Raw genomic sequence first — 72,089 nt, 5'->3', positions numbered from 1 at the left:
TTGCATTGTGGTCTGAGAAGGTTTCACTTATTATTTCTGCCCTTTTGTACTTGTTTGCAATGTTTTTGTGCCCTAATGCATGGTCGACATTTGTGAATGTACCATGTGCTGCTGAAAAGAAGGTGTATTCCTTTTTGTCCCTATTTATTTTTCTCCACATGTCTACTAACTAATTATTCTAAGATTTCATTTGCTTCTCTCACCTCTTTCTTATTTATTTTTTGGTTTGATTTATCTATTTCGGATAGAGGAAGGTTCAGATATCCCACTAGTATAGTTTTTCTGTCTATTTCATCCTTGAGCTCCTCTAATTTCTCCTTTAGAAATCTGGATGCTCTGCCATTTGATGCATACATATTGAGTATAGATATTTCCTCATTGTCTATATTGCCTTTAATCAGGATGTAGTTACCTTCCCTATCTCTTTTAACTAGATTTATTTTTACTTTGGCTTTGTCAGATACCATGATTGTGACTCCTACCTTCTTTTTATCAGTTGATGCCCAATAGATTTGGCTCCATCCTCTTACTTTCACCTATGCGTATCTACTTTCCGCATGTGTGTTTCCTGCAGACAGCATATGGTAGAGTTTTGGATTTTAATCCACTCTGCTATTCGCTTGCATTTTATGGGTGAGTTCATTCCTTTCACATTCAGAGTTATGATTATCAGCTGTGTATTTCCTAGCATTTTGATTTCTACTCCTGGTCCTGCCTTTTCTTCTTTCACTATTTCCTTCTATACCAGTGTTTGTTTATAATCAGTCATCCTAGTTCCCACCCTTATTTTACTTCCCTTTCCACCCCCTCCTTTCTTATTCCCACCCCCTTATTTTCCCCTGTAGTCTTTTTAACCCCCCCTCCCTTGTACTGTTTCCCTCCCCACCAGTCCATTTTTTACCCTTCTACTCCTCTATAGGGCACAAATCTATTCTCTGCCCCAATGGATTGGGTTGTTCTTCCCTCTTTGGGTCAGTTTTAAAGCACTTAAGAGTTGAATATTTCCTATCTCCAACCTCTTTACCCTTCCAGTGTATCGATGTTTTCTCCCCTCCTGCCATGAGCTACTTTGTGACATATCAATTTAGCCCCATTTGTTTCTTTTCCCATTTCTTTTAGTATTAGCCTCCTTTTTTTAGCTCTGGTTGTATATATATGTAAACATATATACATATATACACACATGTATATGTATTTATGCATGCATATATCTATATACCTATTTATGTCTTGTCCTTTCATCCTATACAGTTTGTCCCTGTTCCCTCTAAGTGTAATTCTTCTAGCTGCCCAGGTGATAGCAACAGTTTTTAAGCATTACCAATGACTTATTTTCTTATAGGGATACATATTTTAACTTCTTGAGTCTCTTAAAAAAATCTTTTTTTTAAAAACCATAACAATGTTCATTTGGAAGAACAAAGAATCAAGGATATCCAGTGAAATAAAGAAAAAATACAAAGGAAGGGGGCCTTGTAGTCCCAGATCTCAAACTATGTTACAAAGCAGCAGTCATCAAAACAATTTAAGAAACAGAAAAGAGGATCAGTGGAATAGACTTGGGGCAAGTGACTTCAGCAAGACAGCATATGATAAACCCAAAGATCCCAGCTTTTGGGATAAAAATCCACTATTCAATAAAAACTGCTGGGAAAATTGGAAGACAGTGTGGGAGAGATTAGGTTTGGATCAACACCTCACACCCTACACCAAGATAAATTCAAAATGGATGAATGACTTGAACATAAAGAAGGAAACTATAAGTAAATTAGGTGAACACAGAATAGTATACATGTCAGACCTTTGGGAAGGGAAAGACTTTAAAACTAAGCAAGACTTAGAAAGAGCCACAAAATGTAAAATAAATAATTTTGACTACATCAAATTAAAAAGCTTTTGTACAAACAAAACCAATGTAACTAAAATCAGAAGGGAAGCAACAAATTGGGAAACAATCTTCATAAAACCTCTGACAAAGGTTTAATTACTCAAATTTACAAAGAGTTAAATCAATTGTACAAAAAATCAAGCCATTCTCCAATTGATAAATGGGCAAGGGACAGGAATAGGCAGTTTTCAGATAAAGAAATCAAAACAACTCTGAGGTATCACCTCACATCTAGCAAATTGGCTAACATGACAGCAGAGGAAAATAATGAATGCTGGAGGGGATGTGGCAAAGTAGGGACATTAATTCATTGTTGGTGGGGTTGTGAGTTGATCCAACCATTCTAGAGGGCAATTTGGAACTATGCCCAAAGGGCGATAAAAGACTGTCTGCCCTTAGATCCAGCCATAGCACTGCTGGGTTTGTACCCCAAAGAGATAATAAGGAAAAAAAAGACTTGTACAAGAATATTCATAGCTGCACTCTTTGTGGTGGCCAAAAATTGGAAAATGAGGGGATGCCCTTCAATTGGAGAATGGCTGAACAAATTGTGGTATGTGTTGGTGATGGAATACTATTGTGCTAAAAGGAATAATAAAGTGGAGGAATTCCATGGAGACTGGAACAACCTCCAGGAAGTGATGCAGAGTGAGAGGAACTGAAGCAGGAAAACACAGAGACCAATACACTGTGGTACAATCGAATGTAATGGACTTCTCCATTAGAGGCAATGCAATGTCCCTGAACAATCTGAACAATCTGCAGGGATCTAGGAGAAAAACACTATCCACAAGCAGAGGACAAACTGTGGGAGTAAAAACACTGAGGTGAAGCAAGTGCTTGACTATAGGGGTTGAGGGGACATGTCTGAGGAGAGACTCTAAATGAGCACTCTAATGCAAATACCAACAACATGGAAATGGGTTCGAATCAAGAACACATGTGATACCCAGTGGAATAGCGCGTCAGCTACGGTAGAGGTGGGGGGGGAGGAAAAGAAAATGATCTTTGTCTCTAATGAATAATGTTTGGAAATGTCAAATAAAATATTTTTTATAAAAATATTTTTGTTGTTTTTGTTTTGCTTTTCTTTTTAATTACCTTTTTATGATTCTCTTGATTTCTGTGCTTGGAAATCAAATTTTCTCTTCAGGTCTGGTCTTTTCTTTACGAATGCTTGGAATTCTTCTATTGTGTTGAATGTCCATACTTTCCCCTGTAAGAATATAGTCAGTTTTGATGGGTATTTTATTCTTGGTTGTAGACCTAGTTGCCTTGCTTTTCAGAATATCATATTCCATGCCTTTCGGTCCTTCAGTGTGGATGCAGCCAGATCCTGAGTTATCCTCACTGTGTTTCCATGGTATCTGAATGGTTTCTTCTTGGAAGCTTGTAATATCTTTTCTTTGGTCTGATACTTTTTGAGTTTGTCTATAACATTCCTGGGTGTTGTCAGTTGGGGATTAAATACAGGAGGTGATCTGTGGATTCTTTCAATCTCCACTTTCCCCTCTTGTTCTAGGATATCGGGGCAGTTTTCCTGAATAATTTCCTGTAGTATTATGTCCAGGATTTTTCTTTTGTCATGGTCTTCTGGTAGACCTATGATTCTTAAATTGTCTCTTCTCTAATGATTTTCTAAATCATCTGTTTTGTGAATGAGATGCTTCATATTTTCCTCAATTTTTTCATTCTTTTCATTTTGTTTTATAGTGTCCTGCTGCCTTGTGAGGTCACTTAATTCCAGTTGTTATATTCTGGTTCTTAAAGACTGGATTTCATCCCTGGCTTTTTGGTCATCCCTCTCCTTCTGTCTTGATTTTCTTTGGAGGCCATCTTTCATCCTCTTTACCTTGTCTTTCATCTCCTTTTTCTCATCTTTCATCTTCTTCACCTCATCTTTCATCTACTTTGCCTCATTTTCCAGCTGGCTGATTTTGGCTTTCAAGACACTATTTTCTCGTTTTAGTTCAAGTGCCTCTGTTTCCAGATGACTTATCTTAATTTTTAAGTTCTTTTCCCAATTGTCTTCAGCCTCTCTTAATTGTGTTTTGAGTTCTTCCACAGCCTATATCCAATTCACTGGGATTTCTGATTTATCATTTGCTGATCTCTCCTCCTCTGTTCCATTTGCTGAGTAGAAGCTATCTATTGTAGTTTCTTTCTTCTTTTCCTGTTGTTTGTTCAAATTCACCCCTTCTTTACTCCCCGTATTTGTCTGTGCTCTTGCTCCTCTCATTATTTTTTATTTGCGGGCTTCTGTCAGTCTCCCCTCCTGGAGCTTTAACAGGAGATCTCTTGGTGTAGTTTCTGGTGGAGGTTTGTTGGGTTTTGAGCTGCCCTGTCCTCTAGAGGCTTTTTATTGGATTAAAGCCCACAGTCAGTGAGGATGGGTGTGAAGCCTGGGCTTCACTGAGTTCTGGAGACTTTTGATGGGATTAAGTTCAGATTAGTTGGGCTGGGTGTGCTCTGAGTCCAAAACTTCGGGAAGGCTGGAGAAAATATGGAGGATCTCCACAGCTCTGGCCAGGCTGCGAGGTCTACGTTCCCTTTCTAGTTCCTTCCCCGCCGTCTGCATTGGACGCTCTGAACTTAGCACAGCCCTGCTTGCAATGTATGCCCTCCAGACCAGCACCTTTGCCCACCCAGAAGTTCCAGCTGATGCTGGAGTCTCAGCTCTTTGGGTGGGAGGGGGGATGGGTCCTGGGACCTTCCTTCTGTCTTCCCCTTAAACCCAAGTGTTCTTGGATTCTGGCTTTTTGGGGGGCTTACCTTTTGAATTAAGTCCAGCAGGAGGGTTCCTTGGCTCTGTCTTGTTGTTAAGTTTGTTTTTCAGTCCTCTGGGAGCATTCAGTTTATGAACAGTTAGGAAGGGTATTCAGAGGTCTGAACTTCTTCTCCTTCTAGGCTGCCATCTTGACTCCACCTAGCTAATAATGAGCTTTAACATTTATAAATCACTTTTTCTCTTAGCAACTTTTTGAAATAAGTAATATGGGTATGACTGTCTCTTTTTTATAGATTAGAGAGCTGAGACTCAAAAGAAGTGAAATAAATTGCTCTAGATCACATAATTAGCAAGAGTAGGATATGAATTCAAACTTAGGGTTAATATTCTTCCTATGTTGCCTCTAGCAGCCTCTGCTTGAAGACATCTAGAGATGGGAAACTGATAATAGCTTTATTTAGCCCATTCTGATGTTGGATAGCTCTAGAAAGTTAAAGAGTTTTTCCTAATATCAAGTTGAAATATGTACTTTTGCCACTTTTATAGTCAATTGAGCTATTCTGTTAAAAATTTATTAAGCACTTTCTAAGTTTAAAATACTGTTCTTAGCCTTGGGGATACAAAGACAAAATACTGGACTATCCTTGCCTGCTTGTGTTTGCTATCTACAGGGCCAGCTGGTCAAATATCCCAGAAGTCTTGTCTAGACTTGCTTATGACTATGTTTTTTTCAGCAGAAAAAAATTCTACTTGTTTTGTCTGCATACCCAGGCCCTGAGACCCTTGGGGGTGTTTGTCTTTAATATTTATTTGATTAAAGCTTTGTTCACATGTTTGGCATGTATTTCCTTCCTTCCTTCCTTCCTTCCTTCCTTCCTTCCTTCCTTCCTTCCTTCCTTCCTTCCTTCCTTCCTTCCTTCCTTCCTTCCTTCCTTCCTTCCTTCCTTCCTTCCTTCCTTCCTTCCTTCCCTCTGAATGGTAAGAGGGAGTATTCAATTCTTGAAGAGAAGAGACACATGCTGGGCCTCGTGTGAATCTGGAGAGAAGTCTGAATTTCAGTGTGGCCCCTATAGGAAATCATATGCATTGAGAAGTCAGTGCCATATGGAGGAACTGAAACTGACACTTTTAATTGGGAGGAGCAAATCCATGGGCCTTACCCATGTCAGAAGTAGAGAACGTAAGGGCCAGAATATAAAGGATTAATATAAAAGGTTGGACTAGATTATTTAAGAATAGGGTTGCCAAGAATTTAATCAATTCCAAGTGATTTTTTAGCAATTTAGTCATAAAATGGAGGGAAAATGTGAAAATAGAGAAATGGGAAAGGGGGCAGAGTAAGAAATCTAGTTTAAGGAGCTAGACTATTGCTCAAGGCCTGGCTTTAGTCTGGCAGGGCTCCAGAAGCCCCAGCCAGAGGGCCTAAGGGTCAGTTGACAAAGGTTTTAGCCAAGAGGCCTCCTCCCAGACCAGGGGCCCCTCCAGAGTCTAGTACCTCCAGGAAAACTAGGGAAGGGAGGCAGCCTTTTTCACTTATCCACAAGGTAGTTCTAAGGGAAAATAGAAGCAGTCCAAAGTCCTCAGCCAGAGTTCCTCCAAGGTCAAGTTGTTGGTGAAAGACCTCTTCACAAGAAGTTCTTGGCATTTTTAAAGACCATCCATTTTTGTCACTTCCTGTGACTTCCTTCCATTTTACATGTTCCAATTACAGCTAAAGCTTTGCTTAGGACTGCCCAGGGGCAGTCAGTTGATTCTGATTCTTCACCCACTATTGCACATGTGGGTCACAGACCTCCCCCACTCAAGTGTAAGTAGGGTGTATATGCTTCTGGTGGGCAGGGGAGAGCTAATCCCATCTTCACAATCCCCTATGTGATCATTTGAAAGACTAGCCTCCCCAATTGATCATTTGACACAATCATTTTGTACCCCTAAACATTTCTAACTACAGATGTATACAATATTGCACCTTCTAAGAGAAAGCTACAATAGTTAGAGATAAGAAGGAAATAGAAGAGAGAGGAAGCAAAACCAATGTTTGCTATGGGCATTGGCCAAAAGCCAATTGGGGGCAGTCCCCTTTGGTATAAGAGTTCACATTCAAAATAAATGTTCAACCCCCTTTCGTTCAATCAATTGTGTCCCAAAATTCATTCTGGGAAGAGTGTAGGTTTATGCAGGTATCTTTCTTGAAACAGTTCATTCTTTGGATTCAAGGAGTTAGCAAGTTTCTTTCCCTGAAATTTTTCTTTTTTTTTAAACTTTATTTTAAAAATTTAATTAATTTAGTCAATTTAGAACTTTATTCCTTGGTTACAAGAATCATATTATTTCCCTCCCTCTCCTCCCCTCACCCTTCCGTAGCTGAATCACAATTTCACTGGGTATTACATGTGTCCTTGGTCAAAACCTATTTCCATGTTGTTGATGTTAGACTCTACATCCTCAGCCCATATTCCCTCGACCCATGTAATCAAGCAGTTGTTTTTCTTCTGTGTTTCTACTCCCACAGTTTTTCCTCTGAATGTGGATAGTGTTTTTTCTCATAGATCCCTCCAAGTTGTTCAGTATCACCGCATTGCCACTAATGGAGAAGTCCATTACATTCCATTGTACCACAGTGTATCAGTCTCTGTGTACAATGTTCTCCTGTTTCTGCTCCTTTCACTTTGCATCACTCCAATCGAAGGGCATCCCCTCATTTTCTAATTTTTTTTTTTGCCACCACAAAGAGCTCAGCTATGAATATTCTTGTACGAGTCTTTTTCCTTATTATCTCTTTGGGGTACAGACCCAGCAGTGCTATGGCTGGATCAAAGGGCAGACAGTCTTTTATTGCCCTTTGGGCATAGTTCCAAATTGCCCTCCAGAATGGTTAGATCAATTCACAACTCCACCAGCAATGAATTAATGTCCCTACTTTGCCACATCTCCTCCAGCATTCATTACTTTCCTCTGTTGTCATGTTAGCCAATCTGCTAGGTGTGAGGTGATACCTCAGAGTTGTTTTGATTTGCATCTCTCTGATTATAAGAGATTTAGAACACTTTTTCGTGTGCTTATTAATAGTTTTTATTTCTTTAACTGAAAATTGCCTAATCATGTCCCTTGCCCATTTATCAATTAGAGAATGTCTTGATTTTTTTGTACAATTGATTTAACTCTTTATAAATCTGAGTAATTAAACCTTTGTCAGAAGTTTTTGTTATGAAGATTGTTTCCCAATTGGTTGCTTCCCTTCTAATTTTGGTTACATTGGTTTTGTTTGTACAAAACCTTTTTAATTTGATGTAATCAAAATTATTTATTTTACATTTTGTGATTTTTTTCTAGCTCTTACTTGGTTTTAAAGTCTTTCCTTTCCCAAAAATCTGACATGTATACTATTCTGTGTTCACCTAATTTGCTTATAATTTCCTTCTTTATGTTCAAGTCGTTCATCCATTTTGAATTTATCTTGATGTAGGGTGTGAGATGTTGATCCAGACCTAATCTCTTACATACTTACTGTCTTCCAATTTTCCCAGCAGTTTTTATTAAATAGTGGATTTTGGTAAAAAAAAGCTGGAATCTTTGGGGTTCTCATAGACTGTCTTGCTGAGATCATTTACCCCAAGTCTATTCCACTGATCCTCCTTTCTGTCTCTTAGCCAGTACCAAATTGTTTTGATGACCACTGATTTATAGTATAGTTTGAGATCTGAGACTGTAAGGTCTCCTTCCTTCACATTTTTTTTTGTCATGATTTCCCTGGATATTCTTGATCTTTTGTTCTTCCAAATGAATTTTATTGTGTTTTTTTCTAATCCCTGAAATTTTTCTTGAACAAAATTTTAAATCTTGGATTTTTATGAAAATACAATACAAGACCAAAGTAACAATACTGAGAGATCAGTCAAGGGAACCATGCTTACCAAGGAGCAATATGACAGGAAAAGGAAAACCTACAGATCTTGTCCTTCCTCATACTAGAGAGATCAGAATAACATGTACATGCAGGATTAACATAGACCTATCCTTTTACTACTCTTCTTAGTCATAGAAACTGAGTCATACAAGTGCCAAGGAAAAATGAGAACTACATGAGAGGAAGATTGCTTGACATTCTTCTAAAATTCAAAAAGAATTCTTTTTCTGACAACTGGGGGTGCTCAAATATAAACCTATGCTATTTTTTCTTTGATGTTGCTTAATTAAAACCTGTTCTAAAATTAATGTATTATTAGGTTGAGTGCTTTGAGGAGAACAAAATGAGCTAGATACTAACATTCTCAGGATTTTTTAGAAAAGGGGCATGAGCCCCAAAATTTTTTGTGGGAAATTGAAGTAAGATAAGCATTTTATTTCTACTTAATTTGACATTAGACTCTCTGAAGTGGCTATCCTGAACTTTCTCAATTTTTTGCAAGCCTCCCTTGGTGCTTTAGCCTACTCATGGTCATTCATCTGAGGACCCCCCTCTCAAGCTTTAATGTAAAAATTTGAGACCATTTTCTGTGAATTCCCCACCCCCCCCATCTTATTTCATTCAGATATCTCCTTTCACTCCATTCTCAGATGAAGAGGTAGCCTTTCTTTTTGCCAAGGCCACTCTTTCTACTCATGCCCATGATTCTGCCCCGCAATTCTCCATCAAATTACCCCTATAATAGTAGTAGTAGTAGTAGTAGTAGTAGTAGTAGTAGTAGTAGTAGTAGTAGTAGTAGTAGTAGTAGTCTCTCGGTAACCGAGGATGACTATTGTCTTTGTGTGTTTTTGTGCACAAAGACACTTGTGCATGAAGATTTAAGTGGAAAAGTCAATGCACAGAGACAGTCCCACTCTCTCGGCGTTGGAAGCCTGGGTCCAGTGGCATGAAAAGTCATTACATCTGGAGACTTCCTCAGCTGCATTGGATGGCCATGTTGTCTTTTGTGCTCCAACACACCCTAAGCACTCCACAGTGCCTTGCTGCATCGCCCTCTCAGCCATTGAACCTTTTTATTGGTTTCTTCCATCTGTTCCGCCAAAGTAGTCTTCACATGCTGGGTGAGCAAAGCCCTAGTTCACGGGTCCACGACAACCTGATGGCTACCCTCACAAGGTTTAGCCAGCCTGTTGAAGCCGTTGCCCGGGGTGTGGCCGCTGCCGCATGCTAGCAGCTACTAGGAGCCACAAGTGAGAGCTGGGTGTCAGTTGAGGGTCAGAGGCTGGAGAGCTGCCCTAGGAGGGCACGACAAGCCCTCCATACCAAAGATATTACTCCTCCCTGAGCACCCCATACACCCCTATAATACTCTATTATTTTTAATCTCTTCTCCTCATATACTATTTTACTTGATGTTCCAACAGCTCTCATGGGTTCAATTATCATATCTTTGTAGATGATTCCCAGATCAGTCAATCTATCTATCTATCTATCTATCTATCTATCTATTTATCTATCTATCTATCTATCTATTTCTAGTTTCTGACCTGAGCTACAGGTGCACATCTTTAATCACTTTTGGACATCTCAAACTGTATATTCTGTTGGTATCGCAAACTCAAACTCTTTAAAATATAATCCATTCTCTTTCTCCCTAAACTCTTCCCTCTTTAGAACTTCTTCATTACTTTTGAGGGCTCATATCTTCTGAGTCATACATGGTAACAGTTCCATTCTGCTGATTTTTTATGTCCATGATGTAAGCTAGGGATTCAGCAAGTCTTCAGATAAATGTGATTCCTTGCAGTTCAACTTAAAGAGAAATAGTAAAAGAAATCGCAGCCTCAAAGGGTTTCTGCCAACAAGATGTTTCTACTGTGTTAAGAATATCTAAGAATCCTTGATATACATACAGAGATAAAGTACAATGATCAATATTAGATGAGACATGAAACAGGAATAGATCTATTCACAAAGGTGTCCAGCATTTTATCAGAGGAGTTTCTATTTAGAGTCTAGAGGGAGGAGAAATTCTCTGCTGATGGTAAGACCTTACAAAGGACACTTGCCTGAAGATAACATTGTGTTGATTGCCCCAAGCTATAGAATACTACAAGGTTTCCTTGCTGAGACAAATGACCACAACAATACATGCTAGAAGCTTAAAAAAAGATGAATTTTTCCTAGGTTATGATAATTGTGATGTACAGGCCATTCATTGTTCATCAATATGTACAGGATGTCCCCAAAGTCTTAGCTCTGTTTTAAGCTTTCAATTCTACTAAGGCTTTTGGAACATCCTATGCATGGCTTAGATAGGCAGGGCAGATGGATAATGAGCTGGTTTCAGAACTGAATAAGAAGAGAATGAATTGCATTCAGGGAACTCTTCAGATCTCAAGCTGCTCTCTGTCACAAAACTCTATTTTTTAAACATCAGTATTCTTCCAATAATAGCATCTAACTGTGAATCATGTAGCACAATGGTCTCTGAAGAAACAAAACTGGGTGACCCAGAGGGTAGGAAAGAGATGTATGGTAGGTGTAAGTAGGATGCAACACATTACCAATGATAACTTGCATGTGAAAAATGGAGTAAAAGACATCATTGAAGAAATATGTGCTTGGAAGAGGTTGTGGGTTAGTCTTATAGCAAGACTGAGCTATAATCCAAATGTAGTGATATGCACAAATACTAAGAAACAGAGGAATACCTATAGTACATTGGATGCTACATAAATCTTCTATGGATGATTTATGGAAATACATGGACAAGAATTACATAGAAGGCATGGTTAAGTGAATTGGTGAAGGGAATACCCATGCTGATGAAACCATATCCATGATAAAGTTGGTGATTTATAATTTATGCTTTTACATACTTCTTTGGCAGACCAATAGCTATGGTTTTAAAGAGATCTAAAAAGGAATTTTAATCTGGAACAACATTATTTCAAGTCACTTCTCTTGGTTGTTTACATGGAATCTAAAAGAATGATATTGAAAAGACTCAAAGGAGATTCATCATTAATATGGATTCAATTGACATACCCTCCCAGAGCAATCTTGGCCCTCCAAAAGTTCACTAATTAGGAAGCAAATTTAATAACTTCCCCATGATTGTCTATTTTTCTAGTAGTGGAGAAACTGGATTCTTAGCTTTCACTCAGCAGGAATCTCCTCATTTACATGCATCAGAAACAATTTCTGTGAATTTAATTAATTACAGTTTACATGTTAATAACCCTTGAAATATTTTTTATGGGTAAATAATGGATATTCCCTGCTGTGGGGGGAATCCTTTGGTTTCAACATTCAATTATTTTATAATTTATTTTCCGTCTAATGATCAAGAAGTGAAATCTACAGATGTGAATGGGAGAAGAAAGGAAATAGCAACCACTCTTTGAATATACCAGAAGGGAAGTGGGTTTATTCAGTAACTGCTGGACCTAATGACTGAACTGTCTAATTTATGTGGGCCACTCACTGAGACTGAACCACGGAACTGGGATGCTTCTGGGACTATGCTTTTTGATTTGGGCATTTACTCAGGGTGTCTGGTATCTGGGATCTAATAGAAAAAAGGAATGAACCAAAACCCTTGTTCCAGTCTGGAATAATTCCTCTTATCATAAGATCTAGAGCTAAGAGAGAGTACAGGATACTAGAGTTCAGAGGGGTCTGGGGAAACTGAGACACAGAGATCAGATAGTTTGCTTGATGACACAAATAGTAAGTCATACAAGTTGTAAGGTGTCAAATTGGAATTAGAACTTGGATCCCTTAATTCTTAAACTCCCTATTGATTTTTTGTGATCAAGTGCCCCTCTATCCAAGGGCAGGACCTCTAAAGGGATTCACCATTCAGGTGAGTTAGGGAGTACATTAGGATGCTGGCTCATGTATCTTGTGATTCCATACCATGGGATAGGTCAGAGGAGAAGTGGGGGCTGACTTCTATAATAATAGCTAACATTTCTGTACTCTCCTAAGAACTTTCCATTCCTTATGCCATTTGATCCTCACCACAACACTTCGAACTAAGTATAATCACCTCCAATTTACAGATAAAGAAACCGAGGCTCAGGGAGGCAAAGAAACTTACAGCTAACAAGAAGTAGGATTCCTCAATTTCAAGATCATTCACTTTCTGAAACCTTAGAGGGGACAGAAATGGGTCCACAAGAACAGAAGCACAGGAGCTTTCACTGCCCATTGAACAGTGACATGAGTCAGAAAGCGAAGCAAGCACTGGTTCTAGAATGGAGGTAAAAACTAGAATGATGTGCCAAAGTAATAAAGCAGTAAGAGAGGAAATAAAGCAGTTCAAGGAAAGGGGTCCCAAGCAGTTTCAAAGAGCTTTATAGAAATTCCCTGTTTTCAGAGAGTTGGGCGTATCTGTGGACTTTTAAGGCAGGTTAGTACAGTTATTTAGCTCAGTCTGATCTCTCTGGTAGGAGTATTTCTTCCTCTCCTCTTAATTCGCATGAATTTATGGTAGTTGCAATAAAGATGACATTGACTGAACAGTAACTTGGATCATCCCCCCATGTAACATATTTGAGCTGCATTCTCTTTTCTGTACTATCAGCCTACATATCCTTCTCTCTTCAGACTCAAACCAGAAATAGGAGCTGTCTATGGTTCTGATCATCAGAAAGAGGTGCCATTAAAGGAAAGTAGTTTTAAAAAACCCAGCCCAAATAGAAAAAAATATTATAACATAGTGGATTATATAAGCTATTTTGTTACAGAGTCTCAAGGTCATAGTGACATGAAAGCAGTGGAGTGTAGAGGGGGGCACAGCTAACATGCCAATGCAAATAGAAGAAGAGTCTCTGAGAGAGACAGATTTTTACCTCCTTGTTGCCTACTGCTTCCCTTTGCAGAATGTTCTCCCTAACTCTGTTGATTCCCTAGCAAAACATCCTCAGTTCTCTAAATCCCTCTTCAAATGAATAGTTACATTAGTATAGCTCCAACTATGTTTTTAGAGTGACTGGGAAATCATCATGCCCTTTTCCCATGCCAGGGAAACATTTATTTGCTTGCTATTCACTGTAACATATAGCATTATCACATATAGTTTCCACTGCCTATCAAAAGAAAAGAGGCATTTTCCCACAGGTTTCCAAGAGAAAATAGTTCCAGCAAACCTTGACACTGAATTGCTAACCCTTTTAAAAATCTGAATTAATTTTTTTGTAATCCTGAACTTGACAAACAAGCACTAGCATTTCCACATACACAGAAGATCAGAAAAAATAGAATTGTTCACAAAACAAAAAATCTATTGCAGATAGCTTAATTTTAAAAACTATGTTAAATTTAACACATTAGTTTGAAAACGATTCTGTTTCTCTGTTCTTCTTCTGAATCTCCTTTTGCTCCCCTCTGTTCATTTAAAATTATTGTTTTATACTACTGTGCAATAAGGAATGATAAACTGCTTGATTTCCATATAAGCTGGAAAGATCTCTAGGAACTGAAGCAGAGTGAAATGAGCAAAACCAGGAGAACACTGGACACAGAGATTGAAACATTGTGGGACAATCATATGTAATCAACTTTGCAACTGATAGCAATGCAATCCACAACAATCCATCCTGATGGACTTTTGAGAAAGAATTCTATCCACATTGAGAGAAAGAACTGTGGGAGTAGAAATGCAGAAGGAAAACGTTAGATTTTTTACTTGTTTATAAGGGTATTGGATGTGGGGTTTTGGTGTTTAAAAAATTATTGTAAAAATGAATAATAAGGAAATAGGTATTGAATGATAATACATATAAAACCCAATGGAATTGCTTGTCAGCTCTGGAAGGGGGAGGGAAAGAACATGTATCATGTAACCATGGAAAATATTTAAATAAAATTACTTTAAAAATGAGTTTTTTGTTTTTATTTCACCTGCACTTTCAATTGTATCCTTTCCTACCTTTTCTCAGAGAACCAAGGGTTATGAAAAAGAATTTTAAAAAGAAGAAAGGGAAAATATACCATAGTGAGCATTTAAAAAAGTTTGATATTATATTTAATAGCCTATGCCCATGATCCCTCCACCTTTAGAAAGAAATGGGGAAAGGCCAAGACTGAATTTCAATTGATTCTCAGGTCAGTAATCTTACCTAGACCTGTGTCATATGTTATCATAGGAAACCTTCCTTTTAACTAGAGGTGAACACGTGTGGAAATCATAGGGAATGTCTGTGATGGGGACAAAGAAGAAAAAATGATAGGAAAAGGAAGGAGTGAGGCTGGAGGTCACTATTGTATGTCTTGTGTGTTCATGGGAAACTTCCTCTGGAAGTGAAAGAATGTCTGGTTTTGCTTTGATAATGATAATACTACTAAGAATGATAACTCATCCTTGGGTTTGGAATGTCCAGTAATAACTCTGTTTTCCACCTGTGTAAGGCTGGAGATTTTGGGTGATAAGAAGAAAGAAATGGGATTCTTCTTTTCAGTTATGTTGTTCAGAGATTGAAGAGGAATAGGAACTGTTATTCTAGGTGATAACCATGTTGTCTATTCTTTTTACTTGCATTTTCAGAGGATCAAACTTGTCCGACAAAAGTGATTGGTCTGAGCTATCAGCAGTTTGGCAGACCTATGAGAGAGATTAGCTAAGGCTAATCTAAACCTGTTATGTTTGTCACTTCTTCACTACTTTTCCTCCTTTAATTTCTCTTCTTCTATCTTCCATCCTGCTTTTCGACCTCCTTATGGTCTACATTCACCCTCTCTACTTCTTCAATAGCAATTCATTCCTCAAATCCTTCTAATCTTACTTTCCTCCCTACTACTCTACTGGCATTGACTTCCACAAGGACCAATGACCTCCTAATTCCAATGGCATTTTATTAGTCATCCTCCTTGACCTTTCTGTTCTATTTAACAGTATTGCTCATTCCTTACTTGGTATTTGTGCCTCTTGCAGACTCTATGAAACTGTTCTTTATTAGTTCTCTTGTCTGTTTGAACCTCTCCTGACCCACCCCTCCCCCAAGACTGGGCATCATCCCCAAGACTGTTCTAGGACCTGTTCTCTTGCTATATTCCCCTTTAATTAGTGAGGTGGCGCAATAGGTAGAATGTTGGACTTGGAGTTAGAAAGACCTAAGTTCAAATTTTGCCTTAGATTCTTGTTAACTGCCAGAACTTGGCAAAGACATTTAACTTCTCTATGCTGCAGATTCCTCTTCTGTAAACTGGGGATAGTAGTAGAACCTACTTCACAGGCTTGTTTAGATAATAAAATGGGATAATGTGTGTAAGGATGAGTTAGGGTTAGGGTTATAAATTAGCAGCTTTAATATCTTTTTAGAGCTCCAGTTGTGCTTTTTAAATTACCTGATTAGAGTCTTCACATTATGTTCCCCAGGTACCTCCTATACCTGTACCTAATCAATCTGTTAAAAATTAAGCTCACTATATTCTTCCCAGCCTAAATATACTCCTTCTGTAAAGTTAGTTATTTCTACTTATGGCAACACTCTAATGTTGCAGTCATTCAGGTTAGATATCTGAGAGTAATTTGTAACTATTTCCCATTTTTTATATCCTTCATGTCATTCAATTACCAAGTTCTCCCTTGCATTTACAATGTTTTTTAGTATCTGCCCTCTCCTATCCACTCAAAATGCCACCACTCTGGGCCATGCTCTCATTCCTTCTCTAATGGACTATTCTAAAAGCCTCTTAAGTGGTCTTCCTGCTTTCATCCACTCCTTTCTCCAGCTCATTCTTCATGTGCTTTCAAAATAATCTTCTTAATGCACGGGTCTTGACTATATCTTTCCCAAGTTTAAAAACTTTTATTGGTACCCTATTGATTAAAGGAGAAAAAACAAACTCCTTAGCTTGACATTTAAGGACCCCTTCAATACTGGGAAAAATAGGAAAAAGGATGATGATAATTTTCATAAAATTTTGCTATGATCTTCCTTCCTTCCTTCCTTCCTTCCTTCCTTCCTTCCTTCCTTCCTTCCTTCCTTCCTTCCTTCCTTCCTTCCTTCCTTCCTTCCTTCCTTCCTTCCTTCCTTCCTTCCTTCCTTCCTTCCTTCCTTCCTTCCTTCCTTCCTTCCTTCCTTCCTTCCTTCCTTCCTTCCTTCCTTCCTTCCTTCCCTAGCATCACACAACTAGGAAGTATCTAAGGGCAGATTTGAACCTAGGCACCTTCCATATCTTGGTTTGGCTCTCAATTCACTGAGCCACATAGCTGCACTGCACCTCTTCCCACCTTTTGTCATTATTTCATGTTGCTTCCCTGTAGCCTACTGTATATTCCAGAATGACTAACTGTATTTCCCAGTTCCTGTTCTTTTCCACCTCCAGTCATTTGTACAGATGATTCTTTCATGCCTGGAACACCTTCCCTGATAATTGTTGCTTGTTAAAATCTTTCAAGGTACAGTTTAACTGTCACTTTCTCCACTCAGCTTTCCTAATTAACCTCACCTAAAAGTGTTTCTCTTTCATTTTTTTCTTAGACTTTTTGCTTGGAACTATCCTTTGCTCCAAATAACATTCTTCTGTCTATAAGTGAATATCTATTGCATATATCTACTCCAATACATTATAAACTCTTTCATATTTGTATTCCTTGTGCCTAGGATATAACTTTGTAAATGTTCATTGAATTAAATTCTATGCCTTCTATTCTGATTCTCCTTTTTCTCTAGTCTTTCCCTTTCCTTCCATTTTTCTATCTCTTCCTCTTTTCCATCCTCTTCATCCCTTCTGCTTGCCTTTTATTTTGTTTTTCTCCTTCCCCATTTCTGACCAAAAAGTTTTGTTAATTGCCCATATATGGATCTAAGAGGTTTGCTTAAAGTCAATTCTGGAGCCATATTTTCTTTGGAGAAGCTTCCCATTTGGAAACCATAGTTGCCCTCGCTAGGAATTCTGAGGAAGAGTATAGGATCACCTTTTTATTAATTTCCATGGCACTTGAAACCAAGGTAAATAGCTAATGCAGGGATTGATTTTCCCTATGAACAACTGGAGGTTGTGGAGGTTATACTCAATGAATAAATGATTACCTAAAAGAGACTTTATCAGTGCCTTCTTTAAGTAGTTAGATCTCTCTGCTCCTGGGTATCTTTGATGACTCTGCTTGTTCTAATGCTAGTCAGAAGTCTCTTGTCAAACATTCTTGGGACTGGATTAATAAGTTATGATTTGGGTTCAAGTGGATTGGCACCAGAAAAGATATAAGAGAGAGTGACTGACAGAAACACAGATAGACAGAGACAGCTAGAGAGACAGAGATAGATGGAGACAGAGACAGAGAAAGAAAGACAGAGAGAAAAACACAGAAGGACAGCAAGAGACAGAGAAGGAGAGAGATAGAGATAAAGAGAGCTAGAGAGATCTTTCCCCCAGGGTCATTCTTTCCCTTTTCTCTATCCTCTTCACAAGAAAAAGAATCCTCCACCATCCTCCTTTCCCTGTCTGCACCATGATGTGCCACTGCATATACCACAGCCGCCTTTGGGAAATTGTGCCAATGTCAGTCAGCCTGTAATTATTGTAAATGCCTGGAGAGAATGGTATTGTTCCCAATTTATGTTTTTGCTTCCTCTCCTGTCTTCTGTGTTTTCCCTTTTATTTAATGCTGTGTTCAATGTTGTAATTACTTTTTTAATCTGTAACGTCTGTGTCTGGAGTGCGTGGCTCCCCACCGCCTCCAGGGCTAGCACTGTAAACAAGTCTTGGCATCTCTGATGTGAGGCTCGAGCTGAAATATCACCCTAAATAAATAAAAGGCAAATTAGATATTGGAAAATAACTTTAAATTACATTTGAATTCTTGGGGAATTACATCTTACATCTGCATTAGGAGCAAATGAGTTCATCATGAATAATATTGCTGGAGTGAAATCCAGAGGAAGAAATAAATATTTCCCAGCAGCTTTGAACAGTTGAATAAGAGAAGATACTTCCCCAGTAAATAAGAAGTAAATGTAGCAGTCTCCCTTAGAGACTCCAGATTCAGAAGAAAAAGAGTATAAATGAACTTGAGATAAACCCTAGTAAATCCTCTAGGGAGCTGGAGACTCCCAAAAGGGAACGATTCATCAGACTCAGTTTCTGGCAGAGCCTCCTTGCTCACTTATTCTGAGACCCCAGCCTATTTATATTAGTTTGTCCATGACTTTGTTGAGGAAGGCCACCTAGGGAAGGGCAGCAAGTGGGGAAGAAAAAGGTCTTTTTTTCCGAAGGAGAATGAGCACAGGATAATGAAAAATTGGCTGGACTCTGTGTTAGAAGAGCTGAGTTGGAATCTTAATTCTGCCGCTAGCAAAAGAGTTACTTCACCTTTCTGGATTTTAATTTCCCAAGGGCATTGAATCGGATGGTCTCTACCATCATTCAATTGATATTTGATATTCTAAGGTTCCTCCAAACTCTGAGATGCTAAGGGGATTTTATGTTGCTAGGAGGGTGCTCTTTTGGCTGTTAGGACCATGGACAGCTTCCATGAACCCATCCAGTACTGAAGTTATGAATCCCAGGAATGAGACACAGTAGTTATTAATGAGAGGAGGAGGGCAAAGTTCCAGATGCAACCCTGGTCCTCCTGAAGTTTGGCCAGTCCAATCTCTACAGTCACTGCCATCCCAAATATGAAGCAGGAGGACTGCTGGTGAGCAGATAGACAGATGGACAAAGCTGGAACATTCAACTTTCTTGTGAAGGTCAGAGAAGGCCCTAGAGACTTGAAAGAACAGCCTGGCAGGATGCCTCTGAGACAGCTGAGCTGATTTATGCCTGTGTTGCTATTATTTTTCCCCCAACAAAGAAGTAAAAAGAGAAAAATATCTTCAAGGACAACAAAGAGAAGCAGAATCAAAAATCTGAAAGGAAAGACCAGAGAAAAGCCCATAGGTCTTATGAAGGGGTGAGAAAGAAGTGGTCCAAATGGATTCCAGAGAGCAGTGTCACCAGAGTCACATCCAGGCAAGCTTGCTGCTGAATAGGGGGTGGGGAGAAGAGAGGGCAATCTCATATCATGTCAGGCATAAGATGTTTAAATTGGACTGTTCCCCAGTTCCTTTATTGTTTTCCAGAGAGGCAGCTCTCCTGTCTCACAGAAATTATGTCAGCTTTGAGACATAGACCTAGAACTTCCCTGTGCAGAATGGTCTATGATGACAAAGTAAAGCTTGTTGGTATGGGGCAACAAGACTAGTGGCATTACATTCAATGCTAGCAACATTACTAAAATTACTGCAGCATTTTACTCCAGATGCTGCAAGCCAAGACCAAATCTCAGAGATGGTATTTGTCCCACATATGACAAGGAGGAGTCCATTGACTCATATAGAACATTAGAGCTTAAAGAAATCTTGGGATATAAAGCATTAGCACTAGAAGGGAACTTGACACATAAAACATAAATGTCACATAAAACACAGAAGTTTACAGTCAAAAAGGACCTTAGAATGCCAAAGCGGAAGGGACATTAAGACATAGTACATAGGATGTTAGGGCTAGAATGTTGGACATAGTGTATGAGAACTTAAAGGGACATTAGCATATATAGATAACCTAGAATGTTAGAGCTATATGGGATCTTAGAACACTATTAGAACAATATTTGGCATTAGAACATAAAACACAGAATATTAGAGCTGGAAGAGATCTTAAAAGACAATCCATTCTGATCATTTCATTTTATAAGTATGAAAATTGAGGTCTCGTAATATTATAGGGAGAACAAATCCCCTGGCATTGTGACATGATAAAAGAATGATGTAGTTAGTTTCAGGTCAGTTAGCAGGCAGATACTGCTTTGCTGAGTTCAGACTTCATTTACTTTTGGAAAAATACTTTCAAGGGAGCATTCCTGGCCATAGAGAAGAGAACTCCTGTGTTACTATAGTCCTAGAGCCTTCTCTGGAAGTCATACTTCAACCTATATATCAATCCACTAATCAAAGGATAAAGGAATATTATGGCCCCCTCTTGGTGGGGGATACAAAGATGTATAAACCTTGAGAATCAGCCTAATATAGTGGAAAGTGTTAGACTTGCACTCATTGGATCTGAGTGGACTGAAACTAGACATATTTATGAGCTATGGGACCTTGGGCAAGCCACTTACCTTCTCTTATCCTCAGTTTATTCATATGTAAAATGAGGATAATACTATTTACATTTTCCTACTTCATAATTTTATTAGGAAAATTCACTGTAAGCCTAAGAGCATCATAGACATGGGAGTCGTTCTTATGGATTCTACCTTTAAGAAATATGTAGTTATTTGGGAGAAGCACCATCCTTATCCCTACAGAAAGAGATCCAGCAATGTGAACACAAGAATACCTCTTCTAGTATAGTCTTTGTAGTAGTTAGACATGATCAGTGTGTGAGTTTTAATAATACATATATGCTACATATGACTACATATGACCATGCATAATTGTTACAAGAGTATGATTTTTATTTAAAAATGTTTTCTATTATGTGAATAGTAGTTGTGATGGAGTAGTAGAAGTAGAAGAGAAATTTTACCTGTTAATTTAAAAAAGATTTGACAACAACAACAAAAAAACCAAAGGTTAGACTTCCATCAACACTGTTTCCAAATAGCATCATTAATACATAATTCAGCTTACCCCAATGTAAAATCATGAAACCATGCTGAAATGTCACTGGCTGATTACCCATTTATAACATTAATAACATTGCTCCTATGGAAATAATTATACCTGTAACATTGTTTTCCCTAATGTCAAGATTTTACAGGCCAGTCTCACTTTTGAGATGTTATGCCCAGGTGTACATTTGCCCAATGAGTGATAGAGACAACAAATACACTTAGAATTTAGAAGGAGGACCTCTTGCCCAGCCTAGAGTTTCTGCTTCTTTGGAGCTAGGTTGGGAATAGAGAAAGGGAAGAGATGATTTTCTTTAATGGTCAATGCTGACTATGATTGGTGCTGAGAGCTTTGTCTATGAGGAGCATGGGACAAAGAATAATGGCTTCGCTTGGGCAAAATGAGTTGTTTAAAGCTATTCCACTAGTGACCTTGGTTGAGAAACTAGACTTCACATAAAAACTATCAATATTTTGTACTTATGGATGCTGTTTTCTAGTTTGTATTGTCTTTCCATACATTTAAAACTGATTATAGCACTAATAGTTATCTGAATTTGTGTTTTATTCCCAACTAGATTGTAAACTCAATGGAAGTATGATAGTTTTTTTAAAATCTAAAATGTATATGCTACCAATTTTTAGAACAGTGTTTTACACATAGAATGCAATTCAATTCAATAAATGTGTATGAAGCACCTGTTATATGCAAAGTTCTATGTTAGGGTGATAGGAAAAAAAAGGCCAAAACAACTCAGCCTGTTCACTCAAACATTTGGCAAGTATTTATTAAGCACCTGCTTTGTATTAGGCATTGTGTTAGAGATTCAAATACAAAAATGCAACAACTTTTGTACTGAATAAGCTTATATTCTATTTGGAGAAACAACATAAACATATATAAAGCACTAGCAGGGAATAAGGAAAGAACTTATGTAGAAGGTGGCATGTAAGCTGAGTTTGGAGGGAATCTAGGGGTTCTAAAAGGTACAGGTGAAGAGGGAGTGCATTCCAGGCCTTGGGGTTGTTTTTGTCCTTTTGATGAGGAATAGTGACATCACTGGGTGAGGTCTTGATTTGCATGTGAATTGGTTTTAAGTGAGGCAGAGTTACATAGTCATCTCTTCCAGTCATCAAAGCCCAGGGGCATGATATAAGTCAGGCTGAATAGTAATGACCCAGGTTACATTTGATGTCTATGGCGTCTTCAGTGTCTGACCAAGCACTGAGCACTCTACAGTGCCTGCTTCAGCTGCCTTCATGGCTGTTGGAACAAATTGTTCTCATCCATCTATTCTTCTAGAAGTCTTCACATGCTCGGGGTAGACATTCCTCAAACTCATTGGTGGGTTTGAAGGTCACCCTCAACCTTGTTTAGCCCATCTGCTTAGATGGTTTTTATCAGAATGTGAACACTGTTCATACTACAGCTTCTTGAAGGCATAGGTGAGAGTTGGGTGGAAGAAAGTCTAAAGGAGAAAAATAGCACCCCTAGCCCCCAAAAGCTTGGCAAGCCTTCACACCAGAGGTGTTAGTCCTCCCTGAACACCCACAAATAACTCAGGAATGGGGTATATTCTAGGCAATGGAATGAAAGTTGGAGATGGAGTATCATGTTTAAGGAGCAGCAAGGAGGACAATTTGGCTGAGTTTAGAGACTGAAGAAAGTAATGCATATTATTTGGAAAGGTAGGTTAGAGTCAGGTTGGGGAGAACCTTGAATATCAAATGGAGGAGTTTCTAGAAAAATGGGAAGCCAATAGAGTTTATTGATTAGGAGAGTGATTGGGTCAGATCTGTGCTTTAGGAAAATGACTTTAGTAGCTGTGTAAAGGATGGAGTGCAGTGGAAAGAGTTTTGAGGAAGGAAGAATAGTTAGGAAGCTATTATACAAATCCAAGTAAGAGATGATAAAGGTCTGAATTAGGGTGTGAGTAAAGAGAAGAGCATCAATATGAGAAGTAGAGAGATAGGCTTGGTATGGCTTGGCAATCGGTATGCAGTGTGAGAGAGCATAAAGGATAAATGATGACACTGAGGTTATGAACCCAAGTGACTATAGTATGGTGATACCTTCAAGAAAGTTAAGAAAGTTCAGAAGAGGACTAGATTTTGGGGAAAATATGAGTTACATTTTGGACACGTTGAGTTTGAGACATCATGAACATTTAATTTGAATGGGAATTGTTGATGTGAGATTAGAGTTCAGATGTGAAACTTAGGCAGGATATATAGTTCTGAGAATCCTCTGTGGAGAAATGATCATTGAATTCAAGGGAGCTAAGGAAGCCACAAAGAAAGTATAGGGAGAAAAGAGAAAATGGTCCAGGACAGAGCCTTGGCAAACACTTCAATTTCAACTCATTGAACATTTATTAAGCACATACTACATGCCAGGCAATGTGCTAAACTGTTATAATAGGGAGGTCTATGGATGATGATCCAGCAAGGAAGACTAAGAAGAAAGAAAATCTAGAGAGAGCAGTGTAAAAAAAAAATCCTAAAGGCGGAGGTGGTCTCTAGTGTTAAATGAGTCCGGAAGGTTAAGAAGGATGAAGATTGAGAAAGGGCCAACAGAAATAGCAATTAAAAGATCACTGTTAACTTTGCAGAGAGCAATTTCTGATGAGTGCTAAGATTGCAACTCTTGAATTGAAAAGGTTTGAAAAGTGAATTAGAGGAAAAGACTCCCAATGTACCTGCATTCTACTAGAGGAAATAACTAGCACATAGATAAGCAAATATAAACAATTTACCAAGCAACATAAAATAATTTAAAGCTGAAAGAGCAGAGACCAAATGTTATGACTATTCCAGCCATCATCAAACAATAATGTTTGTTAAAAATAGTTTGAAATAATAGAATTCTTTTATAAAAATTCAAAGGGAATTCTTAGAATCCTTAGACACTCTTCAGACCGTCCCTCTGCCTCTGGGATCATAACTCATTAGAGGTGGTGGACACCTTAGAGATCTTTTAGGCTAGCCCTCTTAATTTTATAGGTAGCTATATGGCCTAATAGTCAAGGTGTTGGGCTGGAAGTCAAAAATGCCTGACTTCTCAGACACAAGTTGTGTGATCCTGGGCTATTGCCTAAACTTCTTTTAGTCTCTGTTTCCTTATATCAAACATGGTGATAATAATAAGGCCTATTTTACAAGATTATTTTGAGGAATAAATGAGAGAATATGTATGAAAGGGTTTGCCAACCTTAAAGTGCTATGTAAATTGAAATTATGGTTATTGATTAGTGAACTAGGAAGGTGGAGCGACTTGCATAGTTAGTTTGGGGCAGATTGGAAGAATTCAGATAACAAACATGCCATTATTCAGTCTCATTGAATGTTTGCCCTGAAAAGGACTTTTGGACATAGAATATAGACTTGTAAGAAATGGAATGAAACTTAAGAGAAAGAAGGAAACTCAGTCCAATCTCCTTATTCTGTAGGTGAGAAACTTAGAAACCCCGAGGGGTGAAGTATTTTGCCTGAGATTACTAAGCAAGGTAGTATAGAAAGGAAAAATATATTTCATCCACATTATAAGACTTGGCACTGCGAAGCCATTTCTCCATCTCAGTAGATCTTCCCTTTATTTCAATATGATTCATAGGAAGAGAGTCCTAGATTCCTTCCCTTTGAGTTTCACAGTGCACCTCTAGATCCATGCTTGTCTGTTTCTGTTTTCCATTTAATTTGTTTAGAAAGATTTTGTCTTTGATTTCCACCCAGAAATTTATGTGATTCTTCTCTAAACAATTAATCCTTTCTTAGAGACAACGTGTAAGTATGCTCTCTCTAAATTTTCTTTGGGTGCATCAGGAAATGGAATACCTCCCCCTTTGCTTTCCCTCCCTTCTCTACCTCCCACCTCCCTATAACCCAATACACATCTATCCTCATGGAATAAGAGAATTCTGGCTTCATGGGACTGTGGGAAAACATCCTTGACAGGTAGCCATCCAGTCTGCTCAAACATTTCAACCGTATGTCTTTGGACAGTTCTAGTCACACATTTTTCCTTACATAAAACAGGGCATTAGAGAAAGCCCTAGACTTAGAGTTAGAAGATATAGTCTTGACCTTGGTTGTACTTATCCTATGGACAACTTCATCGATCTCATTTTCTCTCTCTGGGCTTCAGTTTTCTAACCAATAAAATGAAGAGTTTGGACTAGATCAGAGGTGTCAAATGTGGCTCCTGGGCCACATGTGGCTCTTAGTACTCCTGAGTTTGGCCCAAATTAAAATGTAATTAGGAAATATTTAATGAAACAAGGAAAAATACAATAAAACAGATAATATTAAAATTTAAAACTGAGCAAGTATGTGCCCCACAGGGATCCTTATGTATAGTTTGGTGGCACTCGTTTCTATTTGAGTTTAAAACCAATTAAAGGGTCAGACAGGAGTGAAAAATGGCTGAACAACATTTTATAAAGTATATTACCTGAAGCTTCTTAGAGCTCCCCAATAATCCTAAAAGGTGGATTAATAGATGCATTTGATTTCATTTTACAGATCAAGAAACTGAAGCCTAAGGAGATTAAGGAACTTGCCCATGGTCACACAGATAGTAAATATTTAGAGCAATATATAGTACACGTGACAGTCACTTAGTAAATATTTATTGATTTGGAAATGTCAGAGTCAGCATTTGGACCTAGTCCTTCTGTCCCCAAGATCAGTATTCTGGTTTCTATGACATTCTGCCATCATTCACTCAACAAATAGTCACAAGCATCTGCTATATGCTGGGCTATATTCTTGGCATCAGGATTCAAAGAGTTAAAAGGCACATTTTCCCCCCTGCCATTTAGGAACAAATGTGTATGTGAGAAAATAGCTGTGACACCTTGTGCCCAAGGGGAAAAAGGAGAAAACCTAACTTTTCTACATTGGCTCTCATTTTTCTCTTCTGTAAAATGAAGGGACTGGACCAGATGATCACTAAGGTCCTTTCCAGAGCAACCTTAAGGTTTAATAGCAGTAAAAGTTGCTTTATAAAAAATACTAGGTGGGGGGGGGGAAGGAAAAGAAAATGATCTTTGTTTCTAATGAATAATGTTTGAAAATGACCAAATAAAATAATGTTTAGAATAAAAAAAATACCAGGTGAAGGGTACAGTTCAGAGAGTGAGTGCTAGGAAAAATTTGGCGATGGCTGCTAGAGTTGACAATGGAGACTGTACAAAGGAGTTGGGACTTAAGCTGACTTTAAAGCATTGCAGGATTCAACTAAATGAGGGGAGGAAAGGATAGCAGGGAGGAAGAATAGCATGAGCTAAGATGCAGAGTTGGAATGGCTATGATAAGACTGAGAGATAGTAAGGGCATCTAGGTGGTGAGGTAGATAGTGCCAGTCGTGAATTCAGGAAGATTCATTTTTCTGAATTCAAATCTGGCTTCAAACATTTATTAGCTGTGTGACCCTGGGCAAATAACTTTGCCCTGTTTGTTTCATTTTCATCATCTATAAAATGAACTGGAGAAGGAAATGGAAAACAATCTAGTATCTTTGCCAAGAAAAGCCAAAATAGTTATGAAGAGTCAGACACGACTAAAACAACTATGGAACAACAACAAAGGGTACCAAGCTGGCTGAGGTCTAGAGTATATGAAAGGGAAATGGGGGAGATAAAGCTTGAAAAACAGATTGAAGCAGGTCTTGAAAATTAGGATAAGGACTTTAGATTTTATCCTATATACAGTATGGAGATTTTTCAGGATTTTGAGTAGAGTGGTAGTTTGATGATTATGTATGAGAACTCACATTTATTTTAAAGTGTATACACATTGAGGTTTGCAAAGGGGAAAAACCCCATTACTCTGAAAGGAACCTAGTGTGAGTAGCTCAGAGATGTTAACTGTCTTGCCCAAGTCAGACAACTAGTGAATATTAGAACCAGGATTGGAATCCAGGTCTAGCATCTGTAGCCCATACTCTTTCCATTAACCCATACTACCTTTCTATAAAGTGGTACTTTAGGAATATTATTCCATTAAAATTTGTAGGAGGTATTGGAAAAAGGGGGATAAGAACTGGAGGCAGGGAGACCAATTACAAGGCTATCCCAATAGTCTAAGACTATGTTGGTGAACCTATGGCACATGTGCCGGAGGGGGTTTCTCCCTTCCCCTTCTCCACTACACTTGAAAGCATTTCTCTTATCAGTTGTCCCTCTGCCCAGCACCCCAATGGGAGCATTTCTTCCCTCCTCTGTCTGGTGTAAGACAAGGGGTTCACATGTGGTGTGAGGGTGGCAATTTGGGCACTTGGCCTCAAAAATATTTGCTTTCACTGGTCTAGGACCTAAATAAAAGTAACAGAATTAGGAATGAAAAGTGAAGGATGATTGAAAGAGATGTTATGAAGGAAGGAGTGACCAGATTTTTGTGGTAAGGTGTAGGCATAGGACAGGGATGATTTTGAACCTCTAGATTTGGGAGAAAGTAGCATCAGAAATAGTGGACTTAAGAAAACAAACTGATTTTTGAAGGGAAGATAGTGACAACAATTTCATCTTTAAATATAGGATTATTAGGTTTAGAGCTAGAAGGAATCTTAAAGCTCAGCTAGTTTAATTCTTTTATTTTATAGCTGAGGGAACTGAGATTGAAAGTAATCAATCAATAAACAAGAAAGTATTAAGCATCTTATGTGCCTTATGTTATTGTTCTTGGTGCTGGTGACATGAAGATAAATAAGAAATAGTACCTACCCTTAAAGAGGTTACATTTTATTGTATATACAGATATAAGTATATACAAAATATAAAAAATAAATACAAGAGTTTTATTTTTTGTTGTGGTGAAAGTATTAGTAGTAGAGGGTGGACTTTATGTACAGTATAGCACCTGAACTGAACCCTAAAGAAATCTAGAAATTCTTTAACAAACAGGTGAAAGGTGAATGCATTCAAGTTTTGGGGGGTAACCCATTGAAAGGCATGAATGTGAAAGGAGTATTATATATAAGGATCAGAAAGATGGCAAGTCTGGCCAGACTGTAGGATGTGTGAAGGGGAATAATTTTATTTAATATTGGAGGTAACAGGAAGCCACTGGAGTTTATTGAATAGGTAAGTTACATGGTCAGACCTATGCTTCAGGAAAACCACTTTAGTGGTTGAATAGAGGATGGATTGGAGTGGGGAGAGACTTGAGGCAGGCAAAACCATCAGCTGGCTATTTCCCCAATCAACAGTGATGATAATTAAAACCATGGGAGCTAATAAGATCACCTAGAGAAAAGAAGACCTAGGAAAGAACCTTATGGGACATTTATAGTTAGAGGTTGTGATCTGGATGAGGATATAGCCAAGGAGGATAAGAAAGAGAGGTCTGATAAATAGGAGGAGACCTGGTCGTCCTGAAAACCTAGAGAGAAGAGAGTATCAAGGAAGAGAGGGTGATTAACAGAGTCAAAGACTTCAGAAAGGTCAGGATCAACAAGAATTGAGAAAAGGCTATTTGGGCCTTAATTTTGGCAATTAAGAGATCATTGGTAACTTTGGAGAAAGCAGTTTTGGTGGAATGATGAGATTGGAAGATGGATTTTGAGAAAATGAGGAAAAAAGTGAAGGCATATGTTGTAGATAGCTTTCTCAAGATATCTATTCACAAATGACAGAAGAGAGATAGGATGATGAAGGGGGTGGAAGGATCAAGTGATTTGCTTTGTTTTTAAGATGGAGGAGATATGAACATGTTGAACAATAGGGAAGGACCCAGCAGAATAGAGGAAGAGGTCATGGAAAAGTGAATAGATTGAAGAAATGAGTGATTAAAGTGTTTGAGGGAGAGTCAAAATGTAAGTTGAAGTTCCCTAGTCTGAAAGTAGGAGTGGAGAAAAAGGAAAAATTGTGAGTCAGGCAATGAACTTGTTGAGGAAAGAATGAGAACAACGTGGAGATCAATATAGAACAGCTAGCAGGATTTTGGTTGGGTAGTAGTTCTGGATTTCATCAACGTCAAAGGAAGAGAGGTTATTGAGTGGTAGAAATGTGGCGAGAACCCAAGAGTAGTGGTGAGGAGCAAGGAAAATTCCAACTCCCCTACCTCTACCAGTGTGGGATGAATAAAAATTTAGCTAATACTAGAAAGGGTGATTAGGACTGTCATCAGGGAGGGAGCCAGGTCTCAATGATTGCTTGAGGATAGAAGCAGTGAGAGAGGAAAAGATTTATGATGAAGGGAAGCTTGTCACATAACCATCAATACATAGAATTTCAGTAAGGAGGAGGAAGAGAACTTAGAAGTCATATAATCCATTTGACTGTTGGGGAAACAAATTCAAAATGTAACAAGGACACAGGGTTAGTGAGGGACAGAACTAAAATTGTGACCCATGGCTCTTGAATATAAGTCCAGGGTTCTTTTGATTAAGCCATACTGATTTTGATTATGAATTTTCAATAATAGTCTGCTTATTGATAAAGTCCTTTCCTCTCCATTAAGCTAATAAATTAGTATTTATATAACACCATATAAATATTATCTCATTTTATACCCACAATAGCCCTAGGAGGTAGTTGCTGTTATCACCACCACTTAACATATCAGGAACATTAAGCAAGCAGATTATATGACTTGCCAGGTTCACATGGCTTATAAGCATCTGAGGCATGATTTGAACTCAAATATTCCTGATTCCATGCTCAGTAGTCTATCCACTGTGTCACCTAGCTGCTTCTCCTGTTCCCAAACTTAAAGATATGCCTTTTCTATGTAGCCATCTTAGATACTTCACAACCTCTGAATGGCTCTAGCCTCCTCCTTATCTATTTTTCTCTAGAGCCCTAAATAATATACTCATAATTCTACAATCCATGCCAAGGAATAACAACAGAAATAGATAAATAATTTCATAGGCTTTTATGTTGTACTTCAGGACTCTGTCTTGAAAGCCATGGGCTCAGTGTGCCTTACTCATTTTAACCTAGACCCTGTTCAGACAGGCTTGTAATGTGAAATGCTTTTAGGACAATGATTGATGGTACCTTAAATCCATTGTTCTGCATGATGTGGTTGTAAGAGTATTAGATTTGGAATTGGGTGGCTTGAGCTAGCTACTACCAATATGATCTTGGACAAGTCATTCAACTTCTCAGTTTTACTTTCATTGAAATGAAGGAGTTGAACTAGATGTTGTCCAAGGTTCTTTCCAGTTCAGATATCTCATTACCTTAAAATCTTAAGATTCTAGGACATTATGAGTCAGGAGGACCAGAATTAGTGGTAGTTTTTTATCCTACTAAGAAATGCATACCAATTGCCACCCTCCACCCCCATCCCACGAATGTTTATCTGCCTTGGATTTCTTGGCCTTAGAAGAGATCTGGAGTTGTGTAGATGACCTGATAAATGGTAAGTAAAGTTTCATCAACACAGCTGACATTTTAGTATCTTGCTTCTACCTAGTGCCATTTGCAATCTTGACTTTGCAAAGGTAGAAAGCTTCATGCTTAACTACAGTTCCAGGAATGACACCTTCACATACACACACACACACACACACACACACACACACACACAGACACACACAGACACACACACACACACACACACACACACACTGCTGTGCAAATACTGTTTCTCTCCTCAAACATTTTCTTTACTGAGTGGACATCACATACTATATGGTACAAATGAAGTGAAACCATTGGGCATTAGAAGCCTGGGTTCACATCACAGAATCAGAATCATAGAATTTCTGAGTTGGAAGGGATTGTAGAGACCAGTTTATTGAACCCAATTCTCCCATAACTTACCTTTATTCTACCTCTCTGTAACTTCCTATCCATTGCTCCTAATTCTACGTTGGACAAATCAGTTCCTTCTTCTGGCACTAAGTTTTCTTCACTAGGAAGTGATGGGATTGGACTAGGTGATCTCTAGAAAATTCTCAGCTCTAAATGAAATGATTCTATTTCCTCTCTGATAAAATTAGAGGAAATCCTCTTATGGAGAAGCTATTTCTCTCATTCTAAGAGACAGCTCTCTCCCACTTTCTTCTGTCTATGCCAAATCTTGGAGCTGTTAAATTTTGCAGATCACACAACGGTTGTGAGGGAAGTGACATTTAGAAAGGTTTGTTGCTAAGGAACATGTCAGATGAAATGACTCCATTTCTTGGCACCATCACTCTTAGCTACAAGTTCTTTCTAAGCCCTAGAAGAATTGGTCCCCAATGCTCACCCTTCAACAAGCCAGCTTAGTTTGGACCAGCTACAGGGAAGTATGGTGTCTGACCCAGGAATTCTCCAAGACAACAGCAGAGGGCAGCATGGTACAGTGTATCTCTTCACTTGGGGCCTGATTCCTTTTGTTATTCTGATCACGTCTGAGAAACAGACAGCCAAGTGCACTGGAGGCATCATTCGTGAAACTTCAGGATCCACGATGAGGCAGTCAGAGTAGGTGGATGGAATTGCCAAATCATGGGGCTTAACCCCAGTCCCTGCAGTCTGCCCACTGTAGCAGAAATGGAGTTGGAGGTTGGGGGTAGAATGGGAAGGAACACTGTTGGGTCTGGGTGATTTGACAGCCAGTCTAATAAAGGGATGGACAACAGGGTGCAGAACTCTGGAGCACCAAACCAGTTCTTTTTTTCAAGGAAAAAAGCCAGACAGAGCAAAGAACTCTCTCAGTTTCCTTATTCAGTGCAATTCAACAAGCATTTATAATACTTCTACTGAATATCTGGAAGGCATTGTATGAAGCACTGTGACAAAAGACAAAAAAACCAGACAGCCTTTTTCTTCAAAGAGCTTATATTCTATTTATCTTTAAAACAAGGGACTTAGGAGGCAGCTAGGTGGCTCAGTGGATTGAGAGCCAGGCCTAGAGACAGAAGGTCCTAAGTTCAAATCTGGCCTCAGCTACTTCCTAGCTGTGTGACCCTTGGCAAGTCACATGACCCCCATTGCCTAGCCCTCACCACTCTTCTTGAGCTTAAGATGGAAGGTAAGGGTTTTAAAAAATAAAATAAAATGAAGGGGTTGTACTAGATGATCTCTATGTTTTTTTTCTATCTTGAGACTTTTCTGATTTGATGTGGAAGATGGATTAGATTTATTTTCTGTCATCCTGGAGCAATCAATAGATGGAAGTGGAGGGGAAAGATTATAATTTACTAAAAGGAAGACTTTTCAATAAGAAGAGATGTTAAAAAATAGAGCTGTCTCTCTAGGGAGATTTTCCATCACCACAAGTGTTCAAATTTAGGTTGCATAATCTCCTGTAGGAGATGCTATGGGGGAATCTCAGCTATAGGAAGCAGATAAGTCCAGATGACTTCTAAACTTTCTTCCAACTGAGATATTGTGACAATTGAGTGCTAATTTCATGGCATAACATTTAAATGTTTTATGAGAGTAGAAATAAGAGAGATTAAATGTGTCTTGGAGGAGTTAAGGAAGTCTTCTTAGAGGAAATGAGAATCACAGAACATAGCTACATGTAATCTAATAGCTGAAAGGCTACCTGAACCAATCTGTATCTGATGAGACATCATCCTCACAATATTCCTAAAGAATTATCTTTCAGTCTTTGCTTGAATATTTTCAGTGAGGGAAAATTTGCTATAGCTCAAGTTGATTCATTCCTTCTTGGATAGCTGTCATTGCTAGGAAGTTTTTTCCTATGTCAAACCTAGATCTTTTATACTTTGATTCTTTAACCATTGCTCCTTTTTCCGGCCTTTAGGGCCCATCAGAACAAATCTAATATCTCTTCCATGTGACCACACTCCTTTACGTTTTTGAAGAAATATGCCATTTATATCCTGCCCTAGTCTTCTCTATAGAATAAATGCCCTCAGTTCCTTTAACTAATTCTCATATGGCATATTGTCTAGGCTTTTCATCATCCTGGTCTACCCTACAGGACATATTTCACACTGTCTATGTCTTCCTTGAAATATTAGCTCAGAACTCATTGGAGTACTTCAGATATAGTTTGAAAAGGGCACATATACTCTGCAACTCTATACCTCTCTTGTTCTGGGCAGTACATCTCTCTTAATAACATTAGGGACTTTTGTGGGCAGCCATATTATCATATTGAATATGAATCAAGTTTATAATATACCCCAAACTCCTATATTCCTCTCAAAGGAACTGTTGTCTAACAACTCTTCCCTCATCCCGTATTTGTGAAATTGAGTTTTTGAATACGAGGGAAAAATTTCTCTCTCTAAATCAAATCTTATTTGTTTTATTCATAGTTCTAGCCTATATAATGTATATATATATATATATATATTAACATATGCAAGTTCTGTGCCATCTACAAATTTAACACAAATGCCATTTATACCTACATCCAAATCATTGATAAATAGGTTGAGCAATTCAGGTCCATGGACAGATCTTGGCACTACACAGGAGTGGCCTCCCTCTGTTGACATCAAGTCATCAATGACTTCAAGATTCAGTCAGTTTCCAAACCATATAAATAAAATTATGGTACTGTTTAAGTCCATGTATCTATATTTATCTACATGCATAGCTTGCAAGATTTTGCCAAACGCTTCTTTGAAATCTAAGTATATTGTCTATAAGATTTCACTAATCTACCAGTCTAGTTGTCCTATCAAAAAAAAAAAAAAGAAATGAGATTTGTCTGGTATTACTTATTCTTGATGAATCCATTCTGTGTTTTTGTGATCATTACTTCTCTTTCTACATGTTAATATACTTTCTCACCTATATATATATATATATATATTTCAGAATTTTGTCAGCATTAGGGGTCAATATTACAGATCTATAATGCAAAGATACTTAACTCTTCTGTCTTCTCTTTCTTTTCCTCATGGCCCTTCTTTTTCCTCTACTTATTCATTTAAAATATATTTTTATTTCATTATTTCCCAATTATATCTAAATTAAAAAACATTAATTTGGAAAGATTTTCAGTTACAAATTCTCTTCCTCTCTCCTGTCCCTCTTCTCCCCTTGAGAAGCCTAGCAATATAATATTAATTATATTTGTGAAGTCATGGAAAATATATTTCTGTATTAGTCATGTTGCAAAAGAAAACACATGAAAAGGAAGAAGAAAGAAAATGAAAAGAAGTATGCTCCACTCAGTATCCATCAGTTCTCTCTTGGGAAATGGATAACATTTTTCATCTTGGGCCCTTTGGAATTGTCTTTTGTTGATCAGAGTAGCTAGGTCTTTCACAGTTTTACAATATCTCTATTACTGTGTATAATATTCTCTTGTTTCTACTCACTTCAATTTGCATCAGTTCATATAAGACTTCTAATTCTTAGGTTTCTCTGAAACCATCCTTATTATTATTTCTTGTAGTACAAGTGTTCCATCACAATCACGTACCACATCTTTTTTGGCCACTCCCTAATTGATGGACACATTCTCAGTTTCCAATTCTTTTTCACCACAAATGAACTGCTTTAAATATTGTACAAATAATACATACATATTTTCTTTTTAAAAATATCTTTGGGATAAAGATCTAGTAATACAGGATCAAAGGGTACACATGGTTTTACAGCCCTTTGGACATATTTCCAAATTATTCTTTAGTTGGACTAGTTCATAGCTCTGCTAACATTGCATTAGGGTTCCTATTTTCCTTTTCAGTCATGTTAGCCAATCTTATAAATATGAGGTAATATCTCAGAGTTGTTTTAATTTGCATTTATCTAACCAGTAGTGATTTAGAGAATTTTGTCATGTGACTATTCATAGCTTTGATTAATTTTTCTAAAATCTTCCATCTATATCATTTGACTATCAGTTGGGGAGTGGAACTTATTTTTATTTACTTGTGTCAGTTGCTTATATGAGTGTAAACCTTAAAAATTCTTAGACTTATGAATGTTGGAAATTTCCCCATTGGGAAATTTCATACTTGAAAAAATCTCCTACTGATAGTAAGAACTCTATTGGAATATGAAACTCCTTGGCATAGGAGGATCCTTCTCCTCCCTACTTAAGACTACTTTAGGACAGAAACCTTTTGCTAAACAATGGAAAGGGCTTTGACCTATGCTTAAGCATAGAACAGGAAGTTCTTTGAGTCATGATTGATTTTAGAATTGATACAATAGAGATACTTGGAATGGCAGAACCAGGTCTTAGAACTTACAATCTCCACCCTACTCAGAGTAACAGGATTTAGGAAGGGCTGCAGCAAAGATCAAGATTTAATTATTTGAGAATATGACCTTCAACAGACATGTGCAAAGGGGGCAGACCTCTGGGCAGTCCTGGGTTAAGCTAGAGCCACCATTGGCAGAGGGGAGACATCGACAGTGATTGGTAGATGTGAGAACTGAGGGGAGGGAACTTAGATGGTTTGCTTAAAGATAGAGAGTTTTTTGCTCTGAAGGAGGTCTGAGAGGAGAGAGGTCCTGGAGGGAGAGCTCCTGGAAAGGTCTTGAAGGAGGCTGTGGAAGGAGAACTCAGGAGGAGTCAGGAGGAGAATTCTCTGGAAACATTTCTTGAAAGGAGGCTCTCTTGAAGGTGGAGCCTGAGGTTGGCATGAGAAGCTTTACCTAGAGAGATCTTGGGTGAGTGATAAAAGCAACTGACTAATTTATCTCTTAGGACTGAGGCCTAGGCCTTATTGGCTTGAGACCCTTCATTCTTATTCCTTTCTTACTTTCTCTCTTTTTCTATTGATTAATCAGTGTATTATAAATTAAATTTCTCTATAAAACCCAGTTGGCTTGGGCATATTCATAAATTGGGAATATATTCCCTGGTGATCATCTTATATTTATATAAACCAAGACACAGTAGAAAACATATTTCAGCGGTCATAATTGCTATATATTTCCCTTGCTCCCAAACATTTTAATGATCACATTTTATGGCTCCCACTCTCTTATCTACAACTATTTAATGCTCAAAACTATTTTAAATCTACATGAGAAATTTGAGAAATGAAACCTTTACCATAGAAACTTGCTGTAAAAATTTCTCCCCATTTTACCGTTTTCTTCTAATTTAGACTATCTTAGTTTTGTTTGTATGAACCTTTTGAAATTTCATGCAATCAAAATTACTCATTCTATTTCACATAATTTTTTCTATCTCTGGTTGGAGGTCATAACCACTTTCCTTATACACAGACCCAACAGGAAAAAATTTCCATGCTCCCCTAATTTACTTGTAATATCATCCTTTATGTCTAAATATTTATCTATTTTAACTTGATTTTGGTACATGATGTGAGATGCTGGTCTATGTCTATTTTATCCTGAATTGCTTTCTAGTTTTCCCAGCAATTTTAGGGAGTTTTTGGTGCTAGAGCATAGGTATTTCCTCTTCTTTAAAATGAGAGTAGATATTTTTCATTAATTCTGCAGCATCTTTTCCATTTTTCTAAGATCTTTCAAATAACTAGTAATGATTCAACAATCACTTTTGCCAATGTATATCTGCTGATCTGAATTCATTGAGTGGAGCTATCTGCTCCTTGTTCACAGTTTTCCTTATCTTGAGTTTCCTTTCTTATTGATAATTTTGTTTTATCCTTCCCAGTTAAAAAACAATTTTATTTGAGTTATTTCATGGAAGATAAATTAGAAGCTTAGAGAAATGCAAATCAAGGCAACTTTAAGGTTTCAATTCATATCCATCAGAATGGCAAAAATGGTAAAAAAGGAAAATAAATGTTGGAGGAACTATGAGAAAACAGGTACATTAATATATTATTGATGAAGTTATGAACTGGTTTTAGCTATCCTATAAAGCAATTTGTAATTCTTCCTAGAAAATTACCAAGCTGTACATACCTTTGAACCCAGCAATAACATTACTAGGCTTATAACCTCAATGAAATTGAATAAAGAGGAAAAGAACCTACATGAACAAAATATTTATAGAAGCTTATTTTGTGGTAGCCCAAATTGGAAATTAAAGGGAACATGCTATTGAAAGAATAGCTAAACAAACTGTGTATATAATGGAATGTTATTGTGCTCTAAGAAATGGCAAAAAGGACAATTTCAGAGGAAAGTAGGAAGACCTTTATGAATTGATGCTCAGTGAAATGAGCAGAACTAGGAGAATATTTTTTTTTTAATTTAGTAATTTATTATTTGCATGGGAAGGAAACAAAACTATGTAACAATGATAACAATGTTATAAACAACTTTGAAGGACTAGAATTCTGATGAATATGTGGATAAAGCAGGATTCCAAGATGAAACAAGCTATTGAATTTATGACAGAGAGGTGATAAACTTAAAAATTCATAAAAGACATATTTTGGAATATAGATTATGTAGGAATTTGGTTTGCTGGACTGTGTAGGTTATGCACCAAGGTTTTTTTTTATTTGCTCAATGGAAAAGGGAGTGAGACTTATTAATTTAAAAATACATACTACTGGAAAGATGAAAAACCAATAATAAAAAAGAGAAAATAGAAGAAATAAGAGCAGAGTAATTTAGCTCTCTCACTGTATCTAGTATCATTATCTTATCTGAGATGAGAGGAGCAATTTCTCTCATATATAATATAATATAAAATATTTATTATGTCCTTCCCACTATGATGTAGTGAAAATGTTTTTATTGTTCTGAACTTTCCTTGCCAGATTTAGCTCATTCTCAAAATCTAGCATAGTTCCCTCTACAAAATGAGTTCTTAATCAATGTTGAAATGAATTGAATTGAATTTTGTGTTTTAGAACTCCTAATATAGGAGTCCTAATATAGTAATTATCTTCTATGATGTTCATTCTTACTTTTAAAAAAGCCTTTACATTATATCTTGAATTGATACAAGTGATGCAAGTTCCAAGGCAGGAGTTGGGGTTGAGTGATTTGCTCAGGGTCACACAGCTAGGAACAAACCGAGGCTAGATTTGAACCCAGGTCCTTCTGACTCCAGACCTGGCACTCTATCCACTAAGGCACTAGCTTAGTTACTTGTCATTATTTCTATCTTCTAGTCAAGTCTTTTAAAATTTGACCTTGGCAATGTGTCCAATGACTCTCCAACAGTGCACATTTTTCCTTCTCAGATTAATTTCTGCTTGTGTATCCACTTGGGCTGATTTCTCCCTCAAAATAGGCTATAGTAGCCTTTCTCTGAAAACTTTGCAATCTGTTCTCTCTCAACATCCACGGTGCATAGTTAAAGATACATAGCTTTCTTTTCTTACACTATCATGAATTCTAAGTTGGGATGGTCATTAATACCTAAGTTTACCAATGTTTCTACTTCAGCAGCAAGGTTCCTTATTGTTTCTGCCCTCTTTTGAAGGCTAAAATTGCTATTAAGGCAAATCATAAATTTGTCCTCTGCTTTGGCAGAGTATGCTAGCAAAATCTAGTAATCTAGTTAAATTCTCCTATCACTACACTGCATATGCTTTCTTATAAGATTTGTGATCAGTTTCCTAAACTCCACACTTAAATTTCTTTTTCTGTTATCTATTTTAAGCAGCAATTCCTATTTCTTCTTTCATTTTCCTTCCATGAAGCAACATGGCTTCTATTTCTCCTTCACGTGTTTTTTTACCTGAAGGCTCCCCTCTAGTTTTCTCTCCTCAAACTCTCGATTTCCTAACAATTCTATCTCTATTGCTATCTCTGTCATATCTGTCTAATACATTTCCAAATTCATATCTATAGTTATATTGTCTACATCTATCCATAACACACCATATATATTTCTATGTATTATATATAAAATGTTAGATGAAGTTCTAGACCCATGTTCATTTTTTCATGGGTATTGCCTCTCATTCTCTCTTTGGCTATCTTATTATCATTGTACTCAGAAATCACAAAGAATTGGATCTAGGTGGGTAGTACTCTCCTTCTTTCTCCTTTTTCAATTTAAAACTCTCTTGTTTAGATTTTCAAAATTCCAGGCAAATATGTTTTTACTAGTTTTCCTTAGGAACACTCAGTCCCTTGGCTAGAGCCCATCATTTTAATATTTTAAACCATGGTCTCAAAATCCAAATCTCATTCTCAGATTCCATTTTATTATTTAGATGTCCACTTTCCAAATCTGTCATTCTCTTCTGAATTCTCTTCTTTCAATCAGAAGTAGTTGGGAAAAACTCTTCCTGTGCCCCTCTGTGTTTTTGGTGCAGGACTTCATAATTACTACCAATATTTTGCAGGTTTTTCCAGTGGTAGCATTCATGTATGAACCAGCAGAAGTAGGTAGTAGTCAATCAGATTTGACAGTTTTCAGGAGACTCTCAGACACATCCTGGAGATATGTCTCAGAAGGAAGCAGATTTCTCTCTTAGCATCAGATCAGTTGCCTCAATACCCCTCAACAGGGAGTCATTAATGACCACTCTTCTCCTTTTATTCTTACAATTATTATGCACTCTCTTGGTATCACTTTTGATAGAAAGTTAGACTTAGAGTTAGGTAGAACTGTATTTAAATCCTGCCTCTTGTAGTTATTAGCTTTATGATCATGGATAAGTTTATTAATTTATCTCAGCCTCAGTTTCCTCATCTGTAAAACAGAAATAATAATACCATTAATACATCATAGGCTGAAGGCTCAAATGAGATTTTGTAAGTTGCTTTTTGTAAGGCCTTTATAGGGTTACAAGATTGTCTTGCTGTTTTTTTTACTAGTGTTATGGTTATTTTAGCCTGAACATGAGATTTCATTAATATAGGGAGGTCTTTGTGAATATATCCATACCAATGAGTGGACATCTACTTTACAATTTAGACTCTTATTAGAGAGTCGCTTGACACACTGAGAAGTGGCTTGCTCAGGGTTCCACAGTCAGTCTGTGAGGGGCTGGACTTGAACTCAAGTCTCTCTAATCCAAGGCTGATTCTTTATCTACTATTGCTATTGTTATGATTCCATCAGAGAAGGTTTATCTTAACCTTCTTCAAGAATAGCTCTATACATACTCTTATAAAGCTCAAATGTTCATTGCACCTTTCTTTTTTCCTTCTTTCTCTAAGCCACATTCCATCCCCCACACTTCTTGAAATGGATGAGGATGTCTAACTGCCTCATTATATCTTTTTTCTTTGTTTCTACCCTGAAGCACTCCTTCCATTCTTTGAAAGAATTCTTCATTATCTCTAATAACATAGAGAGTTAAGATGCAGTATTCAGGTCCTTTCATTTTTCCCCTCTAGGATAGTGACTAACTTGTCTTTTATACATGCACAGGTGGTACATGGCAAGATACACAACAAGTATATTTTCTGAAATTCACAGCAAAACTCTCCTTGCCCTTTTTGCTGGAAACAAGTTTCAGGGTTCCTTATCTTCTTTTTGGTAGTTCCCTTGACTAACCCTTCTAACTACTGAGTGTAGTCAACTGTCTGTTTAAGAGATCTGATTATTTACCCACCTATTTTCTCCTTGTCACTGTTCTTCAAAAGTTTTCCAGTGGATATTTTGGCAGATTACAGCTAGGTGGCACAGAGGACAGAGTGAGGGACCAGAAGTCAGGAAGACAACTCTCTGAGTTCAAATCTGGCCTTGGACACTCAGTAGCTGTGTGACTCTGGGTGAGTCACTTAATTCTGTTTGCCTCAGTTCTTCATCTGTAAAATGAGCTGGAGAAGGAAATGGCAAACCATTTTAGTACCACTGCAAAGAAAACTCTAAATATAGTCACAGAGAAGTGGACCTGGCTAAAACAATTCAATAGCAACAACAGCAACAATGACATTAGATACAGGAAAGGGTCAGAGACATGCCTTCTTTCCTGATGAATTAGGCCAATCAGTCTTGAAATTCTACCCTGGAGGCTGAGCTTGACTAGTGAGTGCAAACCCATTTAACTATATCTAGCTGGCCCCAAATCATACTTCACATCTAATCATCTCAAATCTTGGGATATCTTGAGATAGATGCCTTTTCACATACTCTTGAACTCTTATTCTCTGTTTTCCATTCTTGCTTTGAAAAAAGTAATCGAGGCACAACTACCATTTCTCTCAGAAAAGATATGTCTATGATTTCCCCATGGCTTTAAAGACCATTTCAATGACTTCCCAAAAAAGAGTTCCTTTCCCTGGCCCCCACTTCCCTATACGTGTCATTTCTCCTTATTAAAATATAAGCTTCTTGAGGGCAGGGACTGTCCTGATTTTTTAATTTGTATTCCCAGTACATAACACAGTGATTGGCACACACTGAACTCTTAATAAATTCTTTATCATTCATTCATTTACAGCTACCTGGGTGGGGGTGCTGTTTCTATGTGTAGGTGTGCTGCAGACTTCATCCTTTGCAAAGTCAGTTGCCCCATGTGCTCCCATATGTGGGGTCTGGATCTAAGAAGAGTGGATGGAGATAACTACAGAGAAATGGGTCTGTTAAACAGAACTGCTTTGACCTTTTGCTTTCTGGGGGAGGCTGACTTCCCATAACTTCCCTCTAGACCTGCCTTCTGGCTGATAATACTTTATGGAAGAATGAAGCAGCTGATACAGTTCAAGATTAACTCAGACTCTACTGAGAATATGAAGCATGTAACAGAGAGAGGAAGAAAAAGAGAGAGAGGGAGAGGCAGAATTCCCAAGGTCCCTATTGGGGAAATCAAGGGAAATTTCAGGAATAAAGATGAAGGCTCCTAGAACCTTTATGTGTCCATCTTAGTTAGTGTGGCATTCCCATCAGCATCCTTTGGAGTGCCGGTTTCTGCCTGACATCTTTTCCTGATTTGGTCTCTCTTTTTCTGGGTCTAAGACTTGGAGGTAGGGGAGGGAAGCATAGGGAGCAGGAACTAGAGTGATAGGCTCCTATAAGGTACAGGGAAAGGGTCATGGGAAATGCTCCTCCAAAAAGTGCCCCTAATTTGATCTTGCCTTCTCCTGGGACCATACACCAACCCTGACCATGTTTTCAATGACTTGACCATGCCTCCTACCTGACTCCATGCCAACTCTGACTTCTCCCTTTGACCTAACCCATGTATCAAAATGCCTTTAGGTCTTAACCTGTCCTCTTCTCATTTTCTCTAGTATACAAGAAAGAGGTGGCTTCTCTTGCCTTTAAGACTTACCCTTCTTTTTGTGCTCTTGATCTCATCCCCTCCTGTCTCCTCTGGGAACCTTCCTCCTCAGCCATTCCCTCGTTTTCTTTCTTTCTCTCATCTTCAATCTGTTACTGTTTACTGTTTCTTTTTCACTGTCTACAAGCACAGGAGGGTCTCTCCCCATGCTTAAAAAAGTCACTTGGCTCTGTTTTCTCTTTAAACTGCCATCCTATATCTCTCTTCTGTTTCATAGCCAGACTCTTAGAGAGTCATCTACTTTTACTGCCTTCACTTTCTTTACTCACTTTTAGATTTGCATCCTGGCATCTGACCCTACCCCTTTCCAAAAATTGCTCTCTTAATAGTGACCTCTGAGCAATTAAATCCAATAACCGTTTTGCAGTTTTTTTTTTATCTCACTTTAACTCTCTAAAGCTTTTTAAAAATGACAAATGTCTCTTGGATATTTTCCATTTCATTGATATCTTAGATTCTTCTCACTCCTAGGTCATTTCTTAGCTCCTTCTGATTGTTCCTGTTTAGTGTCCTTTGAGAGTGCATCATTCATCTGCCATTCCCAAAACCTAGATTTTGGCCAAGGTTCTCTCCTGGACCCACTGCTTTCTGTTGCAATTTCTCTCTTGGTGAATGGCATTCTGCTCCCATGGGTTCAATGATCATCTTCAGGCAAATGACTCTCACATCTCTATGTCTAGACTGAATCTCTCTCTTGAATGTAAGCTCCTCATCTCAAGCTGCTTGTGGATATCTTCACTTGGATGTCCCATTAGCAGAACCATAATTAGGGTAGGGTTCTGCCCCTGGGCACCAAATTCTGGAATCACATTTCTTTCCAATGGTGACACCTACATGCAGTACAGTCAGGAGAGTCCTGCTCCCTTCAAGAGGCTAGTCTTCTGCCCCCAATCTACCCCATCTTCAGGTCTCTACCTACCTGCTGTCTTTTCTTCTGTTTCTTCCTTCCAGGAATTGTTCAGTGTGATTACAGCCAACCCAGTTCAGGTAGCTAAGTGGCAATGTGGTCAGAGTAGTTGACCTAGACACAGGATGATGAGTTCAAATGTGACCTTAAACTCTTTTTAACTTTATTATCCTGGAAAAGTCACTTAATCCTTGCTTGCCTCAGTTTCTTCCTTTGTGATATGGGGAAAATTATAGCACCTACTTCAGAGAGTTGTTGTGAGGATCAAAATCAAATTAGATAATATTTGTAAAGAGCTTGGCATCATACCTGGCACATAGTAGATGCTTAATAAATGTTTTTCCTTCTCTTCCATCCTCCCTTCCATCTTTTGTCCATTCTTCTCTCCCTCTTTTCTTTCCTCTATTCTTCTGCATTCTCCCCTTTCCCAACAGACTTTGCCCTGGCTAGGAGGACAAGAGATATCACTTTGGTGGTTAGAATATCAACTTCAAAATATCCAAAATGAAACTATCATATTCCCCCAAACCTTCTCTACTCCCCAACTTCCTTATTTCTGTCATCCGTATCACTCTGACTCATAGCTTTGACTTCTTTCTTTTTCATCCCCCATAGCTAATCCACTGGCAAATCCTACATCTACTACATCTTTTACATTTGTCCCCTACTTCCCACTCATAGATTCACCTCCATCATTCAGGCCCTTGTCACTGCTACCAAGGTATACTATTGCATTAACTTCCTAATTGGTCTCCCTGCTTGAGGCTCTTTTCTTCTCCAGTTCATCCTTTATGTGCCTGCCTTTTCTTAAGTCATAGGTCTCACTATGTTGTTAAGAAACTATTAGTGGTTCCCTGTTGCCTTTAAGAAAACATAGAAGTTCTTTAACTTGACATTCCAGGCTCTTTTCAATCAAGTCATGCTTTCTATCCTTACTCCATATAACTCCTTCAAGGACTCTACTCCCTTGTAACTAAACTGGACTGTTAGCTGTTTCCTAAATTTGATATTCTAATTTTTACCTCCGTGAATTAATACAGTCCATCTCCAGTGCCAATAATATATTCCCTCCTTATTTCTGCTTTTAAGAAACTTCATCTTTTTACAGTGCTGAGGAACTACCTCCAATACCAAGTTTTCCCTGATCTCCCCAATCCAATCAACATTTATTAAGTGCCTACTATGTACCAGGCATTGTGCTAAGCACTGGAGATACAATTGATAAAAAGACTGTCCTTGACTTCTATCTTCTATCTAAATAAGGGACTTTTAAAAAGACTCATAAAAAGATACACCACACACATAAAACACATAAAAGACACATAAAAAAGAGAAAGGAAAGTGGAGGGTAAGGAAGGACGCCAATGGGTACCTGACTTGAGGACAACATTCTGTGGACTTGAAACCAGACAGGGTAGCAGATGCAAAGTGGAATGAGCTGAGAATTAGTTTCTGCCTTTATAAAGGAAGGCACAGGGAGGAATTTGGAGCTCTACACACCCATCCTGCCAATCAAGGGAGAGGAGGCTGAGCTAGGTGGTGTCAATCAGGGCTTGAGTTAGCAGCATGGTAGTAAATTTAAGACTGTCGAACTTATCCTGGAAGGAGGATCTTATCCTATGGTGTTGCAACCAAGCAGGGCAAGAGATGCAAAGTGGAGTAAGTGGAGGGACCAATTTCTGTCCTCTATAAAGGAAGGCACTGGGAAGTTCCCCAGTTCCTAGTGCTCTTCCCATACATTATCTCATATTATACTTCTCTTTACATGCTGTATTCCTTGAGTAGAATGACAACTTTTTAAGGGTAGGGCTTCTTTTTATATCCTTGTTGCCTAGCACCCAGAGCAGTAGCTTAATAAATACTTGCTTTCTAATAGTTATCTTCACATGCTTGAATGTATGAATGGATGAAAAAAAATTATTTAAGCACTTACTATGTGCAAAGCATTCAATAGGGATCCAATGAGTACTCCTAAGGAGCTGACTTCTGAAAGGGGTTTAACAACACATGGAAAGTTTCAGCTGTAAGTCAGAAAGAAAGGTCCTCTGGTTCTTAGGGCCCAGTGGCAAAGCTCTTATTGATGTCATTTGTAGTAATAAAAGAATATGAGTTTTCAATGTTGTGCCACTCTATGGTGTCAAGGACTTTGGTGGTAAGAACTTCCCTTTCTGGAAGGAATAGCAGTTTCTTGGCTATATCCACACAGGTTTTGCTTCTCAGGATGTTACCTAAAGCCTTTGGGCTGGAAGCATGGTTGCTGTTCCCATGGCTCTTGGGTTCAGAGTCCTAGACTTTCTCCGGTGGTCTGATCTGCCTGGCACATACTGCCTCCCATCTTCCCCTCAGGTTGTCCTGCTGCATAAACTGGGCTGGGCTGCTTATCATGTAATGGCAGATGGTTGAAATGACTGACCCCTTCTTCTCAAAGGTCACTTCCCTTGAAGGCTATGAGGGCTGAGCTGGAAGCAGGCTAGTGGTCTGGGAAGTGCTGCCACTCTCAGAGCTCTTGTGCTTCTCTGCTTTTTGTCGGCAGCAGTCGTTGCTAGTAGTGATGAGGTAGGTAAGCCCCCTTTCTATGATGATTTCTCCTCTCAATGAAGGCTGGATGTGCCCTGAGGATATGGGATAAAGCTTGTTTTATGTTCTTCCAGAGGACAGGACTAGCACCAATGGGGAGAAGCAAAGGAAAACAGACTTGGGATCAAATTAGGATGACCTTTGTAACAAAAGAGCTTTCTAATGATGATGGCATTGGTGGTGAGTTATTGGTGTCTCAAGCAGAAGCAAGATGCCCACTTGAGATCTGGACCAGAGCCTTTGTGATCTCTGCTAATCCTGAGAGTCAGTGATTTTCAGAGAGATAGAAAATGGTAGAGTGGAGCTTTGTATCACTTTCTACTCAGTTCAGAAGTGGGACAATAGAATTAAGTGGAATTCATGGCTCCTTATTGCATGCTTCCCATGTGATCAAAAGTACAAAATAGGCTTTTGGAGTCACCCATAATCTGGTTGAGGGTACTCTTGGAGGTCACAAACCAATTAAAAAATAAAGCAGGACAGTATATAACCAAGAACTTGATTGTGCAATCCATGCTATAAATTCTCTGTAAAATTCTAGAGAGGTTAGTGAAAGATCCATGAAGGTCACAGAATATGAAGGATGAGAAGTCTTTAGATGAGGAAAGGGAGAGACCTAACTAGGAATTTTTCACCTCAGACAAAAGAAGGATATTTTTTGGGGGCAACTGCAGAGGCTTTTGGGGGGAATGCCATGCAGAGAATAAAAGGATTGGAGGGATGGTGTTGCTCACAGAAGATAAAGGGAGTGGGATGTGCTATTGCTCATAGACAACAGATCTACCCCAGGGATTTTCAGGAAAAGTGGTGGTCCTTTTCTCACCTCCAATCTCCTTCCCTTCCCCTGAACTTTGGCAAATTCCCATCTCCCCCCTCCCCAATTTTATGGGGTGCAGGGCCACAGTGACAAGGTGGGACTTAAGAATGACAGTTTCTAGACTGCCTAGACTGAGGAGATGTTCCCCTCCTTTTGGGGGAGCCCGTATGAGCCCCAGTGGAAAAGGGGAAGAAGGAGGGCATTTTAGGACATTTGATATGAGGAATGAGTGTTGTTTAACATAAGCAAAGACTGGTGGGAGGGAGTGTGGTGTGTTGAGGGAATAGTAAGGAAAAAGACTTGCTTGGAATAAAGGGCTTACATTAGGCCTTCCTTGATCCTTTCAGTCAGTAATGAGCTTCCCTCTGAGACCTGGAACAACACTTTATTTTGCACTTTCCAACACATAATGCTGAATATTCTAGTCATCTTGAAAAGTTGGCATCTTAATAATACTCACAACAACGATGACAACAATCACTCTTATATTTCTATAATGCTTTAAGACCTGCAAAGTACTTTCCTTACACATCTCTGTGAAGTAAGTAGTACAAGCCTTCTCTTTATTTTACAAATGAAAAAATCTGAGGATTAGAGAGGTTAAGCAATTTGCCTAAGACTATATAGCTGGCAACTATCACAGATGGAATTTCTCTTTCCTCCAGGTCCAGCACTCTTTTTACTGAAAGCTCTCCAAGGTCAGAGAGCTTGTGCCATATCTAAACTTATTTCTCCTAGTGAGTATCTTCTCCAGTGCTTTTCAGGTGATCTGTATACAGTAGAAACTTAATGAATGTTAAATGATTGAAGGAGGCACAATGGGAGACAAAGTCAGACAGGTTAGCTTGTGGAAGACCTTGGAAAATGGGAAGAGAAGTTTGCTTTCAATTATGTAAGCAATAGGGAACTAATACCATTTCTTAAGCTGAAGAGTGACCTGGGAAATCAGTCAGGAGGTTATTTTAGTCACCTACATGAGAGATCATAAGTTCCAGAAGGGAACAGACTGGGGTGTTAACAGTGTGAGAAGTGAGGAAGAGGATAGATGTAAGAGATGTTGTAAAATAAAAGTAAATGGTTTTAATGACTGTTTGGATGAGGATGATGAAAGAGAAGGAAAGATCCTTGAGGAAAGGCCTTGAGGCTAGAAAAATGGTGGCACCAGTGCCTGAGGTCAGCATGGTACCGTGGAAAGAGTCATGGATTTGGACCTGAGTTAAAAACCCGCTATTGCCAACTACTGCCTGTGCAACCTTAGGTAGCTAGGTGGCTCAGTGGATGGAGTACCCTGGCCTGGAGTCAAGAAGGGTCATCTTCCTGAGCTCAAATATGTCTTCAGGCACTTTCTAGCTGTGTGACTCTGGACAAGTCACTTAACCTTGTTTCCTCAATTTTCTCATCTATAAAATGAGCTAGAGAAGGAAATGGTGAACCACTCCAGGACCTTTGCCAAGAAAACCCCAAATAGGGTCATAAAGAGTCAGATAAAACTGAGATGACTAAACAACAACCTTGGACAAGTCACTGTAATCTTTTGGAGTCTCAGTTTCTTTATCTCCTTTAAAAATGATGACCATTAATAGATGGCCTCTAAGTTCCCTTCCAACTCTAAATCTAAGATTCTTTAAGGTAGAAAAGTTGGGAAGGGGATCTAGTTTTGGAGGCAAGCTGTGGATTTAAATGAGGGAAACTGAAGTGTTTCCTTCTCTCTCCTCTCCCCAACTTTTCTCACTTTGGCTGACATCAAAGTCATATTAGAATAAGTGCTAGTTTCCTTTATAAAGTGCAGACTAGGGTGGCAGTCTTTAAAGGAATAAGGCAAAGGAGCAGCTAGGTAACAGAATGGATAGAGCACCAGGTCTGAAATTGGGAGGACCTGGATTCAAATGTGGCCTCAGATACTTTCTAGCTGTGTGTGACCTTTGGGCAAGTCACTTAATGCTGATTGCCTTGCCTTTACTGTTCTGACTTAGAATTGATACTAAGACAGAAGGAAAGGGTTAAAAAAAAAGGAATAAAGCTATCTTTGGAAAGATGAGCTTGTGGTGGACAGAAGTCTGTGGACCAGGCATTCTTTGGTTGAGAGAGGCCAGTGGTATAGTGGGGAGTCTTAGAGTCCAGAGACCTATGTTTGAGTTATGGTTTGGCCTTCACTAGCCACATGACCTTGACCAAGTCACAGTTTCCTTTCTGAGCCTTAGTTCATTCTTGGCGTACTGGAACAAAAACCTTTGCTCTCGAGTGAGAGGGCCTGGGTACATAATCGGTACTGCCTATGTGACCTTGGGCAAATCCCCTAACCTCCCTGGGCTTTGGTTTCCTCATTTATAGAATGAAAAGGCTGCACTAGAAGACCTCACAGGTCCCTAAATCTACAGCCTTATGATCCTTTGTAAAATGGTAATAATCCCTGTCTCAGGGGATTGTTGTAAGAAAAATGCTTCGTAAACTCAATGTGAGTTAGTATTATGACTTTGGCCTTGAGCAAGTGGACCCTTGAGCTCTTCCCGAGGATGTGAGTCCTTGGGGAATGTGGTCCAGAGAATGCTCTTGGACAAAAAGCTGGGAATGTGATTAATTAAATGTATTCTAGGGTGTGTGCTTCTTTTGGGGTGGGTGGTGGGGGTGTGGTGCGAAGGGACTTGAGTTCCATTCTGGAAAGAAAAGGCAGAGCTCTCTGAATCACAGGCTTGTAATTAGCAAGATGTTTTCTGCTTGTTGACACCATGAATGGAAAACATGATCTTTGGGACAGTAATTATGCTCCATTGAAATTCAACACCCTCAGTAGGCTCTGGGCTTTCAGCATCAGCTGCTTCCTCTGAAGATGAGCTGCACAATAGAGAGAAGCAGCTCTTGTTGTAGTGGGGAAAAAGGGAGCTAGAAGGGCTGAAGTCAGATCTCAGCTTTCTACACTTAGCCAGCTGTGGGTCCTTGGGCAAGTCATCTCCCCTCTTTCTGGGAGGAGTCTCAAGATCATAGCCATTGAGCTAGAAGGAGCCCTGAGAGTCCTCTAGTCCAGTTGTCTTATTTTACAAGTGAAGAAACAGAGGCCCTGATGGTATGTGAGAGTTAGGATTTGAACCCAACTCCTCTGGCTCCTAATTCATCATTCTGTGCATTGTACTATACTGCCTCCCACTTGCAAAAGGAGAGAATAGGATTCCAAGATCTTAACATTCTAAATTCCAGAATTCCAAGATGAAATGGCCATCTCTGATTGGTGATAGTAAAAAATAATTGGTTCACCGAATCAACATACATTTATTAAGCACCTACTATGTGCCAGGTCCTGTGCTAAGCTCTGGAGGTGCAGACAAAAGCAATAGTCTATGGTTTTGAGGAGATTACATTCTAAGGTTGGAGAGGGATGAGACAGGATGTGAATATATAATATATGCAAAATGAATGTTAGGTAGTTTGGGGAAGGAGAGAGTTCACTAGCAGCCTGGAAAATAAGTAAAGGCTTCATGGAGAAGGAAGGGACTGAGGAAGGAAGGAGAGATACAAGACATTAGACATCAGTGAGGTGGTATAGTGGAGAGAGTGCTAGTCCTGGTGTCAGGAAGACTCATCTTTCTGAGTTCAGATATGACCTCAGACATTAGTTGTGTGACTCTGGGCAAGTCACTTACTCCTGTATGACTCAGTTTCTTCATCTGTAAAACAGTTGGAGAAGGAAATGACAAACCATGCCAGTCTTTGCCAAGAAAACCCCAAATGGAGTCATGAAGAGTCAGGCATGACTGAAAATATCTGAACAACAAGACATCAGCAGTGGTGGAGTCTAATGAGGATTTTTACTGGGGCAGACCTGAAACTTTACAAAGGCAGCAGGGAAGGAACCAGAAGATAGATAGATAGATAGATAGATAGATAGATAGATAGATAGATAGATATATGGAAACAGAGACAGAAAGAAGGAGAAAGAGGTGGAGATGGAGAGAGAAGGAAAGTAGCAAGGGTAAACAAGTCAAGACTAAGGCATGGAGGTTGGAAAGCTGGGAATAGAGTAGCTTAAAAGATAATAATAATCATGACTGCTAACATCGTAAGATGGCTTTAAGGTTTTCGAGGCATTTCTCATTCAAAGCATATTCAAAGTATTCCCCGTGGTCCAGAGATGGACTGAGATTGAGGATTTACTAAGTAAGAGATGGAAGAAAACCTATCTGGCTGTCTTCAATGGGTAGATGAAGAGAGACCTTACCAGAGGGGTGGAGGCTAGTGAAGTGACAACATGTAGAGCCACAGGTCAATAAACCACCAGAGATTGACCAGTGTGTTCAGGAGACAGGCTTGTCTGGTAGGTCAGCAGAGAATCTCTTTAAGCCAGCTAACCATTTTGAGAAGAAGTTAAGCTAAATCTGATTTCAAGGTCAAAGTCATTGGTCTATAGTTGGAAGATATGAAGAACAGGATAAAAAAGAAGTTGGTTCTGCGTTCCATTTTTTTTTTCTGTTATATCTTCCTTAACTTCTGGCTATAGGAGTAGCCCTTTGGCAATAGCTGGGAAGGTACTATTCAGTTCTACCCCACAACCCATCACTCCTCTACTGGATGTTAATGCAAGTGGCGGTGTTCAGTGCATTACATAATATTCAGTATTCAGTAAGAATTTTGGTTATTCAGTCAGTAAACATTTATTAAGTCCCAGTTATGTGCCAGGTACTGTGCTAAGTGCTGGGGATCAAAAGAGGCAAAAGACAATCCCTGTCCTCAAGGAGCTCACAATTGAATGGGACTGACTATTTATTGAGGTTAGTGAATATGAGCATGGAAGGTGCTTCCTGTTAAATATGACAAGATCTTCACTGGCCCTTCCCCTGAGTATCTTTTCATTTGAGTTTTCCACTCCCATGAGACTATTATCATTTAGGGAGCTGACACTCTACTTGGGCAGCCTTGCTCATGGGCACACAAATGGAGAGACAGATTGGAAGGTGTGGTCCTTTTTTATGAGCATGGCCATTCCTTTTTTTTTTTTCAGGCAGTTTCTGCTGGGCAGCCTTCTCAAAATGTGGATGGTAATTCTGCAGGAGGCTGTTTAAGAGGGAAATATGAGTCTATCCTGGGTCTCGTGTTGATTTCTAATGAGATTTTCTAAGGATGTGCTCTTAAAGCAAACACAATTAAAGACAACATTGTTTCCTGATAGGCAAAGGGGAGTCTTCTCTAAGGCAAATGATTCCAGCAGATCAACTCTGACAATTTACGAAGCATTTTTCCTTCCTGTGCCATCAAACCAACACATTATAATTTTTTCTTAATAGTCAGAAGCTCACAGTTGTTATTCAATCTGACTCTTCTGAAACTGTTGCCAATAGCCCAATTAAACAGTTAGCAAAATATATGAACAGTGCAGCCCTCTCAGCTGTAATGAGTTTTGCCAAAAAAATGTCTTTTCAAGACAGTGAGGGCTGTGTGAGGGTAAGCCTCTTGGGGTCCTGTCTCTATTGCCATCATGGGGCCAGTAGGGGATAGGGTTTGATTCCTGTCCATGAATGGAAGGGAAGCTGTAGATGTAAGCTCCTTGATCGTAGGCATTGCTTCATTCATTGCATTTGTAGTCCCAGGATTCAACCCAGTACTTGACTCCCAGTAGGTACTTCATACATGTTTGTTGCTTGCTTGCTTGATGGACACTCAGACAGTGAACCAACCAGAAGATATCATCAGTCTCAGTGCTGTGGTGATGTGACCAGTCCAGATCTTGTCCTTGGCTCAGGTCTGGTACACATTTCAGACAATTACCAGTGGAGTTGTTTCCCAGAGTACACACTCCTTCAGAAACACATACGTGGGTCCAAATTCAGAGCGGGGGGGGGGGGACCCAGGGAAGTATACAAATTTGGGTGAGAGCAAATACAGGAATAGGATCCCAAGGTGAGTGCTGGACCTTGCTGGCTCTGATTCTCCACCTGTAGTCTATGAAGTGCCCCTCACTTTTCCATAATAATACACCAAATAACTGGTTCTTCCAGAAGAAAACAGCTGAGCTTTCAAAGATCACCAGCATTGCTAAGTGTTTCATTGCTGGTTTATTATATACTGCTATCAACCACTGTATCAGCGGTATAATTGGGCCACTGGCTCCATGATATGCTGCCCCACATATTTGCTCTCTGTGTTGCCATTTCCTTACTCCCTTTTGGAACAAGAATAAATAAGGAGCAGCAGTCTGGATCCTGTCCAGAGTACTCTCTATTTCCCCATTACCATTCTGTCCCCCCACCTCCACTCCCACCTCCACTACGTTGCTGTTAAAGCTCAGATTTTTTATTTTTATTTAGGACTATGACTTTTTCGGGCTCTGGATCAGCCCCCATCCACTTGACTATTGACTCTCCCCTTCCTCTCTACCCCTCTCCCACATTGTCTTCTCTTTGGATTGTTTCATTTATCTACTTTTACTCAAAAATATAATCAAAACCTGGCATTTACTCATTTATTTTGAAAGTTTTGCTGATTTTGTTCCTATGTTACAGTCATTTCTGAATATGCCCCTCCCACTAATACCCAGTGAGCCTTCCCTTCGAGGAGAGGAAAACAATAGCACTTAAGCAAACCACAGGACACATTGGCTGTGTCTGACTGTATCCACAGGCACAGTCTCTCCTGATTCCAACAGAGAGGGAGATGCATGCCGTCATCTTCAGAGTCAAGCTTTGATCCTGATACAAACGTGCAGTATTAGTTGAACAAATACATAGTAAAAGCGGAAACATTGATCACCAGTAATAGAGGATACACATTCCATCATTCCTTGCCTCCAGCCCCTCCCAAGCCCCCTTTTGGGCTAAAATCCACCTGCCTTCCAAACTGGGACACCCTCATGTCTAGAAATACTAACTTAGGGGTTTGGTGGTTTATTTTTAACTCTTACAGCCTGGTGAAAGGGGAGCTGGACACGGGCCCTTGATTCCCATCTGGATGATCGAGTGCAATAGAAATCTTGTTGATTCTCATTGTTGCGGAGGCCCCCAAAGAACACAGGCTCACCATGAGCCCCAGGGGTTTAGGCTCTGCACGTTGTTAGGGTTCGAAGGAGTTTTTTCCAGGGTTAGCTGTCACCCCAGTTTCCCCCTGTAATCCTAGCACTGAAATGGGGCGAAGGTCAGTTATCTCTGAGGCTAATGCCCCTGGGTCCCCAGCTGACTCTAACACTATTAGGAGGGAGACTGTTGCTCAGCTGCCATTATGTCTCTTTCCATCTATTCCATTTATCTTTTATGTACTTAACTGTTCACATATTGCCTCCCCCTGGAAAGGTGAGTTCTCTCAGGTCAGGGACTGTGTTTTCACCTTTCTATTCTCAGCACTTAGCACAGTGCCTACCACGTACTGAACACCAAGTTCGTGCCCATTCTCTTATTAACTGTCACTCTTTCACCTTCGAAGTCCTTTCAAGACACATAGCTGGGTGTCTGCAATCAGTGGTGTAAGCTAGGAGGGCTGAGGAAGATTTACCAGATTGCTAGAGTCCTGGCAAAGGGGCCTGAATACCCCTATTACACTTAAATTATGCCATAAGGTGGGGGTTCAGTTACCCCACTTCCCTCAATTGGAGTCACTGCTAACACTCAGTTTCCTGTACTGTTGCATTTAGATGAAGGCAAGACACCTCTGTGATGGCCGTGACTTTCTGTGAACTGGCCTGTGAGAGTTGGATTAGAGCTGGGAACAGAGGACTGAATAGCTGTCTATTCCTGGAGAACAAGGGAGCATCCAGGGCTGAGCTTCCCTCCCCACTGGCAAATAGATTCTGGGGCTTCTTGGGACAAAGTACTACCGTGTAAGGCTCATTGTCTCCTATGTATCACTGTCCATTTTATAGCAGGGAGGAGCCTGAAAAGAAAGGAGATAAAGAAAGAATAAAGATCTGGCTGGCTGGCTGGAATCCTAGCCAGGCCCTTTAGACTGTAAAAATTGAATCTCTTCCATTGAATCTTAGAATCAAAAGGACCTCAGAGGTCGTCTCGATAATAGTGTGCAGTCCTGGAATGAACGCTGCACACCAATTCTGAAGAGCTGAGGTTGAATCTTAGCCCGAACACTTAATCTTACCTTGGGCAAAGCCATTTAACCTTTGTTGAACAATAATCATTATGGTTCTTCCTGGGATCCATCATCATTATAACTCACATTTACCTAGCACATGCCTTACAACAACTCTGTGGGGGCTGCTCGTAGGATCGTAGATTTAGAGCTAAAAGGACCCTCAGAGGTCGACTAGCCCAACTATCTCCTTTAATCTGTGAGAGAATTGAGGCCAGGAAACATTAAGTGACTTGCTCAAGGTCACACAGGAGGCAGGATCATGGTTATTTGGGCTAACCCTTTCATTTTACAGATAAGGAAACTGAGGTCTAGCTTGCCTGCAATCACACCACTAATTAAGTTCGCAGAGGCAGAATTCAAACCTATTTCCCCCCACTAAACTACAGTGCATCTCCCTCTCTGTTATAATGATAGTAGTGCATAGAGCATCATGACCCAAGGCTGTGGCCCACTAGGAATGCTATGCAGGCTGCTGCTTATAGCATAAACATGGAGCCAGAAGACTTAGAAGCTCATCCAGGTTTTCCTGCTTAGTAGCTAGTGACTTTAGGCAAGTCACCATTTCTTTGAACTTCATTTTTACTCATCTATTAAAAGTGAATTGTAATATCTACCCTGTGTACTTCACAGGACCTTTTCCTGTACTGCGGGTCAGGAAAGGTGTCTTCTTTCTGGGGCTGGAAAATAACTGCTTAAAAAATCCTCTCTGTTTTACAGTTTTGCCCAAGGCCCTCCAAACTTCTTCTCATGTGAGCTCATTATCTCTCCTACTCTCCCTCAGAGGTCTGAAATCTGGCCAACCCTTTGAAGTTAGGAAAAGAATGCCTGGCATCACCTACACTATATAAATGAAACAGAGGACCTGGGCTCTGGCAGTCACTGGTTTGATGATGGTAGCTAAGTCATTTTCCTTTCAGTGCCTTGGTTTCCTTCTTTGTCAAATGAAAGATTTCGTTTTTAGTCTTTTTTTTTTTTTTGGTATGTGTCATAACCCATGGCAGGTTGGATTTGAAGTCAGGAAGACCCGAGGTCAAATCTGGCCTCAGATACATACTAGCTATATAATCCTGGGCAAATCACTTAACCTCTATCTGCCTCAGTTTCTATATTTGTAAAATGGGGATAAAAATTAGCACCTACTTTCCAGGATTTTTATATATAGCTCTATAGAAATGTTAGCTATTATTATTATTAAAATGGGCAATATTATAGTATCTAATGCCCAGAATTGTTTTAGTCAAATGGCATAACACATAAAGTGCTTTGCAAACCTCAAATCAAGATGTACATGTGAATTATTATGATGGATCCCTTTGGAAGGCTGGTGAAGCCCATGTAGACCCCTTCTCAAAATAATGTTTGTTATGTCCATCTATAATTGAAGGAATGTTCAATTTCAGTTAGAAACTGGTAAAAATAAAGATATAATTAGCTCTCTTCCAAGTTCACAGACTCCATGAAATCTGTTTAATCTCTCCCCACTCCCCATCCTACTTCAATAGACAACCCCTGGACTCGATAATCTTTGAGGTGCTTCCAGCTCTAATCTTTTATGATAATGGAATCTCAATGAAGACTTGTGGGCTATTTTCTCCAATTCCAGCTGGGCTTAAAACATTCTAAAATCTATGACTTGGACCCCTCCAATACTGTCTGGTCTAGATGAGGCAACGCTTTTGTTGGCAAGGACAACATTCAGGAACTTGTATGCTCAAAGACGTTTGAGCGGCACTCTCAATAGTCTGGCTGGAGTTCTAGCATTAACTGCTGCCCTTGCTAGAGGAGGTTAGCCAGGTCTACACTGACCTCGACTGTGCATTCCTTGATTCTTGTGACCAATCCCTGGCTCCTCGCAAGGACTGGAAAATTCTGGCCCATTAGGAGCATTCTAACCAAGCCCTTTCTTGGCTCTCCTGAGCTTCCTTGACTTTGGACAAGGGTCGGTGTCACAGGGAAATGAGCACAACATATGTGTGGTAGAAAGCCATCACAGGTTCTGGAATAGGGTACCATGATATAACGAGGTGATATCATATTATATCATGGCAGGTTGGATTTGGAGTCAGGAAGACCCAAGGTCAAATCTGGCCTCAGATACATATTAGCTGTGTAATCCTGGGCAAGTCACTTAACCTCTATCTGCCTCAGTTTCTATATCTGTAAATGATATATGATATATATTGTATATATTATATCGATGATATATGATATATATGATATCAATGGAGTTGGCTACAAACTGAATGTGTTTGAGTCACTTTTCCTTTCTTGGGAGAATTTCTTAGAGAAAATGGCACAAGATTGCTGTGTTATAGGGTAGCTTCTTTTGACTAAATCAAATTTGACATTTGTAATGGCCACGCCTAGTCTTACTCACACCCTGACTTTATTGGGACATCTGAGAATGATAGAATATTCAAATATGAATATTGTTCAGGATCATCTCTTATTACTAGTAGGCGATTCCAATAATATAAAGAACTTCCAGATGAGGAAACCTCCCCTACTGGTGCAGGCTGGGACCTTTCATTCACTCACAATCTCTGGCTCTAGAACCCTGACAGGTTGAGACCTCAGCTGGTTCTTGGGACAGAGATGGTCCTGGCTTGGAAGCCAGCTCTCTATCCACCCGGCCACCCTGCTCCTCATCTAGTTAATAATGGCTGACATTTATATAACATTTTAAGGTTTTCAGCAGCTTTATCTTCGTGATCTCACTTGATCCTCCTGACACTGTGTAGGGAACCTAAGGAAATATTATTATGAGCTCCTGGGATTATGAAAAAAGAGAGACTCGGAGGGACTCGTGTCTCGGGTTCAGACTGCTATTGTTAGAAGAGGGATTCAGACCTAGACCTTTATGAATGCCTGGCCCATCCCTCCTTGTCCTGGACTACCACCCAGGCCCGGCCCTCTCCTGCTTTGTAACACAGTTTGTGTGTCAGAAGATGAATGCCAGACACCCATAACACACGAGGAGAGCTTCTGTCAACAGGCTCAGCCAAACGCAGGAAATGAACACTTCACAATATCTGCAGATCGATTTGGGCAAAGCAACCCTTGCTCAGGCTGGATTCCCTCATTCCTCTGCTGGAAGATTCAAGGATGTGTATCCCAGATTCTGTAAGAAGGAACACCTTTCATTCTTTCAGTCAGAAAATATTATCTGTGGCATGCAGGGAGCTATGGAGATGCATGGATAATTCCAACTCACGTTTACATGCTTTGCCAAACGCTTTCATCACAATGACCCCAGGGGATAGGTAGTGTAAATGTTTCAGTCTGCATTCAGACTCCATCATTTCTTTCTCAGAGGGCAGATGGCATTTTTCATTATGACTCTCCAGCATGGTCTTGGATCACTGCATTGCTGAGAATAACTCGGTCATTCGCAGTTGTTCGTCAAAAAATATTGCCATCCCCATGTATGGCATTCTTCTGGTTCTGCTTACTTCTTTTTGCATCGATTCATGTAAGTCTTTCCTGCTTTTTCTGAAATTATCCTGCTTGTCATTTCTTATATAGCATAGTGGTTGGTATTCTATCACAACCATGTATCATAACTTATTCAGCCATTCCCCAGTTGATGGACACCCCTCATTTCCAATTTTTGCTACTGTGAAAAGGATCTGCACTAAATATTTTTGTACAAATAGATGCTTTCCCTCGCTTTTTTGGCATCTCTTTGGGATGCAGACCTAGTCATATCGATGGATCAAAGGCTACAGATACAGATAAAGAAGTTAAGTCTCAGAGAAGAGATGGGGCTTGCTCAAAGTTACATAGCAAATAAATGGTTAAGTCAGATCTCAAAGCAAGGCTCTTTGACTTCAAACCTAGTTCTTATTCCATTATGCTATCATGGTTCCCTCTTAATCATAACATTTTTAGTGCTAGAAAAGTCCTTTGGAATCATCTTGTCCAGCCCTTTCATTTTGCAACAAAATGAACTGAGACTCAGAGATGAGACCACATACTCAGGCTCCAACAATAAGCCAGTGGCCAAGATGGGGTTGGAATTAAAGTCTACTGACCTCCTGTCTAGTGCTCTTCCTACGAGGTCATGCTGCCTTCCCAGGCAAAACCCGTCCGAAGTAATTCCAGGAACTGGAACCATAGTGTACATTACCCGGCATCAGGTAATTTCGATTATTTCTTTGACAGAAAAGCATAAATTATTTCTTTGACAGTAAAATATGATACAAAGAAATGTACCCTATTCAGAGGGTCTGTGGCAAGATGCCCTATTATACTCCATTATTTGCAATGATGCCTGTAAATATCTGAGGGCAAGTTGGAGATTGACTTTGATTCAATAATTCAACAAGCATTTATTAAGCAATTGTATCCATGCCATAGGTACTCACTCCCTCTAAGATCAGGTATATGTATTTCATGGGATGCTAGTTCCATTAATCAATCAAGAGCTGAAATCTTCCTGCGGCTGCTCAATTTTTATCATGTTTTCTTTGCACAAAAGGGGACCAGTGCCAAAACACTTCATTGTCTACCTGAAGAAAGCATTCTGTGGAGTTGGGTCTCAGAATCAAGGACACAGAAATAGATGGGACCATCGAGATCATTCAATAGAACCTTCTTATTTTACAGAAAGTAAAACTGAGGTCTTGGGAGGTTGTGAAATAACTTGCCTTAGGTCAGACTCAGGATTTAAATCCTGGTCCTCCAACTCCCAAGCCAGGCTCTTTCCATTACACCTCTGCTCTCAGATCTAAGGATGCTTTCCAGAATGTTAAGCAGTATTGATATCTGAGTCTGTGCTAATACATTCCAATGAACAGAAATCCCTTGCCCCGGTGACCTTTTATCATACCTGACTCGCCAATCCCTAACCTTGGGTAACCCACACAATCCACTTTTCAGCTCCTTCTCCTAATGTTGCTGGAAAAAGTCATGAAACTGTGATGAGGGGAGAGGAGGGTCCATGACACTTACCTGTCATTTACCCTCATCTGGGTCCTTCCAGCTGATTGACACATCTTTCATTAACCTCTTAGCTATTCTTTTCTACATTCTGCACAGCTACAGTTTTAAGCTTTTTACTCCCTCCTTGAGCCTCCCATTTGCACCCACAGATGCTTCACCTTTGGTACACTCTGCCTGGTATGCCATCCCACCCGAGCTCTTTTTACTTGGCTCTTTTGTGTCAGACAACTTCTTAGTAGTTTTAACCATCTTCTCTGTTTTCCTTTAGAATCAGAGAACCTTAGAAGGGAACACAGTGGCTCTCTCATTTTACAGATAAAGAAACTGAGACCCCAGAGATTGTGAGTGCCCAAGGTACTCCGGTGTTAAATGTCAGTGATGGAGTTTAGACCTAGGTTCTCTGATTCTAAGGCCTGTACTTTTTTCACTCTGCCTTGACTTCCATTCCTGCTTTCTCAGATGGGAAGGAAGCTTCCCCTTCCCGGGGCTACCCCTCTCTACTTGTGTACTTTATCTCATCCCCTTCTGCCTCCTCTGGGTCCTGGGTGCATGAATCTTTCCCTTTCTTTTTTACATTTTTAGTTTCTTTATTAACCTCTTACCAATGAAATTGTATTTTCCCATTAAAAAAATTCTTACCTTTCTTCTTAGAATCAGTACTATATATTGCTTCTATTGGAGCTGTGGGAGTGGTGCTTCCTAATGTCATGTGCTCTCCAAGTGTGATCATTTTTGCACCTTATTAGGTTAATCATCAAGGCAAACACCTGTCCTATAAATAGTACTATGAGCAACTAGCTATTGTTTCTTTCTCTGTTGGTTATTGTTTGTGGTAATAGAGCTGCAGAAGTCCTTTCTCAGACAGATGTTCAGAGCATGGGTCTTTTAAAAAATCTCATTTTCCCCCTAATTATATGTAAAAAATTTTTAACATTCTTTTTTAAAGCTGAGTTCTAAATTCTCTCCCTCCCCCCCATTCCTTTATTCCTTCCTACCCCTCTCCATGTCCTGATATAGTAAGCACTCTGATAAAGATTTTATATCTGCAATTGTATCAAACATTTTTCCATATTAGCCATTTTGTGGAAAAGAGTTCAAATGAAAAGAAAAAAGAAGTAGACTTTTTCAGTTTGCATTCAGACTCCAGCATTTCTTTCTCAGAGGGCAGATGGCATTTTTCATCATGACTCTCTGGGATTGTCTTGGATCACTGCATTGCTGAGAATAACTCGGTCAATCATAATTGTTTGTCAAAAATATTGCTGTGTACAACATTCTTCTGGTTCTGCTCATTTCACTTTGCCTCTATTTATGTAAGTCTTTTCAAATTTTTCTGAAATCATCCTGCTTGTCGCTTCTTATGTAGCAGAGTAATATTCTAATGTAACCATACATCACAACTTATTAAGCCATTTCCCAATTGATGGACATCTCCTCAATTTCCAAATGTTGGCTATTGTAAAAATGAGCTACACTAAATATTCTTATACACATAGATCCTTCCCTCCTTTTTGATCTCTTTGGGATCCAGAATTATGAATAGTATTTGATGTATCAAGAGATATGCATAGTTTTTGAATCTTCAAGCATGGTTCCAAATTGTAGAACACAGGTATTATGCCTAGAGAGCCTCTGGTAATTGATGGATGGAAAAGCTTTCTCTTCTCAACTAGTTTCCTCTGTCATCATCAGTTTGGTACCTAGACCTTCAATTCTAAGGTATGTGAGATCCAACATCCTGTTTGGAGATTTGGGGTTCTTTCCACTGACCCAGGGCGGCCTTGTTAGTGTTCTCTGGGAGAACAGAATTTCCTATCAGGAATATGTCCATATATATTTTGAAGGAGGGCAAGTTGAGTTTGTTAAGGAATATTGACTGTAGGAGTTATTAGCATGGTAGCTCATAATGAAGACAATATCTGAACCAGCCAATTCTGACCAAATGGCCTAACACCATATTAGGGTTCAGGAGATGTTAATTTACATCTTTGTGGCTAATGTGACAATTCTACCATTCATTCATTCATCCCCCAGTCCCTTGAAATCTAGCTACTTTCCCTATCATTCTATTGAAGCTATTCTCTCCAACATCACACAGTTCTCCCAAAGGTCAAATCCAATGGGCTAATTTTTTCCCCATCCTCATCTTCCATATGTTACCTGGGTATGGAAAATTATGAGTCTTTTTGTGCTTTTGAATTATAATTTATCCAGGGAATTAGTAGGGTGCTAGATGGGAGGGGTGTAGATCACAGGACAGGTAAATATGGAGGTAGGGAGAATGAGGAGGGGAAGGAAAATTCCTGAACTTGGTAGAGATGGAGGATGCCCAAGTGAGGCAGGCCCATAGGAGTGTTCTTGTGGAAATTTTAAATACTGAGTATTAGAGGCAACATCACTACATTGTGGGGTAGGCTGATATAGTAGATAGAAGGCTAGTCTGGAACTAAAGAGGAACTGAATTCAAATCTCTCCTTACAGATATTAACTATGTGATCTTGCACAAATCATTTACCTTCTAAGCCTCAGTTTCTTACTCTATAAGATGATAATCTCTATGGCATGGACTTTAAAGGTTTTGGTGGGGATCAGAAGAAATAATTTAGGTAAACATTATAATTTTTAAGTTTTGTATACTGCAAATGTGAATTATTACAGTTAGGTATACTCCAAATGAGAAGTTGTAGTTAGTGTTGGGATATGTGGAGTGGGGATTCAGAAGTTCCAAAAACATTCTTAGAAGTCTTTATAATTTGTCTCAGGTAATGTGTGTGTCCAGTAGGAATGACTAAATGACAGCGACAAAACAACAAAAGGATCTCTAAGAAGGAAGTTCCAAAGAGTCAAGGACAAGCAGGACAGTTTTGTTACTACCATGTTCAATTAAATGTATAATTATAAACTTTATGTAATACCTCACAATTTTATATAAGTTCTTCCTTCTGTTCTGTTCATATTTGTTGATATATGCTAAGGTAAAACTAAAAATAAATATATGATACATTGATGTATATATATATATCATCTCATAATAATACATACATCTATGCATATTTATAATCTTTTAGGACATTCTTGATTCTGTAGAGGTTAGAGCACTGACTTGTGATCAAACCCATCTTCCTCTTCCTCTACATTTCTGTGTGACCTTGGGAGAGTTATGCTACCTCTCTAAGTCTCAATTACCACATAAGTAAACTGAAGGAGTTAGTGAGGTCTATTTCAGTACTTATAATCTATGAGTCTATCATTCCATGAGCTCTACTATCCTTCCCTGAAGTTAGATATTCAGGAGAGAGACTGAATCTAGCTGAAGGAGAAACTGAGCTTTAAGAAAATGAGAAAGGAAGATGAGAAAATCATTAACCACTATAGTGGGTCACCAAGAGAAGTTATAAGATTAAACCAATGATTTCTCACCAGAAAAATTATCTTTCAAGTGGAAGGATTCAGAAAAATTTCTGCACTTCTATGAAAGAGATATGAGTTCTGCCACTAAGTTACTGTGCTACTATTTGCCCTCTCTGGGCTTCCATTTTCTCCATCGGACTTTCCTCAATCCTTTAAAAGAAGACTTTGCAGTAGATTGTCTTCAAGATCTTTTCCAGGTTGAAATCAATGAATAACACTGTGCTTTTTTCACCAAGGTGTGCATTGTGGAAAAATAAATGTATATAGTTGATGGTATTGGGAGTAGGACGATCTCATAGAAAGAAAGCTATTTCTTTGGGCCAAGGATTTTATCCACAGTATACTTTTCATCTACCTGGCTAAGAGAAAGTGGATGTTAAAAATTAAGTAATGATGATCTGGGATCCTGACAATGCTCCTGGCTCATGTAAGGCAAGCTTCTCCCCTTCCTGCCCCATCCCCTTTCCTCCAGCTGGCAGGAGGGGCCAGTGATGGTGTGAAATAAATACCATTTTCCAGCTTAGCCATGTTATTTTTCCTCTCCTGTCCACTAACTAGCTCTCTGTTCTATGGGAGGTGAGTGAGGGTTAGAATGATTGGCTGGCTATAGGTGGCTGACTCCTGAATTATTAACTGGGCTTGTGCAGAGTGAAACTTGTTTACTGATGCTGTCTGTCTCAATCAACCACATGGATTTCAAACAGGCTCCAGAGACAGGAGGGGAAGAGGGTGTTCAGCCAAGCATACTCTGCAGACTTAATTAATATCTAGTCCTTTCATCAATGATTGTAGATCATAGGGTCATTGACTCTCAGTAGTAGTCATCTAATCCAGCCCCCCCCACTTGATGCATCACTTCCCATTTTTACACACACACACATACACACACATATACAAATGTAATGTGTCATATAGATGGTGGAATAGAAAGACCATTTGTGGATCCAGGAGTTGTGAGTTCAAGGTCCAAATCTGGTACTTGTCAGTTGTGTCACTGGGCAAATCATATAACTTACATCCTGGAGCCTCAGTTTCCTAATAAAATGGGGATAAAGTTTTTATTACTTCTATCTACCTCATAAGATTGTGAGGAAAGAACTTTGTACATCTTAAAATGCCAGGCACATTTGAGTTTCTATTATTACACTTCTCAAAATCCTAGGATTTTCTCAACTGTCTCCTTCTTAATATAAGGATGGGATGAAGGAAAAAATCAATCAAGTACCCCCATCCCTCTTAAAGCAAATGGTGGGATGTTCCATCAACTAATAAATCACTGGCCTTTGAATAAGTGTGGATGGTTTTTGAAAGCTTTTTGATGAAATGAAATTCAGACCCTAGATAGGAAGCCCATTCCAATTGGCTGATAGATTTAATTATATACTCTAGGTGCTATCTAAAACCATTGAATTAGTTAGAATCTGAGTTCTAGGCTGTGGAAAATCAGGAATTTTCATTAATTGGAATGTGTGTGGTTATCTAATGAAACCCCCCAGAAGAAATTGCCTGGGATGGGGATAACTGAGGAGAGGCAGCGAGTTTAGCCTTGGATTTCTTTTCTCCTCCCTTTGCTTGGAGGAGTACCTTGTGAACATCTGGAGGATGTTGGACTTCCTATTTTCCCACTGGTGCCCTAGATAGGAAATTTCAGAATCAGATAATAAGAGAGTCTAGATCGGAAATCAAAGACAGATCAGACACAGATTTCTTGTTTCATAAGAAATCTAGCAAAGAAACTACTATTCCTGAAGGAACTCCTTGAAGACTCTATGAATGAGACAAAAAGACTTCCAGAAACTATATTGCTAGATATCCTCTGTGAGCTTGATATCAGTTTTCTGGGAATTTTTACAACTAGATCTTGATTAGTATGAATAATGAAGCCCTTGAAGTGGTGCATTATTTGGATCCATTCTGCATATTTCTACTGGACTGGAAACAAATATTGTATTTTACACAAGTATAACTTCAGATAGTGTAAATTTGAATACACTAATCCACATAAGGAGAATTCATTCTTTGCATTAATGTTGGGAAGATGTGTCATACCAAATATTCTCACTATACCACCTCACTAAATAGACCCTTCTAAATGCCTTTTAAGGCTAGCTGACTTAATTGACTCTCTTGGGGAGAAGCACATTTGTGGGCATATGAACTGATGGAAAGAAGGAAGGAAGGAAAAAATCATTTGTTAAATGCCTACTATATATCAAGCACTGTGCTAAGCATTTAAAAAATATCATCTAATTTTATTCTCACAACAACTCTGTGAGGTAGGTGATATTATTATCCCCATTTAAAAGTCGATGAAACCAAAGCATAAAGAGGTTAAGTGACTTGTCCAGGACCCTATAGCTACTTGTGTCTAAAGCTAGATTTGAAGTCAGGTCTTTCCAACTCCAGGCCTAGTACTCTAGCTACTATTCCACCTAACTGCCCCTATTTCCTCAAGGCCATAAAACTGTGCATACCCTTTGACCCAGCAATACCTCTATGAGGTCTGTATCCCAAAGAGATCAAAGGACCTACATGTACAAAAATATTTATAGTAACTCTTTTTGTGGTGGCAAAGAACTGGAAACTGAAGGGATGTCCATATATTGGGGAAAGACTGAACAAGTTGTGATATACAATTGTAATGGACTGCTGTTGCATCAAAAGAAACGAGAACCACGACAATCACAAAAAAATTTGGAAAGACATAAAGTGATGCAATTTGAAGTAGCAGAATGAGAAGAATATTGTAGATAGTAACAACAATAATGGTTGATGATTAACTGTGAATGAATGAACTATTATCAGCCAGGCAAGGCTCTAGAACAACTCCAAGGGACTCATGATGAAAAATGAACTGATGGAGTCTGAATGCAGGTTAAAGCATACTATTTTTCACTTGATTTCTTTCATGAATTTTTCTCTGATGTAAGTGATAAATGTCTTCATTCACAATATAATGAACATGGAAATATGTATTATATGATAACATATGTACGACCTATATCATGTTGCCTGATTATCTTGGGAAGGGAGGCGAGAAGAAAAAGTGAAGGAGAGAACATGGATTGCAAAATGTCAGAAAAGGATTATTAAAAATTTTCTTGATGTGTGATTTGGAAAAGATAAAAATTAAGTAAAAAAAAGGGAAAAAAATCACTCCATATTCTCAGAGGTATCCCCTTGGACTCTGATGTAGCCTTGCTCTAGGATTTAAGACTCAACTAGAAAATTGGGATCCTTGGAGTTTATACGGTTTTCACTAAGAACTGTTTTTATCTGACTTAGGCCTTGAAATAGTTAACAACAACAACAAAAGCCAATGTGATTATATATTTTAACAGCCCTTTCAAGAGGAACAGTTAAGTGACTTGCCTAAAGTCTCATAACAAGAGTGGTAGAGCCAGGACTACTGTCACCATTCGGAAGGAGCCAGTCCATATAAGTAAAGCTAAGCAGGGTCAATTTTGAATTTATCAGGGACTAGTTGTTGAATGTATAAGTTGCTGCTACTGGTAGTTTCTTCTTGCCCCCCCTTAAATTTCTGTAACACTTTCACCATAGGATGAATGACTCCAAGTCCAACTATCTACAGATGAAATTTAACCTGAACAATCTCTCACACTGTCCATCACCAAGTATGTTGCCAAGTATTGTAACTGGGCTCCCTGAGCTTGAGTAAGCCTAGGACACAGCTCTAAGTCATCTTCAGGTAAGGCTTTGCTATCAACTTAAGGTTTTTTAAAGTGAGAAAAAAGATATACTAAGCTGATGAACAGGCTCTTTATAGTTATAAGCAATAGGCTTTGTAGCCTCAGGGGGCTATAACATCCTCCAGTCTCAAATGTCACCTGTACATTTTAGAGATCATGATAAAAGTCATTTTTGCTTTTTAGATGTTTATTATTATTTGCTTCAGGGTGCTTGCTCTCTCTTGGGGGACAGATGCTGATTAGATCTCTGTTTATATATGTGTATATATATATATATATATATATATATAATATTTCGTATAGTGCCTTGCAGAGGAACTTGGGAAATCTGACATTCTAATATCACCAGCCTGGTGAAATAATAATGATAAATGACAATAATAGTTCACATTTGTACACTCTCTTAAGGTTTGCAAAGCACTTTAAAAGATCCTATTGATATTTTCTGTTTCTTATATTGCCATATTTATCCAAAGTTTTCCTCCATCTCTCCTTCCCAAAGAGCCATAAAAAAAATCAGCACAAGTGATGGATATATTGAAAAAGTCCAAAGATCTGTGCAGTGTTTATAACACTTGTTGACTTTTCATCTCCATGAAGGAACAGATTGGATATATCTTTTATGTCTCTCTCTTTGATTTCTACTTAATCTTCATAATTTTGTTACATTCACTTTTGACTTGGTGTTGTGGTTCTTTCCATTTACATTGTTGTAGTAGCTGAATATATTGTTTTCTTGGCTCTGCTTATTTCATTCTTGCATCAATTCATATAGATCTTTCCTGGCTTCTCTGTATTCATCACAGGCATCTTTTCTTGCAGCATAGTAAAATTCTATTATATTTCTGTACCACAAATTGTTTAGCTATTCCCCAGTTGATGGGCATGTACTTTCAAATTCACAAAAAATGCTGCTGTAAATATTTGATATATGTGAAGATTGACTTTTTATCAATGGCTTCCTTGGGGTATAAGCCCAGTAATGAAACTTTTGGTTGGAGAATATTTTCCCCCAAACTTAAAAACAAAAGTAAAAAGTAACATTTGTATAGAATTGTTTCAGGCTGCCTTTTCATAAAAAGCCACAGCTAAGCTACTGTCATTCCCAACTTCACACACTCACCCAATTTCTCCATCTACTCTCCAGCAAACTCAAAAGGCATGGACATTTTAATTACTTTATTTGCATAATTCCAAATTACCTTCCAGAATGGCTGTACTATTTCAACAGATCTACTAATAATATTTTACAACCTTTCTAACATTATTGCCATTTTTGATCATCTTTGCCAATTTTCAGGTTGTGAGGTAAAACATTAGGATTATTTTGATTTACTTTCTTTTATTATTAGTGATACAGTGATCCTTTCATATGATTGTGGATATTTTGTAGTTCTTTTGAGAACTATCTGTTTGTATCCTTTGATCACTTGTCTATTGGTGAAGCACTTTGACCTACATTATCTTCTTTGGTGGAATGGAGTAGAATGGAATGGAATGACTTAGAGTCAGAAGAGAGTTGGGTTTGAGCCCTGCCTTCAATACCTACTACCTCTGTGACCATGGACAAGTCACTTAACCTCTTGGGAAACTCAATTTCTAAAAGGAAGATAATAACTTCAGAATCTGTCTCACCAGCATAGGAAGATAAAATGAGGCAGTGTAGGGATGTGGGGACAAATAAAGGAGTTCTTCCATGAATTCCGTTTGATGGACTCAAAAGGCAGTGAGCCTTTGTTTGGAATATATGAGAGTGCCTCTCTCACTAGAGTACCTTTGCCTGGGGGCTTCCCTCTTAGAGGGACAGAGGACAATCCCTATTTAGGATTTAGTGCCTGGGCTGCACCCAGATGAAAAGATTGGTTTGGAGCTCAGATAATGTCTCCTAGTGGATAGATTTCAATAACTGGAACTGCCTCCAAATAGAATGGCTATAGGATTCTCAGGACACTGATAGGAAGTCACCTTTTTGTCCCCATTTATAAAAATCAGCACCCTTCCTTTGCTTATTCTCCCCCCTCGCCCTAATTTCCTTTGCTCCTTTCTTCTTGTGTTAATGTGGGGTCGGAGTGAGAATGAGAGGAGGGCAGGGTAGGTGTGTGGTGAAGAGAAGATTTCTCTCTTTTCTCTCCTAGGGGAAGCAGCAAAGGAACTCTTTTGATCATCTTCCCTTACCTTAAAATAATAGGCAGACTGACAAATAGATGGAGACAGAGAGAAACAAGAAAGATAAAGAAAGAGATGACCCAGTCAGACAGAAGAATAAAACATTTATTAAGCACTTCATGTTTTCCAGGCACAGTATTAAGCTCTGGGGATATAAAGATAACATAGAAAGACAATCCCAAGTAGTTTCATATTATAATGAAGGGTGACAAAAATAAAAGAGAATCGGAAAGGGAGTGGGTGGGCTCGAGTACCCACCTTGGGGTGATGTTGCTGGAGAGAACACAGAGAAATTGGTAGTCTTTTACATTGAGAGTGAAGGTAGCTTGGCTCGGACTCCTTCTGAAAAGGCAGTCTGACCCAGTCCTATATAAATGTTAGCTTTTCCCCCCCTAAAGGTAGAGGGTGAGGAAGTACTCTCTAGCCAGCACCATAATACCTTTAGAATTTGAGGAAGAGTTCTTAAACTTTAGGTTATCTTCCATATTCTGACTCCACAAAGAGTACAGAAATTGAAGAAAACTCTATTAGGAATAGACCTCATGTGATAATAGCTTTAAAGTTTACAAATGACTTTCCTTAAAAGAACTCTCTGCATCAGATAGTATAAATACCATCACTCCCATTTTACAGATAATAAAACCAAGACTAAGAGAGATTAAGTGACTGGTCCATAGTTTCCTAGTTTGTAAATGGATTTGGACTTGAACTCAGGTCCTCAGACTCTCAGGTGAATGTTCTTTCCATCATGAATGTCATTGACCCATCTTAATGTTATTTGCTTTCTTCCTTGGCCAGAGCTGCAGCCTGGTTGCTAGGCCTCCTAACTAACCATGGTCTGCATCTCTTAGCACCTCAGGGCTCTCTGCTCTGGATAATGGTTTCTCAAGCACCTTGTGTACTCATCAGAGACAATGACTGAGCATGTGAGCAGACTATTGCTCTGTAGCTTAAGATTGCAAACAATACATATATTATCATTAGATCACCCTGTGAGGCAGATATCATAGAAAAGATCCTTGTTTTACAAATGGGGAAAATTGAAATAACTGATCTATAGTCATGAAGCTAGTTTATGACAGGTAGGATTTGAATCCAAGTTTTCCTGATTCTGAATGAAGCCCAGGATTCTCTCTGCCAAGCTGCTGTTCACCTGTAGTTTCAACTGTAGTATCATGGATGGTTGCACAGTGATGTCCAGGCAGGGAACTGTGGACTATGGGTGAGTTAGCCAGTGTGATTTATCATGTCGTGAAGTGGTAGCACTGCTAGGGCCTGCTAAAGGACAGCAAAGGACAATAATTAACACGAGGATGAACTGTAAGGGCAAACTCCATTTTTAGAAATTTACTGACATTCCCAGATGGGGGGGGGGGAGTGATAATGAAGTGAGAGTCTATATAAGTGAAATCATCTCTGAAACATATACATGTACAAGCCCGTCTTACCAAATTTATTATCTCACCAAAACTATGGCAGAAACACTTGCTGAAGGAAATCGTAATCTGCCTTCCTATGGACACCTTGAACTCTAGAAAAAAACTCAACAACATTGGGTTTGAATTCTGGCTCTGCCATTTACTAGCTGTGACACATGGAATAATCCTCTTTTCTTCTCTCTGGGTCTCAATATCCTCCTCTGTGAAATGGGAAGCTTGGATTAGATGATCTCCAAGGTTCTTTCTGGCTCCATGAGTCAGTGGATCTTCCCTTGAGAATTGGGATAACCTGTAGAGGCAGCATAGCAGAGTTCTGGGATTGGGGTTACATAGATCTGGGTTCAGATTCGGATTCTGACCCTCAGTCCTCTCAGCCTCCAACAGCTCTCTGAGACTAATTTCAGATAGAGAATTATCCACTTAAATGGAGGAAGTTCTCATGCAGATGAAGACACAGATTCTACACATATTGATGATACCCTGCAGGTGTCTGTTTCTGTTTGACCACCTCCTTGTCACCCGTTGTGTTCAGGCACAGCTGGAGCACCAGCTGCCAGATTTTACAGACTCTGTATAATCACACAAAGAGTCCAGAGGCAGAAGTTTCTCCTTTAGAAAGAGATTTCAAGAATGTTTCTCTCCACAGGGACCTATTGGCTACTTCCTTCAATGTTTTCAGACCTGTGGTCTGACATTTGGGCTTCCAGATTAGCAAGGTCAAGCCACATTATTGTTGGAGGGTGAAACCCAATGCAATTTCAATTCAAAACAAATGCAATTCAAATCTAATGCAAGGCAATGCAATCCAATGTAATGCAATCCTGTGTGATCCAATGCAATACAGTCCAAAGCAATGCTATCCTATCCAATATAATCCAATGGACCCAATGCAGTCCAATTCAATTTGATTCAACAAGCATTCATTAAGTACTTGCTGAGTTCTAGGCACTGGAGGGTTAAAAAGCAAAAAAAAAGTCATTTTCCTCATATATTCCAATGGGGAGATAGGGGTGTGTGTGTGTGTGTGTGTGTGTGTGTGTGTGTGTGTGTGTGTTAGAGAGAGAGAGAGAGGGAGAGAGAGAGAGAGAGAGAAAGAGAGAGAGAGAGAGAGAGAGAGAGAGAGAGAGAGAGAGAGAGAGAGAGAGAGAGAGAGAGAGAGAGAGAGAGAGAGAGAGAGAGAGAAAGAGAGAGAGAACTTATGCAAGTAAAATCCCAAGTATAGGCATAGTAGTACAAAGTAATTTCAATAGGAGGGACTCTAAATAGAAAAAAATTGAGAACAGGAAAGGTCTCTTGACTCTTGAACAAGGCTTTGAAGTCTCCAGGGATTTTACAAACTGGAGGAAAAGAGGGACTGTGTTCCAGATATGGGGAACCACTCATGCAAAGTCAGCAAGAGATTGAATGCAGGGAGTAGGGCACACTTATCAAGACAATTGGATGAAGAGTGCATGGGCAGGGGGTGGGAACAATTGCATAAAATAAGTATAAAGATGTTTACAAACCAGGTTGTGAAGGGCTTTTAAATACCAGGATAAAGAATTTGTATGCTATCCTTAAAGGAAGGAGGAGTCACAATGGAGATTGACAATAACAGATCTATGTTTTAGGAATATCAGTTTAGGAATAACTTTTCCAAAAAAGAGAGACTAGAGGCTGGGATATACACATACATACATACATAATGTGTACATGTATCCTACCCCCCAATCTCTTTGTTGCATATTTCCAAATGGCATTTAAAATTGTTTAAATATTTCTTTTTAAAAATTCAAATTCTGATGGAAGGTAAGGCGGTCAAGATGGCGGTGTAGAAGCAGCGAAAGTTCAGACCTCCGAAACCCTTCCCTACCGATCGCAAACAAAGTGCTCCTAGGCCACCGAAATTCAAGCTGAACAACAGGATAGACC

The sequence above is a fragment of the Monodelphis domestica genome, chromosome 7 (genome assembly GCF_027887165.1).
Source record: "Monodelphis domestica isolate mMonDom1 chromosome 7, mMonDom1.pri, whole genome shotgun sequence".
Lineage (NCBI taxonomy): Eukaryota > Metazoa > Chordata > Mammalia > Didelphimorphia > Didelphidae > Monodelphis > Monodelphis domestica.
The sequence above is the reverse complement of the archived record's forward strand: the minus strand, read 5'-3'. Positions refer to the sequence as shown.